This window comes from Hevea brasiliensis, chromosome 15 (assembly GCF_030052815.1).
Source record: "Hevea brasiliensis isolate MT/VB/25A 57/8 chromosome 15, ASM3005281v1, whole genome shotgun sequence".
NCBI lineage: Eukaryota > Viridiplantae > Streptophyta > Magnoliopsida > Malpighiales > Euphorbiaceae > Hevea > Hevea brasiliensis.
In genome coordinates this window covers 55,132,555-55,204,643 of record NC_079507.1, presented here as the reverse complement: position 1 = coordinate 55,204,643, position 72,089 = coordinate 55,132,555, and the positions used below count along the sequence as shown (strand labels likewise).

Genomic DNA, 72,089 nt, shown 5'->3' with positions numbered 1-72,089 from the left:
TTAAGGTTATTTACATTGGCGATTTAAACCCGTTTATCCAATTTAATTCCATTAAACTGTAAGTGTATTTTACTACAATATGAAATTCATTAAACTGCCAAATTCGGGATAGGAGGTATACCTCATAGATCCACTTGATTGAGGCATTAGTTGAGCTAACAAAATTAGCAAGCAAGAGCAAGATCAACTCTTTCTACTGCTATATCAAGTCTTGAGATAGAATTAATTTTAATAAAATATAATAATACATTATTATTGAGGCAGGAGGCCTCTTCTCTATTTCCATCCAGGATATAATCAAGAAAAATCAAGTGCAAGATCGCTCGAATTGTAGTGAAGAACAATTTTTATCCTTATTATTTTTCTTTTTTTATAATAACTTATTTTGTGGAGCAAGCCTTGTCGAATCGTTTTAAATTTTATGTTTTTTTAATTTTGGAGATTATTGCGAGACTCATAACAATTACTGCATAATGGTATATTGGAATTACTAGGTGCTGCAAATTTTCTTGCTAAAGTTAATGAGCAAAAGCTTTCAACTTTCATTTTGCAAGAGAACGTACAAAGGTAGATGGATTACCCTGGGCTCATTCTTCGTGATTGTTATCTTGCCAATTCAGTTGATGCAGAGAGGTTCAAAAACAACAAAGCAGCTGGAATATGTATTGGCAGATTTTGAATATTATTTTAAAATGAATCTCTTCCTCCTCTTCTCCTCCTTAAAATCAGTTGAAAGAAACCCCAAAACATACCCCACTAAATTAAATAAAGGGCCTCCTCCTCCTCCTCAAGAAACCCCACTAAATTAAATAAATCTTCCTCCTCCTCCTCGTCCTCCTCCTTAAAATCAGTTGAAAGAAACCCCAAAACATACCCCACTAAATTAAATAAAGGGCCTCCTCCTCCTCCTCAAGAAACCCCAAAACACACCCCACTAAATTAAATAAATCTTCCTCCTCCTCCTCCTCCTTAAAATCAGCTGAAAGAAACCCCAAAACATACCCCACTAAATTAAATAAAGGCTCCTACCCCACTAAATTAAATGAAGGCTCCTTAAAATCAGCTGAAAGAAACCCCATGTAACAACCCAATTTTTCTAATAAAATATATTTTATTTTTCTTTTATTGACCTGATAATCTATTGATATTTTATTCATAAATTTAAATTAATATTTTCACAATGATAATTTTTGTTAAATAGGTATCATTTTGTTTTTCATATATTATTATTATTATTATTATTATTATTATTATTATTATTATTATTATTATTATTATTATCATCATTGTTGTTTTAAATTGAAAGCTAAAATTTCAAAGAATTAAAAATTTAGACTTAAGTGAATAACTCATGAAACTTGAGGGACTAATATGTAATTAGAAGTTAAAAAAAAAAAAAAACAGAAACCCAAAAACGCAAGCAACAGCCCCCCCCCCCCCCACCCCACCCTTCCATGCATCCTTCCCGACTTCCCCCTCCCCATTTTTTTCTTTCCCTTCTCCTCTGGCAAGGGGCCAAGCCAGACGGCAAGGACAACCACCCAGTGGCCACCGAAGCTGCTCCAGACGGCAAGAGGTGGCTGTGGCACAGGGAGGAAGAGAAAGAGAGAGAAGAAAGGGAAGGAAAAAAGAAGAGAGAGAGAGAAGTGAGACGTTTTTCGGTCGATTCCGGCCACCAATGCTGACGATTCAAGCTGCCACCAACTCCTCATGAACCAGCTCCATTTTCCGACCAGCCATGCCCGGAATGGTGGAGTTTCCAGTGAGTTTCGAAGAGAGAGAAAAAGGAGAGAGAAAGTAACACCAGTGGCTTTCCGATCACTTTTCCGGCGATTCGACCGTCGGATCGAAAATCTGAGGCCACCAATGGACTCAGGACGACGAGATCTTTGAGATAGGACTGGTCTCGCTCCGATTGGACACCGTTTGAAAAAGGCGATAATCGAATGGTCCAAATCGCTTAGTGAGATTTTTGAACTTTTTCAATTTTAAAAATAATTTTATAATAATTATTAACACAATTTGGACTTAATTTAGGTGCAATCGGATCGAGGATAGCTCACGGCGCTGGGACCACGTTTTCAGTCAGATCCGGCTGCCTGGTAGCCCGTCTCAGAACGTGGTCGATATTACAGTCAATCCTAGCATTTTCAAACCTTCTGGACGTGTCCCAGGTGTCAGAATTGGCATAGGTAAACCCAAACTACAAGTTGCTCATTTTCGGCTAACATCGATTTAGAATAAAAATTCATAAAATATTTGTGGATGATCAAAAAATTATAATTCCTTTTGCAATAGCCTTATAATATTATTAAAGATCGCGGAGCAAAATTTTAGAGCTCGTTTGGGTAGTTTTTGCAAAAGGGATAGTTATATGGAATAAAACTTAATTTTTCAAGTTTATGACTATTGTCTGATTTGGAGGGCCCAGGAGGGGCCATATGATGTTGATGAGATGTGATTGTGGAAATTGAGAATTTAGAAGTGTTATTTGAATCTTTGTGCAGATTGGGTAGGTTCTAGGTATAAGGGAAACTCTGCCAGATTTTCAATATGAATTAGGCTGTTTGTTGTCTCTTTAGAGTTTTATTTTGACTTAATATTAATAAATTTATAATTTAATTATTAGGTGATTGATGTCAGCTATTTTCCTATATCCAGCAGCCACAATAGTCCTCGGTGTACTGTGAGTAAAATATTAATTTTAATTGTAATTTCGATATTATTATATGTTCAAGCATGCCCATGCATCACTTATAAATATGTATATATGTAGTTAAACTCTAAGCACGTTTTATGTTGCATTCATAACTGTTGAAGTGTCATGGATGTTGTTTGTGGTAATTTGAAATAGTGTGCGTGAGTTGGCGTGCATATGGTATAGTGTTGGCTATGGACAGGATGGGTAGACACGGCTTGAGATCTTCGCTGAGATCCAGTCCTTCGAGATAGACACGGCTTGACTTCTTCGCTGGGACCCCGATTTAGTTTATTAAGCGAAAGTCCAGCTTTAGTTCTTCGCTGGCACAGGTTGGATTAAGATGGCTGTATAGGGGATCAGCTCCCATATATTTATTGTTTGACCTTATCGGTTGTGTGAGTACTTCAGATTACCTTTTTACTGTTATAATATGAAAATATTGACGATGTTGTATTTCACTCTACAGGATGCATTAGTTTTAGATAGCTATAGAGATTATGGTTAAAATTGATATTTTACTCTCTGAGTCGAACGCTCACTCATGTTCACCATATTTTTCCAGGCTACAAGAGAACACATTTTTTCAGAATAACCTGTTCCTTTCCTCGCAGGTTATGAAAATAAAAATTACTTAACTGTATTATTATTATTATCTAAATTTGTAATTTAAAACCCCGCATGTACTAGTGGTAGCATTAATCCTATCAGGGACTGCATGAATTTAAGTTTTTGTATTAATAAATGAAAATTTTTTTATAAGTCTTGAATAGTTTGTAAATGATGTAACCGAGTTGAGCTGGGCTCCCCTAATTTTAGTTTCGGATAATTGCTAGGCTAAAGTTAGCCTGAAATAAAATTATAACAATTTAATTTAAATTATTTTATATGCATATTGGGCCTAAATTGTGGGCCTGTTCATGGGTTGAGGAATAGTTAGGCTTATTACGGGACTCGGGGGCTTTAGGCTGGCTTAGGTTCTAATGCCGGTCCTACCCATAGGTTGGTTCGTGACACCCCAAAACATACCCCACTAAATTAAATAAAGGGGAGTGAGTAGATCCATCACCTAGGTTTTTTCACGAACAAATAAAACCAAAAAAAGCAAGTATTAGGGGTTTTCAATTCTAATTTTCGTATGGTTCTAACTAATAATTGAAATCAAAATTATGGTTCTAACTAATAATTGAAATCAAAATTAAACTTTTAACATTTTAAATTTTCAGAAATATATTTCAAATTAAATTTTGATTCTTGTTTCAGTTCGATTCTAAACAATTTTGGCACAATTTTAATAATAATTTCAGTTTTATTTTAATTTCAAATTTAGTTCTAATTTCATTTTAAATATTAATTTTTACACCTAAAATTATAACATTCTTATTTATTTTAAAATAAAAAATATAATCTTAAATTTGTAATATTATATCAACAATAAAAACAATAATATTAATACAAAAATATATTCCTTAATTGGAATATTATATTATTTTTTATATTTTTTTTATTATGTGATCTTTAATTAAAAGGTATATATATAATTAAGAATTAAAAATACTAACATGTGATTTAATTATATAAATAAATATTATAAGATGATTTAATGTATTTAAGACTCAAATTATTTTAAAAAATAAAAAAAATAAAAAAATTTTAAATTATGTACACTTAAATTAAATATATATAATTTTAATTACATATAAATATATATTATTTTATTTAAATTATAAAAAATAAAAAAACATATATAATCATTTTTTATTTATATAATTATGATTTATTTTTAATGAAAAATTAAAATTAAATCAAAATAATAAATATAAATTTAATTTAACACAATTCGAATCTTATTATAATATATATATATATATATATATATATATATATATATATATATATATATATATATATATTTTAATTTTGATACAATTGAATATGATTCGATATAATTTTTTTATTAAAAAAATTAGAAAAGGCTTTTAATGTGGTTGGGATTCCTATAACTTCTCATCCACAATTGAGCTGGGCGAGGCTTGCCCACAATCCAAAATCTCCTCGTCTCTTATCCATCTTTTGGTCATCTTCTTCCCATTTCCCAACAAAAGTGAAAACCCCATCAAGCATCTGCTATCATTCTTCATTTGGATGACACGTGGCGACAATTTGGCTTATAAGAAAATCCGATTAAACGTTAGCAAAACGTCGTCGTTCATTATTGGTATCATGGTAAAATGGTGTGGCTTATAACAGCCAGAGATGTCAATCAGTCAGTGGGATGGATTGAAAACTAACGATGGTGGTTGTTTATTAGGGGCAAGAACAGGCCATTACAGGTTTTAAAGAGAAGATTGAGAGAGAGAGAGAAGGAGATGGGAAGAGCTTTTGTGTATGTGATTCTAGGAGGAGGGGTGGCAGCTGGGTATGCAGCTCTTGAATTCACAAGAAGAGGGGTCTCTCAAGGCGAACTCTGCATCATCTCTGAGGAACCTGTGAGCAAGAAATTATTTCTAATCTCTTCTCTGTTAAAGAACTTGCTATATTAGCTTCATTTCATTAATGGCTATCTGTTTCATTTTGATGCTTTTATGATTGAGTAATTGTTCCATTGATCAGCAGTTCGAATATGTTTGTTTTTAAGTTAGATTTCAAATAAGACGAAACCAAAACAGGATGAATATTCTGAAATTAAGACATTTGGCGTTGCCCTTGAATCTTTTGTGTGCCTCTCTGGGTTTTTTTTTTTTAATTACTTGGAAAATTCAAATTGATTACAAGTCTTACCTTGCTTGTTACTTCAAGTAAGGGTTACGGTACTTTGATTCAACTACAGGTTACTTAGAAACTTTTTTTTTATTATTCAGTTTGAATATCTCCTAATGGATTATAAGTCAATGGGGAAATTTGTTTGGACCTGTTATATTGTCTGCCATCTGGTACAAATTGGCCTATCAGGTTTAGTAATTTGGAGTATAAGACTTTGTTGGTAGTTTTGGCCAGTAACCATATCTGTCTCACATCTTGTTATCACTCTTAATGAAGGAAAGTAAGTAGGATTAATTATTTGGTCTTGTGGATGCAATTATGTAATCTTTCTGAGTTATGGATGTATGTCTGGGAGAAACAAGAGATATCTGAATTTCCATTAATTTCAACATTCTTCATTTTTTGCTGGATTTCTTTCAGGTTCCTCCATATGAGAGACCTGCACTAAGCAAAGGGTATTTACTTCCAGAAGGTAAATGTTCTCGTCTGTATAGTTCATGAACAAACTCTTCATTGTACCCATTGTTTTTCAAAATAAGCTTTTACTTATCATAGGGGAAAAACAAATTCTTAACATGTGCTGATTACCACCAATAAACTTAGCCTGAGGAAGCAGACCTCAGGGTAACAGGATGGGAATTTGGGTGGGATGAAAATGAGTGATTGGTTTTGGAGTCTGCAATTGAAACTGAAAGCAAAAGCTAATCACTTCTTGCTTTGCATTCAAAATCCTTTGCTTTCTCATTTCATCATTTATATTGAGTTATTGATATGAGAAACTTGTGATGACATGCAGCTCCAGCACGCCTTCCATCATTTCACACTTGTGTTGGAGCTAATGAGGAAAGATTGACTCCAAAATGGTATAAAGAGCATGGTAATTTATTTTCGCTGTTTCATTTATTTTTAGGTCCACTTCAAATAAGAACTGTAGAATGCTCCATTTCTTCTCTGGAGTACTTATTTTAATGTGTGATCAATAGATTATAATTTTGAATATATAGCTTTCAAAGTGTATTGGTAATTACGTGTCTATGCGTGAAAAACTAAAGGAAACAAAAGCTTAGATTGAGTATATCAGAATAAAATGCTTGTGAATTTTGGCCTTCTAATTCAAAGCTTGTGTGATTGCGCTTTCACCTGCCCTGTTAATTGGACCCTGAAGCATTGTTATGTCAGTTTGAAATGGTTCATGAATTTTGACTTGTACACAGAGGTGGAAATTGCTCCTTGTGCTTGCAGTTACATTTGTAATTCTAGCTTACAAAGAATTATATTACTGTTTGTTGATCAAATATAAACCTCTTATTCTGCTTCTGCTGTAGATTAGCAAGTTAAAACACTTGGTTTGTATCATTTAGTATCTCTTTCTGGTCAATATTTTTAACATGAGCAAGTACTTTTGCTAATGATCTTCAAGTAAAGACATACTACTTACATGTGGCGATGGATAAGGAATTTTTATATTTCACCTGGAATTTAATAAGTTACTTTGAAATAAGTGTACATATACTTGCTGGGAGTAGGATTAACAGATGCTATTCAACATCAATAGTAAGAAATTTATAGAATTTAATAAGTTACTGCGAAATAAGTGTACATATACTTTCTGGGAGTAGGATTAACAGATTTTTTTCAGACATCAATAGTAGGGAATTTATCATACCAGTTTACTTGAGTCTTCTAAGTTTCAGCTAGTTGATTGTTATATTTTGTCCTTTTTTTTTCCCATTTGATCCTTACTCAATTCTTCTATTTTTCGTAGGAATTGAATTGGTCCTTGGAACTCGAGTCAAGTCTGCTGATGTGAAGCGCAAGACACTACTGACTGCAGCTGGAGAAACTATAAGCTACAAGATTCTTATCATTGCAACAGGTGCTCGGGTATTGAAACTGATCTTTTAGTTGTTTAATGCTATTTTGCTTTAGATGGTTGGCATTGTTAACTATGGGTAAATGCATTATAAAACATGAAATAGGCACGTGAATTTTCTTTTGGAAAATTACAGGAATTACTAAAGTCTTTTTTTTTTCCACTGGAAGGAGTTTGGCTGTTATAATTTCACATGGATAAGCAAATGAAATTGGAGCTCAAAATATTCTAGTAGATCTCGTTATGCACTGATAGAGTTGCATGCTTTTTCCTGTGTTTTCACTTCAGCTGTGGTTCTAAAAGTTTCCTTTCTTTCTTTCAATTGCTAAAATTAATGGGGATCAACTTCTTTTGATCTTTGCAGAATTTTATTGAAATAATAAAAATATGTAGACACTTATTTGCAGGCTTTGAAGCTTGAAGAATTTGGAGTGAGTGGATCAAATGCTGAAAATGTTTGTTATTTACGAGATTTAGCAGATGCAGACAGGCTTGTTAATGTGATGCAATCATGTGCTGGTGGGAATGCTGTTGTCATTGGTGGTGGCTACATTGGAATGGAGTGTGCTGCATCTTTGGTAATCAATAAAATCAATGTGACTATGGTTTTCCCTGAAGCACATTTCAGTGAGTACCCCTGAACCCTAATTTCTCGTTTTTAATTTTGACATGATAGCAAGTTAACATTTGTTATTGTTGGTTTCGATTTTGCAGTGGCCCGATTGTTTACACCCAAGATTGCTAGTTATTATGAAGATTATTACAAATCTAAAGGAGTAAAATTCATCAAGGGAACTGTCTTGTCATCTTTTGATATGGATTCCAATGGAAAGGTAAATGCAAATCTTGCACTGCTTGACAATCTTAAAAGAATGCAGGAAGCTGGATGATTAAATATATATCAGAAGTCTGAAACATGGGCGTGTATGAAATTGAACTTTCTGTAATGGAATGGCATTTATACCTTCTTCCCATGGTAATAGGCCATGGAAATGCTGGCTTGTTTTGTCAACTGGTCACTAATCTACTCGCTTCTACAGGTCACAGCTGTTAATCTTAGAGATGGAAGTCGGCTACCTGTAGACATGGTTGTGGTAGGAATTGGAATACGTCCAAACACAAGCCTCTTTGAAGGTCAACTCACTTTGGAGAAGGGTGGGATCAAAGTGAATGGGAGAATGCGGACAAGCAACAGCTCAGTCTATGCTGTAGGAGATGTTGCAGCATTTCCGGTCCAACTATTTGGTGAAACACGTAGGCTTGAGCATGTTGACTCAGCTCGAAAATCAGCAAGACACGCTGTAGCAGCAATAATGGAACCAAATAAAACAGATGACTTTGACTACCTGCCATTTTTCTATTCCAGGGTCTTCACGCTGTCTTGGCAGTTTTATGGGGACAATGCAGGGGAAGTAGTGCATTTTGGGGATTACTCTGGAAGTACAATTGGAGCTTACTGGGTAAGCAAAGGTCATCTTGTTGGGTCATTCCTTGAAGGAGGAAGCAAAGAAGATTATGAAGCTATAGCCAAGGCCACCAAACTTAAGCCGGCAATCGAGGACTTGACTGAGCTGGAAAGGCAGGGTTTGGGCTTTGCATTGACAGTTAGTAAGAACCATCTTACTTCTCCCACCGGTAATGTCGGTGGTTCTAGCCTCATTCTGGAAAAACCATTGTATGCTTGGCATGCAACGGCAGGCGTTATTGTGGCTGCATCAGTAGCTGCATTTGCATATTGGTACGGAAGAAGGCGCAGGAGGTGGTGAAGAAAGTTTTTAATGCTTTGAACTCTTATAACTTTGTTGTAGCATTGATAGGCATAGTTGATTTGGCGAGAGCTACTCTTAATGTATCACTCAATACAAAAGTAAATATCTTCAGTTGATTGCTGTTGCACACTGTTAATCTCTAAAACAGCATAAATATGCACCCTTTCTGGGAATTGTAAATACTTCTTCACATGTCAAAGAACTGGTGTAAGGGGTAGTGGAAGCTATAAGCCTTGTCTGAATTAGACAACTTGATATGCGAGCAACCGAAAACCAAGTTGGGCATTTGGTCTAGTGGTATGATTCTCGCTTTGGGTGCGAGAGGTCCCGAGTTCGATTCTCGGAATGCCCCAACTCTTGTATTTTGTTTTTGTTCATTTTTCTTCAGTTACTGGATCCACCCACCTTACTGCAACTCTACTTTTTGTTCTTATTTCAAAACTGAACGCAACCTAAAGAGAATTTTGGACAAATTCAAATTTTATTTCAATTTAGGATGGAACAAATCTGTAGTCTTTATTTTGTTAACTAGAAAACACATCTGAAATTCCCTTTCTAATTGAAATTGGATTACATTTTGTATCAGGTTCTTGAAGACGGAAAATGGGTTTCTGACTTCTGATTAACATCTGGGAAAATACCATAAATTCCTTTCAATTAAATTCAACTGACTTCAGCTTGGAGCTGAAGAATTCATCACTTCAATTCCATTCATGCAATTCTAGCAAGTTTGTTATTAGCATAAGCGAATAAATCAGTTAAAACTGGTGGGCAACAGAACCGGGAGATTAAGAGTGCAATCACTTTATAATTTACAGTTTACACCCTATCAAACAACCAAGTCAAATGGCTATTACTTCTGATGGCAGTAATGCTCTGAAGTTTTACATTCACATCTGCATCCGAGAGTTGCTAGGATCTATGCCTCTATCCGGATCCAACAGTAGATTTATGCCAGATTGACATTCAATTCTTCTTCTTTTAATCTTTGCTTGGCAATCTTTGATTTCTTTCTTTACCTTTCGACTATATTCAGTTTTCTAATCACATATAAATTTGCTCCGTATTAAATCTCCATATTTTTTTTTACATTTCAAACCTTTTTCTATTAAGATTATATCACATGTATTAATTGTTGATTATCATGATGGGATGATGAGAAGCTGCTAATTGGAATATCACTTGTTACATTGCATAACGTTCACATATGCTAACACAAGTTTGCATTCATCAATAGATCCAATGATGCCAATGCCAATAATAATGTCCAATATGGTCTGGCTTGCAGCTGGCATTCTGGAATAGCCGCATAGGTGTCTCATCTTGCTTGAAATTTGCACCTCGCGGGGCCATGTTTGTTGATGCATCCGCTGTTCTTACATTTTGGATTACCCAATACTTAAAAGTCAGCTGTAAAGCCTCGATCAATGGACAGAGACAGCGTTGCTCAACTTGAGCATATTTCTCTGTAATGAAAACCAGGTCTGTCTTCTTTTTTCCTTTTTATGCTACTGAACTATAGTTAAGTGATGATGTGGAATTACGTGTTCTCTGTGTGTGTGTGTGTGAGAGAGAGAGAGAGAGAGAGGGAGAGAGCACCATGGATGAAACATACAAGAAAATACATTGAAATTCTACAATTGGACCCAAAAAAAAAAAACACACACACACACACAAATGGAACAAAAAAGCCCATGAACCAAACGCATCTATCCAGTAATACGCCCCCTTACGATTCACATACAACAAAAGCTCTCCAATTTGAAAACGATACCCAAAAAACAAAAACAAACAAAGAACCGTGGGTTCCTCTTGTTTATCATTTCCCTTCGTGTGCCTTCTTCTGGATTTCTTGCCCCATTTCCTTAGTCTTCTGTCCCACATAACCAGCCATATCCTGCATGCGCTTCTTTGCCTGGTCTAGCTGCTCCGGCATGGCTTGCGTGGCCTGCCGGAGGTACTGTAACACCCACGACAGCGATGTCATCCCCGTCAGCCCAAAAGCCCCAGAAGACAAAAACGCCACCACAGCTAGCGCAAGGACAAAAGCAGCGGGAACAAGAACGGGGCTGAAGATTAAAAAAAGAGGGGTGGTAATAGCTAGGCCGATGAGGGTACCAACTAGGGTTAGACCCGCAAGTGCAAGAAGTCCACCACCGAGGGGGAGAAGGGTGACCACCACCAGCACTTTGGATGCTGAAGGAACCTTCTGTTGACGCTTGTAGCCAGGATCATATCGGAGCTGTGGGTGCACCTGAACTTGGTGTGGCGGTGAACGATCAGCCATCAATGATGATAGTTCTCGGAGATCAAAAGAGATGATAAGACAGACAAGTGATAGAGGTAGGACCGAGGTGTTTAAAAGAGGAGACGGGAGAGCAGATGGGTGACACGTAGCGCAGAGATGGTGAGTAAGGGATCTGCGTGAGAAACAAGTTTCAAAGGTCTGTTCTGGCGAACAGAACCAAAATGGAACTGAAAATAATAATGGAAAAATAAGAAAAAAAAATTGAGGTGGCTTTCCAAGAGGATATGTTTGTTGCCACAATTCATTTGTTGCTTTGAAGAATTTTCTTTTTCTTTTTTTCTTTTTTTTTTTCTGCTTTTGGCTTTGTTTGAATTATTTTTTCTCTTGCTAATAAATTGTTCAATAAAAGAAATTTTACTATTTTCTATTGGGTGAGTTCATATTTGCTTATGTAAAAGAAGGGGAAATTAATTTTGAATTAAATTTAATTTATTATAAATTTATCTATAAAATAAAATTTATGTATAAAATAAATAAAATTTATATGTTCATATTTTTTAAATCTAGAATGATACAACGATTATATTTTTATAATTTTCATCAGTTATCTCCTCTTTCGCGGGTTACCATTTATAAAGCGGAAGAATTCTCAACAAATGATAAAACATTCCTCGTTTTGCATGTGCTGAAAATCGTCATAAATTTAAAAACTGAGTTTATTAAGAATATTAATAAATTATTTTATTATTTTATTTTATTTTATTTATAATTAAATAATATTAAGAATAGTTTTTATATACTTATTTAATTTGTTAAAAACTGAGTTAAAAAATCAGCGTTTGGTCAAAAAGGTCAAACAAAAAAGACATGTATGGAGAGCAGTTCGAGTATTTGAGGCTCGGACAACCTAGACCAAGCATCAAAGGCTCGGAACAAGAAGGAACCAAAAATGAATAAAGAACACCTGAGCGAGGTATGGGAGAGTATGTTCACCTGACATGCTCAAACATCACCCTTACTGAGCATAAGCAGAACTAGTCAACTTCGAAGGCAGATTTACAAACAAAAATCTCGGAATAGCAGCTGAGTATCTGAGATTCTCAAAACAAGCTTCAACAACTCTTTAGTCCGTAGTCCATAAATATCAGAATAATGTATTGATCCGGTACGTACACTCTGTTGAAACTTCTATTAAAATCATTATGGCATTCAATATCTTCACTTCAATTAATTTCTGATTAAGTGTCAGCGTGGTTGATCCATAGTCTATGGACCACATCTTTTTCTTTGTGTTACAAGATGATCTAGCATTATAATTGGTCATCGGATACTCATGACAATATTAATACTATAATAAATTTATTTTTTAATCTGATAAAACTAATAAATGGTCATTTATCACTTAAACTTACGAGTTTTAACTATTTATCCTTATTTATTAGTATAAATCGTAATACAAAAATTTTTTATCTAAACTTGATTTATTATAAATTTAATATATATATATATATAATTTATATATTTAATATATGAATATCAGCATACATATTATATTTTAAATATATAATAAATTAGGTATGAAAAAAAGATTCATACACATAAAATTGATATAACTAATACAGGGAATCTGACTAAAATATTGTGAAATAGTGCAGTTTCGCAATAATTGGATAAAAATCATGGCAATGGATTCCAATTCTATTTTGAGCTCACATGAAAATTTATTATACATTTAAAAATAATTCATCGAAATTATGTAAATAAATGCATTTTTAAAACTATATAAATAAAATTTAATTCTGATGTATATAAATTACTTAAAGATATTTTTAATTGTAAATAAAAAATTATTAATTAAAAAAACTAAATGTGGAAGACATTGTTGTATAGGTTGTGTGCAATAGGGGTGTGTATGAATCAAACCATTCGTGAGTTACTTTAGACTCGGCTTGATAAAAATTTGGCTCGGTTTGACTCATTTTATAAATGAGCTGAGTTTAAGCTTGAATTTTAGGCTCATTTAATAAATGAGCCGAGCTCAAACTTAGTAGTATTTGGCTCAGCTTGAGTTTGAGTTCGAGCTCGAGCTCAGCTAGTATACAGGCTCGCGAGTTAGCTCGTTAAAGAGATTTGTGATCTGATTCGTTAAACAGGCTCACGATCTGGCTTATTAAACAGGTTCGTGAACTAGCTTGTGAATAAGTTGATCAATAGACTTGTTTTAATACTCGTTCATGAGCTCGTGAACTACTTTATTTATAAAAATATTTATATTAATAATTATAATTTATAATATTGTAAATATATTTATTTTATTTATGACTATTTTGAAAATAATATATAAAAAATATATTATTTAAAATTATAATATAATAAATATATAAAACATAATTATTTGTAATTTATTTTTTTTTAAATAAAGTTAATTTATATAAAAATAAAATCAGAATATTAAATATATGGTCCTAATATAATAAAATAATATATTATTAAATATTTTATTATTATATAAAATTATAATATAATCAAAATAAAAAGTGTATTCATAAAATATAATTACTCGTATATTAAATATAATTTTTATAAAAAATCAGTTAATTTTTATATGAGAAATAACTTTAAAATATTATATAATAAGTACATAAAAATTATTTTGAACTATTTTATCTGTATTAAAGCACTGAATAAATTAGAACTTAATTATGTAGTTTTGGTGGTCGTCGTACAACTTAAAATATGAATTCATCTCTCTCTTCCTCTTTCTCTCTATATTTTGAACTTTTACAAGATTAAACTCTAAGTTCAATACTAATCATTCTAACTATTATTATTATTATTATTTCTCTCTTTACAGTCTTTCGCTTATTTTTGTCTATTAACACTAACTAATCTATTCATATATTATTATTACTCTCTATAATATCCCTTTCCTAATATGTATTTTTATAATATCTATCTCTTTAAACTGTAAACCTTTAAAAGGTTAAAATTTAAGTTTAGCACTGTAAACCTATATATAACTTGGATAAAGTTTAACAACTGTCCCTGAACTTATATAATTGTAATACTGCAGTCCTTCAACTTTAAAATTTAATATAAAACCCCCTAAACTTTTAAATTTTGCACAGTAAAATCTCTCTGACTTTCAATTACTGATTTTTCTGTTAGAAACTGACGTGAACAGCTCTCGCATGACGCTTAGTCAATATTTTTCTCTTCTCTCTTATGCAAAGTATAAAATTATTCTTTCTATATGTGAAAATTTATTCTGTCTACAGAGAGAAAAAAGATTCAATTTACACATGGCATGAGAGAGAAAAGAGAAATACTGATTAAGCTCCATGCTGGAACTGCTTAAGTCAGCGTCTAACTGAAAAACCGGTAATTGGAAGTTAGAGGAATTTTACTGTACAAAATTTAAAAGTTGATGAGGTTTTATATTACATTTTTAAGTTAAAGGACTGTAATGTTATAACTACATAAGTTTAAGGACAATTATCAAAATTTACCCTATATAACTTAGATACGTGCTTTCATAATTTGTATTATACTTAATATTAATTGTTTACTTATTCAACACAAGTTAATTTGTTCATATCTTAAATAGAGTATTAGTTAAAGGTATAAAGCACCAAATATAATTTGATAAATTAATAATCTAATATATTTAATCTTTTTAAATTTATTTAAATAAATTAAATATAAAAATAGTAAAAAGTTCAAATTATAATATATTTATGTAAAAAATTAATAAAATTTACTAACAGTATGAATTAATTAATAATGCAACGAGTAATATATTTTATCAGAATAACATTAGAAAAATAAAATAATAATTTAATTATAATTATATAAAATTTATAATGTAATTTTAAAAAACTATGTAATTTTAATTTAAAACTATATAGTTTTGAATTGAAAGAATAAAATATAATTAATTTTATTTAAATTATGGTATTATAATTTGTATTATTTTAAAATAACTTAAATGTCTTTTAAATTAATTTTCTTGTTATTTTCTATTATTATGATTATGGACTCATGTAATAATGTATTATGAAAATAATTGTATAAAATAGATATAATAAAAATTGAGCTCGAGCTTGAACTTATCGAATTTGAGATCAAGTTTATCGAATTTGAATCGAACTTGACCTTATCAAGCTTGTGTTCGAGTTTTTTTTTAATAATTATATCGAGCTTGACATGAGCCGAGCTCGAGTTTGGCTTATTAATATGATAAACAAATTTAAAACGAAATGAACTTGAATCGAGTTTGAATTCAATATATTTCAAACGAGTCGAACTTGAGCCTTAATGTTAAAACTTGAACAATGAACCAAGCCTGAATAAGTTAAAACTCAGCTCAGCTCGATTCGTTTACACTTTAGTGTGCAATATACATTGCTATGCCAAGGATTTGTGTTAAGCTTTCAATTTTAGGAGACCCCTTTTAAGCATCTGTCACTTAGGTTAAGATTGGGCTTCATTTATTTGTACTTGAATATATATAGTCCAATAAATTTGGGCCTTGGGGTTATTTGCTTTTCTAAATTTACTAGAATCGCTCTAAATATTATACTCTTAAATTATATAAAAGATTTCCAATGGTTATTATTAAAATTTAATTAAATAATATTGAAATTACTTATAAATTCATGTCTTAAAAGGTATTTATCATAACTTATAAATCAGCTTATAAGTTTTAAAAATAAATTTACCTATTTATTTATAACATTTTTTTAACCTATAAAATAAGCTTATAAGCTAAAAAATAAGTTGAGGGAGATCAACTTTTTATTTTAATACTTATAAGTTAGTTTGATTAAGTATTTTATCATATTATTCTTATTTAATTTTTAAAACTTCACTTCAAATCTCATTTACTATTTTTTTTAGTCATTTTCATAATAAATGTGCTTATAAGTTATTTTTTTATCAAATACATTAACTGTTTATTAATCACTTATAAGTATTTTAATCAAAACACGTAATTATTTAAAATTTTAAGTGTTTATAAATTAATTTTTATAAAGTCAAATCAAATACCATCTTAATTATTTAAAATTCAATTAACCGAAAATTAAATTTATTGTTTGATATATATATAGATATCTATTATCACTAGATAGAACATAGAAGAAAAAATATAAGCTTAGGAATTAGATGCTATAAGGAAAAGTGAAGTGGCTACAATGGCCTATGACATTGACTACTAATAAAGGAACACACGACCAACTTTTATGTTCACTTTTGGCATGGCTCGATTTCGGATTGAAATTAATCATTTTTATTTATGAAATTAAAAACCTTAAATTGAATTATAAAATGTTGATTTTTTATCATTTTGATTTCAATTGTTTAAGTATACTTTTGATTTAGATTGAGAATCGATTTCAATTTGACTTAGTTTCAAATATGATTCAATGTTTAGTCTAATTAGAATTTTAATTTCGATTTGGTTCAATTATAAATCTATCCAATTTTTTTAGAAAGACAGCAAGATGATCATATAAGACTATTGTTAATTTGCCACTAATTATGCAGGCAGGAAAGGAGGTGTGGCCTCCCTTGCATGCGCAAAATGGCGCACAGATTGAACCACTCTAATTAGGGAGACATGTCATGTGGGCTAAATATTGCTTGTACCTTGAAAAATCTGTGCTAGTACAATTGTCTATTCATTTTGCTTTTACTTGTTTTATTTATGATTTTTTTATTATTTTTAATCCATTTTAACCATAAAATTTTGAAGCCCAATTTAATGAGGAGTGAGATTGATGTGCAATTTTCTTAGGGGAAAAGTATAGTTACTCTATGGAGATATCACCAACTAAAAATTAATTTCTATTGTTTAAAGGCTTAATTTCAAAAAAAAAATGAAAAATCTTAATTTTAATATGAATTTTAATTTTTTTATTAATTATATGCATTTATTATTTAAATTTCAACAAATGCATATTACTAAAAATTGAAAACCACAAGACGGTGCGTTTTAATTAACCTAGCTATCTCCCTCAACCCAGTGAAGCACTCCATCACCACTTCCTAATTCTTCATTGCTAGGGATGCAAAGATAACAACGATGGGATGAATGAAAATTTGGGTATAATTGGAATTGTGAGAAAAATATAATGGAATAATTAATATAATGTTTTTCAATTCCAAATAATGTTTTGCAATTTTCTTTCTTGAAGCACTTGGGTTGGCTCTTGCTGGGCTAATAAGCTGATAAAAATTGGTTGATTTATTTGTTTATAATAATTTTTGAGTTTATGAGTTGAGTTTGTAAGTCAAAAAAATCAGTTAGGAACTCAACTTTTTATTTTTATAATTTGATTAAATATTTTATTAAATTATTCTTATTTAAATTTTATAATTTTATTATAAATTTCATTTAATATTTTTTTTAATATTTTAATATTAAACATACTTATATGTTATTTTTTATCAAAAATATTAATTACTTATTAATTTTTTATAAATATTTTAATTAAATATCTAATTATTTAAAATTTTAAATATTTATAAAAAAATTAATTATTATGTGTTTATAAGTGAACTTTTATAAATTAAGTTAAATACATGGTAAAAGTTATCAATACTTAAATGGAGAAAAAAAAAATAGTACAGAATCTAAATTTTAGACTTTGTGATGGCCAAATTACCCCTGGTCTATAACGCTACCATTGGCATAATTGTGTTGTAAGCCTTCTGTGTGGCCACGTGCATTAGATGTTTGATGATGGAATTCCCCACTAAAAATGGTACAAACTATATAAGAGGAGAACGAGATAAAGCCAAGTAATGTTACATGGAAGGGGAAAGACAAGGAGATAGTAGACCCAATGATGATATAGATCAGGAAAAAAGTAAGAATAAAGAAAGGAGCATGTGGGAAAGTTGGAATCTTTTGTAGGCTTTGGTTCGGCTATGTCTATAGTTATCGGTTAGGGGTAGAAATTTTGGACACGATTCGCGAACATGACATGAAAATAAAAGGTTTGGTTTAGGTTTATTCGTGTTCGTGTCGAATTCGTGTCGACCCATTTATGACACGGTTATAATCGTGTCGTGTCATGGGTTAACCCGTTAATCCAACTTGATACATTTATGACACGATTTAATATTCGTGTCACGTGTTGACCCGTGACCCACTAACCCATGAACCGTGTTGACCCGTGATCCACTAACTCATGAACCCACATATGTAGTGTGTTAAATGGGTTAAGTTGTGTCAAACCGTGTTAAATGGGTTATTTTGTATTAAATGGGTGTTGAATACACCTAATACAATTTAATATTAATCGTGTCGTGTCGTGTAACCCGTATAATAAAAGGGTCGTGTTCATGTTTAAATTTTTGACACGATTTATTAATCATGTCGTGTTCGTATCGACCTTAATCGTATTCGTATAACGTATTAACACGATACGAACACGACCCATCAACTCGAATTGCCACCCCCAGTTATGGCTTGATTATTATATTTACTCAATTCAGTTTTTTGATTATTCTAGTTTGATTTGATTTAGAAATGTACTGATTAATTGCTCAGCCCTAATTGTGAAAAATTTTTTTAGGTTGAATATAATGTCAAGTCCATAAATGCCTTTTTCCTTTTTGATCAATACACTCAGACTCAGAGTCTTCTCTCTATAAACCCAAAAAGAAAAAAAAATGTTTAACAAAATGGGTAGTGGTGGTTTCCCCATCTCCCTATTGCTGCAAGTTTTAGGTTTCTCTTTCCCCTTTTCCTTTAACTTTCTTCATTTCTTTCTAAATTCAATCCACATAGAGTGTTAGATCTTTCACTATTGCAATTTATCGATTCATCTCTCTTTCTTAATTTAAACAATAGTATAACTTATCAGATTGTTGGATGGGCACCAAAAAAATCAAGAAATAAAAAATTTCACAAATTGTTTTTCAAGCTTTAAGGGGGCAAATTGTTCTGTATTAGAAAACTTTTAAATGCTGCAATTGATATCTGTAACTCAAACTTGCTATTTTGTGACTCACACTATTTGTTATTCAATTTTTTTAAACTTTTTTATTTTACACTTTGAATTCGTTTCTCACCTTCTATTTTTTAAAATTGCAATTGCATCACAAAAACGTGAAGGATTCTCACATTATCACTTCTTTTTTTTAAATTAACCCACACGTTAATTAATATATTATTGAGTTGCCATTCCAACTAGGAATTCTAGTTTGAATAGCCGAGTCACCATATAATTACTCCTCTACATCCTTCTTCAATGCCTCAACCCCATCAACTTCTTTCTTTAACACCTTGACTAGCTCTATATCTTTTCACATTTTCTCCATTTGTACCTTAAACTAGCTAATAGACTTCTCAATGGAAATATATTTTCCCACATCACATTTCTCTCCCCCAATGGTGAATCTAGATTTTTTTTTTGGGTTAATATATAGATAAATTATACAATATATTCAGTTAGTGCACTAAATACTTATATAAAAGCATTTAACTCTTAAATTTAGGAAGATAGGACCCACACCTTTGTGGATTAATTTGTTTAATATAAAGGGATCAGTTGATTTCTTATTAGTAAAATACATTCTCAATTAAAAAAGATGGTTCAATACTTAAATTTTTGAGGGGTCAATTTAAATAAATGTTAAATATATAAGACTTATTTAAGAAAAAAGAGGGGTCAATTGACCCCTCTTTTCCTATAATACATCCGCCTCTCTCTCCCCTCTAACTTGTTGGTGTCAATACTCTATGAGACTTAGTTTAGTAATTTTCTAAGTAGGTCCTCCTTAACCTTGTCCTTTTCCATGGAGAGATTCTCAAATTGGACCTTTAAAGAGTCCTCTCTCCAACCACACCTTGGATGTTATTAACAACACTATAACTTTTTCACTTAAGCTCAAATGCACTTTGGCTCTTTATTAACTTTCAAGGTGGCGATCTAGCTGGTCTCTGTCATTTGCAATTCCTTTATTTTTTTTACCACTACCTTATAATGATCCCAGAAATGTTAAACTAACCCACAGATGTAGCAGATGTTGGTGGCCTCATCAGATCACACACAGAGGCATGGATGGGTGGTTTTGATGCTAGTTTGGGTAGTTGTAGGATTTTGATAGCTGAATTATGGAGTGTCTTCTTTGGTCTTCAACTTTCTTGGGACAAGGGCTTTCAAAGAGTGTGGCTAGAAACAAATAATTTAATGGTGGTTAATATTCTCTCTAAAGAGACTACGAATGTTAATCCCACTACTGGATTGGAGGTGTGTATAAGGGACTTATTGGTTAAAAATTGGTTAGTCAAAGTGTCTCATGTTTACAGAGAAGGAAATTGTAGTGCAGATAAGCTAGAAAGTATAGTTAGTTTCTTTCGGTAAGTGTTCATTACTTTGAAAATCCTCCTTTTGAGCTTCATGGTTTTTTTGCTTCATGACGTCAATGGCGAAGCTTACCTAAGGAGCTGTGTTGTTTGAGCTTTGTTTTCTTTTCTTTTTATTCTCTCTCTCTCTCTCTCTCTCTCTCTCTCTCTCTCTCTCTCTCTATATATATATATATATATATATATATATATATTACAAACCTAAAAGGGCCACACAGAAACATGAAAGAGCAAGAAAAAGCATCATTACCTCCATACAATGGACTATAGATGAGCCGACAACAATGGAGGACATCGACTCAAAAATGGAAGAACTATAATGAACTCTGGAACATCCTCCATCAAAGAACAGCCATGCTTATCCTTCTTAAGCTGAAGCACCACAACCAATTTGGACTCCTTTTCAATGTTTTTATTAGGCCTTGATTCAAAGAATCAACCCCTTTTCTTTTTCTTAGGAGATCTATAACAACCCCCTTTCTCTTTTCAATTGTAAAGGCGTAAGGCCTCATGTAGCTATTATCAAAAGAGAGACTAAAGCTCTTTTTAATTATAATGTCAACCTTCCTATTACCATAGGGTTCCTTCTACCATCTTTCCTCTAGTCAACTAGAAATATGACCTGCAAGACCCGCCACTTTCCAACATCAGAATATCTATTCCTGACAAAATATTCTGGTAAAAATTAAAACTTCACTAATAAGAGAGTGAGAGTGAAAGTGAGATGTAAAAATGTGTTTATGTATGTGTGATGTGTTCAAAATGTATTTAAGAATGAAAAATATTTTAAAGATTTTATTTCCTAAAAGTTTTAAAGTGTTGTTTTGAGCAAAAGGAATTTTGACAGTCGAAGGACAAACTTTCGACAACAAAAGTCCTTTTTATGGTTCAAATGCCCATTTGGATAGAATAGATTTCGGTAGTCAAAACTGAGGCTTCTGACAACCGAAAGTCCTTTGTCTATCAAGGGTATAAAAGGGACCAAAACTCGTTTTTCTGCCCAAAACACTTGGGTTTTCTTTCATTTTCTCTCTCTCAACAACTAGGACATACAAAGAGCTCTTTGAAGAGATTTCCTTGAGTTTTTGAAGATCTGAAGGTAGATTCTTTCATTTAGAAGTGTGAAATAGTAGGTTCAAGCTTTAAGGTTTTAATTCTCCCATCTCCAAGCTCCAAGAAAAGAGATAACATTCTTTTCTTCTTGATCTAATATGTAGATCTAAGAAAGTTGATGAAGGATTAGGTTTCTACAACTTTGATTTCATGAAAAGTAATTTTTAAGTTGAGTTTTAGGAAAATTTATGCATGTCAGGGTTAGGGTTTCATGATTTATGTGGAAATTTCATGTTTTGTTATTAGTTTAGTAAAGTTTAAGCATTATGGGCCTTAAATGGCTTGTTACCCTTGATGAATTTGAAGAAATCTATAAATATGTTATATTGGGTTTGGGAAAATTCTAGGATTTGAGTTACTGGTTAATGTATATGTGTGTTAAGTATGTTTTGAAGTTGTTTTAGGCCCTAAAGATGTGTATTTGTGATTAGATTGTGTTTTGATACTTTGGGATGAGTTTTGAGGTTTTTGGGAGAATGATTCTATAGGTTTTTAACTTAAGAATTTTGCAAATTCCCAAAGCATGTAATTTCTCAAAAAATCTAAAAAATTTTTAGGTTCAACAGCTAGTTATCGGTTGTTGAGTCCCTATTCTTTTACTCCTTGTAAGTTTCCCCCCTGCCTACATGTGATGTTAGATCTGTCTCCTTGTATTGATTATACTATTTGAATAAAAGAAGAGGTCAGTTCAATGAATGTTTTTGTCCCGTTATTTGAGGTGCTTGTGAGGCTGGTGGTGCTTATTTATATGAGATGTTTATGATGCTTTCCCACTTGGCTTGCCAAAGAGCATGCTAATATAATATTCATTTTGATCTATGGATTATTGTGAGATGCTTTTGGCTAACTTATTTTAAAAGAGTTTAAGCCAAGTGCCGCAAGGTCCCAAGTGAGTACTAATACCTGGGCCCATGACTTTGGCAGCTGAAGTCAGCACTAGACAAAAGTGTCATCCGAAACTTAAGACTTCGATAGCTAAAGTTTAAGACTTCGACAACCGAAGTGAGTTCTGCTTAACTTTCTCTCCCTTCTTTTCTAAGATTTTAAAATATGGTTCATGGTTCTGAAGGGCCTAGGAAAAGATGTTTATGATATATAAAGTTTTAGAATCTTGTATAACACTCTAGGTGAAGGAACGGAAGCGTGAAAAATACAAGTTTATACCATTGAATTCAAAAATTTTCACCTAGGGTCACATACATCATGCAAGATTTATTTTTAACTATTTGATTTCAATGATAAACAACATATTAAAACTCTTTTAATATGTTTTTGGATCTGTATTTGCCATTTAAGATTTTAAAATTAATCAGATTAATTTTAAAACCCTAGATTAAATAAAAAACGATTACACTAACCTCTTGATGCGCTGCAGCGTATTTGCACCTTTGAGATTCGTCTTCAGGACACCAAATGTTGTCTCTCTAGCTTGTCCACATCAAGAACACCTATGGCAGCCCTTGAACAGCTTCTAAAGCTTTTTCTATTATTTAGAAAATCAAGTTCTGCCTTTTAAGAGATTAAAGATGTAAACAGGACACTAGAAACAATTTATAGTATTTTTAATTCAAGAGACTGATGGCTAATCTCTTTGAATTGATGAGAGATAAAGAAGAAGAGAAGGAGAGCCTTAAAATGGCGTGACAAAGGAGTGTGGTTGCTGGTTGTCTTATTTTTAATTCATAACAACACTTATATAGTTAGGTCAACACATTAAACCCTTGCCACATGTCACCCTCTGATTAGTTCTAGGTTTAATTGACCCAATTACATTGTGCCAAGTGTCAAACCTATATTTAATCTTAATTTTAATCATCTTACATAATTAAAAGACATTTGGTAAGCTTATGTGTAATGCCATGTGTCACCATCTCATTATGCCACGTGTCACACTGTGAAATGACCAAAATGCTCATGTGTCTTAATTTTGAGTTCTCAACCCAAAATAATTATTTCTCTTCTTCTAATCAATTTATATCAAATATAAATTAATTAATTAATTTATATTAATTAAATTTATATTTAAACACTTTAAATATAAATTTAACTTATACTATGCATTCAATAATCTAGATTTGGTTTCAAGTCATGCTAGGGACTTTGCAATCTAATTGCAAACCAAACCTATTTAATTAATCAATTAATCTCTTTAATTAATTAATTAAATCATATTTAATTAGGTGATAACTTGTGTATGTGTGTAACTTACTAGGCTCATCACTAATTGGCAATGAGATATGATATCAACTAGGGGTGTGCAAACGGTCAGTTCGGTTCCGAACCGAACCGAACCGATAAAACCGAAAATCGAAAATTAAAAATTTTAAAAACCGAACCAAACCTATTGATAAGAGAAAATCGAACCGAATCGAACTGATAAATATCGGTTCGGTTTTAAACCGATCAAACCGAAATTTATAAATTTCATATTTTTAACATTAAATCTAAATAATAAAAACATAAAAACAAAAAAAATTAGAAATCAAAACTCAAAAATCTTAAGGTTCGGTTCGGTTTTCTTTGATTTCGGTTTGGTTCGATTCGGTTCGATTCAATTTGGTTCGATTTTTTTTATTTCCTATATATATTAATAATTTCGGTTCGGTTCGATTTTTTTATTTTTTTTATGAAAATAACCGAACCGAACCGATTAATCCGAAATTATCAAAATTATAAACCGAACCGAACCGATTAAATTTTAAAACCAAACCGATTGAACCGAATTAATCGGTTCGGTTCGGTTTTTCGGTTTAAACCGAAAACTGCACACCCCTAATATCAACTCTTAATACCATCAGAACTCTTTCTTACCATAAATGATTTCTCTAAATTATTTTATGCACCTCATAGACCATTGTTAACACCTAACATAGCATGCCATGGCCACCCAATTAGTAATAAGGTTTACCTTAAATGAACCTATAATCATATGTTACCATGCACTGGAATCTCTTTGTTACAAAATCCCAACTCAAGCTGGAGTCATGGTTTATGTCAAACTCCATTTGCTATGAATATTATGTTCTCTTTTAATTCCAGTTCTTGATTAAAAAGATTTTCTCATCAAAAACTCTTTTCTAAATAAATCTATTTGTCCTGGCCAGGAACTTGAAACATCAAGAACAATTAAATGAACATAGGATTTTATCTCTATTTACTTAGAGGAACAGATTCCATCTTGATCAACACCTACCTCCATATATAACTAGTAGGAGCCAACACATGCCCATATACCCATACACAGTACAAGTATGAAAGCAGTATCAAACTCAAACTACCTACATAAAAGATAACTGTGCTATCTCAGGTCTAAAGATTATATGCACTGATATGATTTATTACAAAACATTGACAAGAGTAAACTCCATGTGTTTGTCATAAGTGTCACTGGTTCGGCGTACTTATCATTTATAAGTGCCTATCATGTTTGCTATATGGCATGAGACTCACCATTCCATCTTATTTATATCTCATATAAATAACTTGGTAACAAACATGAATACAATCTTTCTGGATAAGTCATGTCCTTATTATAAAGTATCCTTGATTGTAAACCAATTTATGATACTTTGTGCTAGAAATAATGTCACTCATATTCTTAACAACTTAAGAATAATATTTCTAACAAAATATCAATGGACCTTTTCTATTACACATAAATATATTATGTAAACGGAAAAGTGGAAAAGCTTTTTATTAATAAAAATATGTACAAGATGCATACTAAATGATATGCTTTAGGGCATACTACTAACAATCTCCCACTAGCACTGAGCCATTCATTACAATATCTTAGACCTATCTTCTCAAGATGTCGGTCTAGCTGAGTCTGTGACATAGGCTTAGTGAATGGATCAGTTGGATTTTCAGCTGATGCTATTTTCTGCATGGCTACATCGCCTCGCCCAACTATTTCTCTGATAATGTGGTAGCACCTTTCTATGTGTTCGGATTTTTGGTGAGACCTTGGTTCCTTAGCCTGTATGAATGCTCCATTATTGTCACAGTGTAGTGAAACTGCTGACTCAATGGAAGGAACTACTGTAAGTTCTGTCACGAACTTCTTTATCCAAACAGCTTCCTTTGCAAAGATCTCGATGCAAAGAATATACTCGATCAGTAGTGGAATCTACAGTCGTGCTCTGTTTGGAACTCTTCTAACTGATTGCACCTCCATTACAAATGAACACATATCCAGATGTAGACTTTCTATCATCGATATTTGATTGGAAATCAGAATCAGTATAACCATCCAATTGCAAGTCTCCACCTCCATAGATCAAGAATAAATCCTTAGTTCTTCTCAAGTACTTAAGGATATTCTTGACAGCTATCCAACATTCCAAACCTGGATTGGATTGATACCTGCTAGTCAAACTAACAGCATATGCGATATCCGGCCTAGTACACAACATTGCATACATTAAACTTCCAATAATCGAAGCATATGGAATCCTAGCCATTTTATCTCTTTCTTCAGGTGTCTTTAGAGACATCTCTTTAGAAAGATGGATACCATGTCTCACTGGTAACAATCCTCTCTTGGAATCAGGCATGTTAAACCTCTTTAACACCTTTTCAAAGTATAGACTTTGGGATAAACCAATTATTCTTTTTGCTCTATCTCTATAGATGCGAATCCCAAGAATATAGGTTGCCTCCCCTAAGTCCTTCATGGAGAATGTATTTGACAACCATATCATTGCAGTTGTTAACATACCTGTGTCATTACCCATCAACAGTATGTCATCCACATATAAGACAAGGAAAGTGATAGCACTGTCACTAACCTTCTTATATACACATGGCTCATCCTCATTTTTGATAAAATCAAAGGATTTCATGGTTTTATCAAAACGGATGTTCTAACTCCTCGAAGCTTGCTTCAACCCATAAATGGATTGCTTTAGCTTGCATACCTTGGAACCATCTTGGGATTAAAACCCCTAGGCTGTTCCATGAAAATGTTTTCTTCAATGTATCCATTGAGAAAAGTTGTTTTGACATCCATCTGCCAAATCTCATAATCATAGTATGCAGTTATTGCTAATAGAACCCTAATTGATTTAAGCATGGCAACAGGCGAGAAAGTCTCCTCATAGTCGATTCATTGCCTTTGGCGAAACCCTTTCGCTACTAGCCTTGCCTTATAGGTCTCTACCTTTCCATCAGAACTAATTTTCTTCTTAAAAACCCATTTGTTCCCTATAGGTACAATACCTTCAGGTGGGTCAACAAGATCCCAAACTTGATTCTTATACATGGAATCAATTTCAGATTTCATAGCATCAATCCATTTTGAAGAATCTTTATCTGATATAGCTTCTTCATAGGTAAGTGGATCATCTCCATGATTTACTTCTTCATGAGTAGACAATTCTTGTTCTTCTTCATGAAGGAAACCATATCCCACTGGTGGGTGAGATACCCTGGTTGTTCTACGAGGAACAGCTGTAGATGTTTTATCAACGGGTGTAGGTTGACTAGATGGATCTATATCCATATGATCTGTTGGTTGGTCAGAATTCTCTAATTCCAACTCTATTTGCCTTCCTTTGCCTCCTTCTTGGAAAAATTGTTGTTCAAGAAATGTGGTATCTCTACTCACCACAACCTTTTGTGATGTAGGCAAATAAAAATAAAAATAATATCCAAAACTATCTTTTGGATATCCAACAAATATATCCTTTTTCTGATCTGGTTTCCAATTTATCAGTGTTCAGCTTTTTGATATAAGCTGGACAACCCCAAATCTTAACATGCTTAAGACTTGGTTTTCTTCCATGCCATATCTCATAAGGTGTGGAAGAAACTGATTTTGATTGAATCTTATTCAGAATATACAAAGCTGATTCTAATGCAAATCCCCAAAAGGAGATTGACATATCAGTATAGCTCATCATATTACGTACCATATCCAATAGGGTATGATTTCTTCTTTCAGATACACCATTCAGCTGTGGTGTTCCTGGAGGAGTCAACTGGGAAACAATGCCATGCTCTCTTAAGTATTCATCAAATTCAGTACTCAAATATTCACCTCCACGATCTGATCGAAGAGCTTTAATACTCTTTCCTGTTTGATTTTCTACTTCAGATTTAAATTCTTAAACTTTTCAAAGGATTCATTTTTATATTTCATCAAATACAAATACCCAAACCTTGATTTCTCATCAGTAAAGGTAATAAAATAATGAAAACCGCCTCTAGCCATTTCCTTAAATGGTCCACATACATCACTATGTATTAACTCCAAAATATTTTCAGCCCTTAGCCCTTGTCCAATAAAGGGTGATCTAGTCACTTTGCCCTGAATGCAAGATTCACAAGTTAGAGTAGGCTCAGAGCCCAATGAGGATAAAATACCCATTTTCTCCAATTTTGCAATCCTATCTTCTGCAACATGACATAACCTTAAGTGCCAAAAATATTTTGAACTTGAGTTGGTTTTTCACCTTGGCATTACATTCTTTTAGATTACTATACTCTGGGCAGTGGAAACACTTTCTTATTGGCAATGGAAACACTTTCCTGTTGGCAATGGAAACACTTTCCTGTGCCTTTGTCAGCTTTAGTCTTCCTTTTCTATTTAGCTATTTTCTTGGAAGGACCAAGAATCTGAGATTTCTTTTTCTTATTGCCCTTCTTCTTGTTGGACTTTCCAGTAGAAGAAGATGCAATCAAAGCTATCTCTTTTCCTTTATTGCCCGACATATTCTTTTGGGGAATAACCAGCATGTTGAGTAAACCAGCTAAGGTGCATTCTTGTTGAGTCATATGGAAATTTGTCACAAAATTCCCAAAAGACTCAAGAAGGGACTGAAGGATCAAATCCGTCTGTAGTTGGAAATCCATGTTGAAGTCAAGATGTTCCAACTGCTCAATCAGCCGAATCATCTTGTGGACATGATCCCCAATATTCTGTCCCTCAGACATCCTCATACGAAACAGCTGCTTAGATATCTCATACCTAGCATTCCTACTGTGCTCACCATACAACTCTTGTAGGTGAAGGAGGATCTCACTCACACTCTGCATGTTCTCATGCTGCTTCTGTAACTCATTACTCATGAAAGCAAGCATGTAACACTTAGCTCTCATATCATGCTCCTTCCACTTGTCCAAAGTTTCATGTTCCTCTTGAGTGGCCTCTGGAGGTAAGGGACCAGGAACATTTGAATCTAGAACATATCCTATATGTTCAAGGTTCAGGACAAGTTTCAAATTTCTTAGCCAATCAGAGAGATTAGGTCCTGTCAACCTATTGCGATCAAGTATGCTTGCAAGGATATTGGATGGTGGTGGTTGTTCTGTGCTCATTATTATCAGAAAATTAATTGCAGAAAATAACTAGATTAATTAGTAAATGTATCAAGTAATTAACCAAAATGATTATGGTCTTTTAATCAAATCGGTCCTCCCACTAACTTAGCGAATCCTACACTTCCGAAATAGAAAACGGAAATCCTAGTTGGATGGATTTCTAGTGGGTGATTGAATTCTTATAATTCTATTGATCATCCTCAGGTACATCCATTATTGGAACTACAATAAACTATAAGTGAGCAACTCCTTACCCATCACATCTCATGTGAGGTTCAATCATTTACCTAGCCCCTAATGCTCAAAATCTCAGGTACATCCATTATTAACTTATCTTGCATTAGTTAAGTTGATCCCATTGAGCTAGTAATTATGCAAATAATTTTAATGTCCTCAGGTACATCCAATATTGGCCACCAAACCATTTACATATTTACAACATCTCATGCTTAACAATTATTCTTAAGAAAATATCTTAAATTAATTGCATCTTATGCAACTATTTAAAATTTCTTAAAATAATTGCCCCAATGGAGGGCTCATGTTATAATTACTATAATTATAGAATTTCCAACTTAATCATTTGTTTGGAAGATTTTATAGTCATCCTAATTACTATTTGTCTCACTTTGTACATTATCCATTTAGCATGCATATACCATATAATTGCATACATTCCCATACATCTCATGCATTCATGGATAAGCAGTAAATATGGTATGATCATGGACTTTCTAAGGGATTCAATTCTGAGCCAACAAGAATTGAATCAGGGTATTCCTAGGTGCATTTCATTCATTCATTTTACAAGAGTTGCTGAAGGAGTACATAATTAACACTTGATCTTGAATTCCTCTCACTGGTCCCACCAATGCTCTTGACCTCCTTGAACTTCTTGCAATCCATTATTACATAGTAATCCTTGGCATACCAAGACGAATTTATAAGAAATCAAATAAATGAAATTACAACCTAAAATTATTACAAAATTAATAATAAATGCCCAAAATAAATTAAAATAAATTAATTAATTTACAATCCCAAAGAAATATAAAAGAAATAAATTCAATCACATTGGTCTTTTATAGTCCATGATCATCCATCATGCATATCTCTATTTAACAATTAAATAAAATATACATACTTAAATTAAATTGAATATCTCATATTCAACTTAAAAATCTAGATTTGAATATAATTCAAATAAATTTAGAAATTCAGATTTGAATCTCATTCAAACAAATTTAAAAATTCAGATTTGAATCACATTCAAACAACCTTAAAAATTCATATTTGAATCACATTCAAACAACCTTAAAAATTCAGATTTGAATCACATTCGAACAATTTTAAAAAAATCAGATTTGAATCACATTCAAACAATTTTTAAAAATTCAGATTTGAATCACATTCAAACAATTTTTAAAATTCTGATTTGAATCAAAATTTAATTGTGTGATTAAAACCACTAATTAAACACTTTAATTAGTCAAAGAATAGGCCTTAGATCATACAACAATTGTAAAATTAAAAACCAAACCTTGAACCACCCATGGAAGCCAAACCATGCGCACCATTGATGGTGTTTTTCAAGCATGCCGCCACACCTCCATTGCAACCAGCAATGGATAAATCATCTCATGATCAAAACACACAATTAAATCATATAATCAACAATCTAAATGGCAAATATAGTGGCTCTGATACCAATTGAAGGAACGAAAGCGTGAAAAACACAAGTTTATATCATTGAATTCAAAAATTTGCACCTAGGGTCACATGCATCATGCAAGATTTATTTTTAACTATTTGATTTCAATGATAAACAACATATTAAAACTCTTTTAATAAGTTTTTGGATCTGCATTTGCCATTTAAGATTTTAAAATTAATCAGATTAATTTTAGAACTCTAGATTAAATCAAGAACGATTACACTAACCTCTTGATGCGCTGTAGCGTATTTGCGCCTTTGAGATTCGTCTTCAGGACACCAAATGTTGTCCCTCTAGCTTGTCCACATCAAGAACACCTATGGCAGCCCTTGAACAGCTTCTAAAGCTTTTTCTATTATTTAGAAAATCAAGTTCTGCCTTTTAAGAGATTAAAGATGTAAACAGGACACTAAAAACAATTTATAGTATTTTTAATTCAAGAGATTGATGGCTAATCTCTTTGAATTGATGAGATATGAAGAAGAAGAGAAGGAAAGCCTCAAAATGGCGTGACAAAGGAGTGTGGCTACTGGTTGTCTTATTTTTAATTTATAACAACACTTATATAGCTAGGTCAACACATTAAACCCTTGCCACATGTCACCCTCTGATTGGTTCTAGGTTTAATTGACCCAATCACATTGTGCCAAGTGTCAAACCTATATTTAATCTTAATTTTAATCATCTTATATGATTAAAAGACATTTGGCAAGCTTATGTGTAATGCCATGTGTCACCATCTCATTGTGCCACATGTCACATTGTGAAATGACCAAAATGCCCCTGTGTCTTAATTTTGAGTTCTCAACCCAAAATAATTATTTCTCTTCTTCTAATCAATTTATATCAAATATAAATTAATCAATTAATCTCTATTAATTAATTTCTCATTAATTAAATTTATATTTAAACACTTTAAATATAAATTTAACTTATACTATACATCCAATAATCTAGATTTGGTTTCAAGTCATGCTAGGGACTTTGCAATCTAATTACAAATTAAACCTATTTAATTAATCAATTAATCTCTTTAATTAATTAATTAAATCATATTTAATTAGGTAATAACTTGTATATGTGTGTGACTTACTAGGCTCATCACTAATTGGCAATGAGATATGATATCAACTCTTAATACCATCAGAACTCTTTCTTACCATAAATGATTTCTCTAAATCATTTTATGTACCTCACAGACCATGGCTAACACTTAGCATAGCATGCCATGGCCACCCAATTAGTAATAAGGTTTACCTTAAATGAACATATAATCATATGTTACCATGCACTGGAATCTCTCTGTTACAAAATCCCAACTCAAGCTGGAGTCATGGTTTATGTCAAACTCCATTTGCTATGAATATTATGTTCTCTTTTAATTCCAGTTCTTGATTAAAAAGATTTTCTCATCAGAAACTCTTTTCTGAATAAATCTATCTGTCCTGGCCAGGAATTTGAAACATCAAGAACAATTAAATGAACATAAGATTTTATCTCTATTTACTTAGAGGAACAGATTCTATCTTGATCAACACCTACCTCCATATATAACTAGTAGGAGCCAACACATACCCATATACTCATACACAGTACAAGTATGAAAGTAGTATCAAACTCAAACTACCTATATAAAAAGATAACTGTGTTATCTCAGGTCTAAAGATTATATGCACTGATATGATTTATGATAAAACATTGACAAGAGTAAACTCCATGTGTTTGTCATAAGTGTCACTGGTTTGACCTACTTATCATGTATAAGTGCCTATCATGTTTGCTATATGGCATGAAACTCACCATTCCATTTTATTTATATCTCATATAAATAACTTGGTAACAAACATGAATACAATCTTTCTGGATAAGTCATGTCCTTATTATGAAGTATCCTTGATTGTGAACCAATTTATGATACTTTGTGCTAGAAATAATGTCACTCATATTCTTAACAACTTAAGAATAATATTTCTAACAAAATATCAATGGACCTTTTCTATTACACATAAATATATTATGTAAACGGAAAAGTGGAAAAGTTTTTTATTAATAAAAATATGTACAAGATACATACTAAATGATATGCTCTAGGGCATACTACTAATACTGGGGTCCAATTTTATAAGACCAAACTTAAGGGACTCGAAAGGTTAGGGATTCGAAGATTGTTACCATTCAAGTTAGGTGGTTGATAAGCTATAAGAGGTAAGTAACTTTAACCTTAATAAAATGAAAATTATTTAAAGGTAATTTATGATCATCTTCATGCATCATGTTATATTTATTTAGGATGTATATATCTAGAATATGAAAATGTTGCATAATTGCATAATTTATTATTGGTGCATTGATGGATGTTGGATGACCCACTGACTCCTCTCATGTTTATGACAATATTATGTTATGTATACTATTGATCCATAAGTAAATCCCATGGAGAGATCCTTATGATGCCCCGCCAATGGAGATCTATAAGTTGCCCCGAATGCATGACAACTGTCATATTTTAAGTGAAAGTTTGGAGAGTTACTGATGACAAGTCCTTCGTACGTGAAATATTTGTGATGTGAAAACTCATATGAATGATGCATTGCATATGTATGAATGAATGATATAATTAATGTTGGCTAGTTTACTCACTGATCTTGTATAAGCTTACCCCTTTTAGTTTACTTCCTGATCTTGTATAAGCTTACCCCTTTTCCCTAACCCCCATATGCAGGGTTGCAAGACTAGAAGAGTTCTTTATAGAGAGAGCATCAGAGGTAGCTTTAGCCTTTTTCTTTATATATGATGTATGGGTAGATAGACATGTAAACTGTGAATGGATAGTACTATGTTAGTAATTTAAGAAATTTGGAGTTATCTAGCATTTTTTAAGTATGATGATGTATACGTTATGTTAACACTTCTTGGAAGTATGTATTTTGAATCATTACAATTTGGAACTTATGCATGTTAAGGTTCAGATTATGAACCATTTTTATGTTAAAGATGTTTATGTATGGATGAAAAGACTAAAGTATAATGGTTTAGAGTATACTTAAATGGTGAGGGACAGGAATATGTGTATGTTTTACAGGCTTTAAGCGTACTACGGATTTCGGCAATCTTAAGTTGATCCAATCCTTAACACCGATAATGGCTCCTGGTTAGGGTCATTACAAAGTTGATATCAGAGCTCTAGGTTAGATGAGTGGACCTAGATGCCATTAAAAGTATAGAAGAGAGGTGAAAGGAAGTATGTGACGAATACAATTAGGAAAATACATGTCTGATAGGGTTGAGTCCCTATATTTTGGTTCCAATTTTTTACAGTTTAATTATGATTCAAATTTTTAATCCACATGGCACCTTCTAAATTTGCCATTTTTTTTAAAACATGGCTTGAATTAGGCCAAAACCAACAGTCCAAACCACCAATTTCAAGCTTATTGTTTAATTGTTCCAAAAAAGGAAATAAACTCTTTTTTGGAAGCACTCACTTGTTTTGGGGTGGACATCTTCCTCGTTCACCAATATGTTAATTAGAATCATCCTTAATGGGGTGAATTCTTTTGTGAAGAGTAGGGTTTCTAACATTAAAATAAGAAGAAGACAATGAACGAAGGAAAAAAAAAAAAAAAAAAAAACTTTTTGAGAGCCTTAATATCTATTTTGAAAACCATGGTAGCTAAATCAATATCCATTAAGGAGGAAGTAAGAATTAAAAAATGTACCTTAAAAGAGCAAAAGGTGGAAGAAGAAAAAGTAAGATCACAAGTGCATCTCGCTGGAAAATATATAGAGAGTTTGAAAAGCAAAGTGAAGAAAGAACCAAGTATTGAATGCCCAAAGAAATATATAGGCAATTACATATCGAGATCAAAGTTATCCACCCTACAATTCTATCCAAGTAGTTGTATGCTCATGCTTCTAATGAACATACTTTAATTGCACAAATGACTCCTATAATGATGAAACACGTTCAATTCTCAAGGGTATCTTAAATCATTGGCGGACTAGAAATTGACATTCATGAGGGGAATGAAAGATTTCGTAATTTTATTTTATCTTATAAAAAAAATAGTTATCACTTTCAATTGAAATTGAAAAAATAGATTATAAATTTTAAGAATTTCTTTTTTTAAAACACACATCAATAACTTTATTTTTACTAATGATGATGACTTTTAAATTTTACTGACTTTAATTTTTATCAGTTCACTATTCAAACTATAAAGTGACGACTTTATAAGTTCACAATTTATGCATAAATATAATTACCAAAATAAAACACAAGTCGTTATAACTTAATAAAAAATTTTTCCAAATTTTGCGTTCATCTATACTAAATATCAAAGTTAATAAAAAGTCTCTGTATGAAAGTATCAATTTTAATTATGAAATAGAATGAAAAGATAAAAAAAAAAAAAAAAAGAGAACAGTAATAGATAATAGATGAGAAAGAAAAATTAAGTCTTTCTTGAATCATGAGATCTTGAGTTTATAAAGTATATTTATAAGTAATTATGATTTGTTATTTTGATGACTAAAATGTTTATTTAATTAAGAGTTTGAATTATGAAATATACTAAATTAAGATTATGACAAAAATTAGATTTAAGCATCACAAAAGAAAAATTTTGGATTGAACTAAGAGTGTAGCACTAATTCAACTAAGGAGGCAAAATGAATATGCACCAGAACAAATCTAAGAAGCTCTTAAAAAAAAATTTTTGGCTAGGGGCAGCAATGGCCTCTATTAGCCCCTTAGTTCCGCAGTTATCTTAAATTATTTTAAAATCTTTAAAATTTTAAAAAATTATCTAAAAAAAAGTAAAGTGAAGAAAGAACCAAGTATCGAATGGCCAAAGAAATATTTAGGCAATTACATATCGAGATCAAAGCTATCCACCCTAAAATTCTATCCAAGTAATTGTATGCTCATGCTTCTAATGAACACACTTTAATTGCACAAATGACTCCTATAATGATGAAACGCGTTCAATTTTCAAGGGTATCTTAAATGATTTGAAATCTTTAGAATTTTCAAAAATTATCTAAAGAAAAGTTAATTATTACTAAGGAAAAAAATGAAAAAATGTGAAATCAAATCTCGACCTCAATAGGAAAAGCCATATGAGGACGAAGTGGAAAGCAATAGATGAAGGATGAATATAGACAATTTAAGGAAAAGGCGACATGTAGAGGCTAACAAGTCAAATTCCTATCTTTTTGAATAGTCAAAAAGGTAATTTTACTAAAGTCGTGATAACAAGAGACCAAGTCGGACGACGCGTAATCGATACATGCAACAGATATAACAAAATCAGTCATAAACCAATTAAGAAGATTAAATATGCTAGAAATTAATTGAGATGATTAAGTTGGGAGGAGTCGAGCCTGACTTGACCAGGGTAAGTTAATACGATTCGACCTAGACAAGATTCCACATTTAATTATTGGAAAGGATGAAACATTTACTTATCTCCACTTATTCTAACATACTAATTAAAAGAGAATAAGTTAGATTATACAAATTACACAAACAACTAACAATTTAATGCCTCCCCATAAATAACTTACCATGATAATCTATTAGATATAATTCACATTAATCCACTATATAATAAAAATCAATCCTTAAAAGACACAAAGGTGGCTAAAGTTTTTTTTTTTTTTCTTAACCATATTACTCTCTAAATTAGACATTTTCTTATTATTTTCTTTTTATTCTTTCTCATTATCATTAAATTTTAACTAATTTAAGTACAGAATATATCTCTTCCAAGTTTCACTCAGATCACTCACTTTTTTTTTTTGCTTTCTTGATGTAGGTCCCGACGTCCCGTGTAGAAAAAAGTTCAATCTTTATTATTATTATTATTTACGGTCAATTTCTTTTATAAAAAAATTAAATCAAGACGTCAATATTCAAGCAGTCCCAGTGGTACCTATAGAAAAACAAATAAAAGAATGTACGAAATGAGAGGAGAGGGGACGTAGGGGAGGGGGGGCTAGGCGGGGGAAGTGCAAAGCAAGAAAAATAATGATAAGAAGGTGTTCAAAGGGCATGTGGAGAGGTCCAGTGGGCTTGAATCAGACGTCGAATCAATCAATCAAAGCAGATTGCAACACTTGCTCGTGGACTCGTTGGGTCATTAGTTGATGGTTTCTTTTTGGGCGGTTGGGTGTGGTGGACCTTCACTACCAGATAGAGATGGATAGATGTGACCCACTTTTCATTTTTGAAGAAGAAGAACAGGGTAAATTCTAACTCAAAGATTGCGACCCTTTGTTTAACTCCACCTTAGCTTTTTATTCCTTCTTCTTCGTGCGCGTGCTGTTTCTTTGCATGTCAAAGTGAGACATTTAGTATCTTTCATGTTCTCTTTCCTCCCTTTCCCTCCTCTCTTTTAATATTGGTTAATCATGTTATGAGTATTTTCTTTTTTAAATTAGCTTCAATTAAGAAATAAATTCGAGACTAATTCTAATTCTTTGTTTTACATTATTATCGAAAACCATTTGTGAAATTCTTTCAAATATATATGTAAAGAAGCTTTTCATTCTTTGGTCTCCAATTAAAAGTTCAAAGATTTAATTAACTGTAAAAGGAGATAATGCTCTTAATTTTCTTTTCTTTGATATGTCATACAAATAATAAAGAAGAGGCTGCTCTAGGTTTTCATTACCAGACATAACTCTTAGCAGCAACAGGCTGCTAGAAGGCTAAAAGAGAAGTCGTAATCATACAAATATAGAAAATGAATAATAAGGGAACATGTGATATCAGGCTGCAGAGAGCACAGAGTTAGCTACAGCATTTGTCTGAGGAAGAAAAGGATCCAAATAAAAGGATGATAAATTTTATGGTGATGGGTATTATACTGTGGAAGACAAAGGTGAAAAATCCAATTAAGATCCGCATGCTATTTATGTTTCGGTAGGTGCACGTACCCTCACATGGAAAAACAATCCTACAAGACTAGGCACCTGTACTACCTTACTGTTTCAGAAAATGACACTTTCTTTGTTATGACAAAGAGAGGGGGCCTTCAGCACTTGCCCACAAGAAATTCAACTAAAAAAAAGGGGCAAAATTTTCTGAGGCTAGGCAAGTTTGAAGATTAGCGTGTGGAACAAAAAAAGTTGTAATTAAGAAGCTTAAATTATTGTAATTTTCACTCGTTCACACTTAGGCCCTATAAATTTGTGCTGGATAAAGAAGGGAAACCATCTGTTGGACAAGAATTTGTGTCTTGCTTTTGCCTTCTTTAGGGGGTGATGTTAATTATTTAATTTATATATGTACCAAGAATATATTATATATCTTATGTTTGAAAGGTTTAAAGTTTAAATTTTATTTAATGTAATGTGAAATTAATAGTATATTTATGATTTGTTTAATTTGAGTGTACTTTACATATTTATGTTCAAGTTTTCATTATCTCAATACCCATTTTAAAAAATAGTATTTATTTATCAAAATATTCTAAATGACTCTATATAAATATAGAGTAAATATAAAAATAAAATAAGTGTAATAACACTTTTTATTAGAAATTTGAATTTATTTAATTATGTAAATATCATTTTATATAAAAATTGAAGTTAATCGAAGTTCATAAATCCAAAGAGATTGAAGAAATGGGTACCCATATAAGTGATGATATCTCTTAATAAGCAAATGATTGATGATCTATTTAATTAATTATTGATAGAAAACTTTGTAAAATTAAGAACATTTTTCTTGTAATTATTAAGTAGGCAACCGTTCAGCTGATACTAATTAGGTTCATTTGGTAGTTATATAACTATAATATATGTTAGGTCGATGGTCCTAAAAGTGGACGTAAAATTGATTATTTTAATCAATAATTATAATAATAAAATTGATTATTTTAAAGGATTTTTTTTTTTTGAAAAAGGACTTTACTTAAAAATTAGTGTTTAGTGGATAAATCATGAATTTTTCTAATAAGTGCCCTTAGAAGCACTAATTAAAATTAAAAGTTGTTAAATTTTTTTAATATTTTTTATTATTTAAAATTTTATTTATTATGTTTATATTTTATATTTAAAAAATTAAATATATTTGATTATGGATGATTTATTCATATGACAGTAGAAATAGATAAATTCAAAAAATTGTCGTTTAATCAGTGTTTTTAGGTGCACTTATTAGAAAAATTCATAATTAATAATACATAACTATTAATTCTAATGACCAAAATATGTTTAATTTATTTATTAAACTTTGAATTCTAGTAATTTAAGATAATCTGTTTAGTTTTTTTTATCTTTAAAAATATAGAAAATAAAAATTAATATAACCCGTTAATTATTAATACTCTCTAAATATAAAAATAAATAAATAAATCATGATATATTCTCTTTCTTAATTTGCAGATTATTCAATTGGAAAATTTAGCTTTGACTTGGAATATGTGTATTCCAATTATATAAAGATGGAATATATATATATATATATATATAGAGAGAGAGAGAGAGAGAGAGAGAGAGAGAGAGAGAGAGAGAGAGAGATGGAATAAATTGATTCATGAGGTAGCGGTTCAATTGTTCCATTTGTTTCTTTCTTTGTCCATGGAAAAGACCAGCTAGATTCTATATAAATAATTATATTTATATATTTTAATTTATTTATTATTTTTTATTTTGATTGAAATTTAAATTTACAATTATCAACTAACATTAATTTAATAGTACTAAGTGATTTATAGAGTTATGGGCTCGATTAAATTTGAGTTTCAATAAGAATTAATTCTATAAAAAAAAATTATATTTTAAAAATTACTTTCAATAATATAAAAATTATATAATTCACTAGTTATTAACCTTTTCTCTAAGTAAAATAAAAAAATAAAATCCAATAAAATCCTGATATATTCTCTTTCTTTGACAATTAATTTGAATATGAGTAATTTTTGACTTGGACTATGTGTAATCCAACAATAAAGAAGGAATATTATATTAAAGAAAAAAAAAACATATAGATGGAATAAATTGATTCATGAGCTAACAGTTCTATTGTTCCATTTGTTTCTTTTCTCTGTCCATGGAAAAGACCAGCTGGATTCCACATAAATATTTATATTCATGTTGGATTTTAACCTGATTTATTATGTATTTAAAGTTATAAGATATATTATAAAACTCATAAACTTATGTCTTGAATTTATAATCGGCTGAATTTAAATAAAAATTTTCCATATATAAAAATTTCCCATATATATCATAATTCTTTAGGTTGATTTTGATACTGATTGGAGTTTGTTACCAATTAATGCACTTAACATACACCACAGTTATATAATCCATCTGGGGAAGTGCAGACTCAAATGCCATAGAACGATCCAAGGTCTCCACTAGATACCAAACCATACTAATTTTTTGTGGTGCCAAAGTACAGGGCTAGTAATTTCAGAGAAGAAAACCCTAAAGGGGTTAAAAGTACTGCAAGTACAGTTATACAGGATATGCTATTAAAATAAAATATAAATTTAAAAATTAAATGCTACCATGATCTCCTCTCTCTTGAGCGTCATTATTCCAAGGAGGAGGATAATACAAAGCAGAATTTTGATCATAAGAAGCAGATGATGATGATCCTCCATGACCCATCCTTGATGATCTTCCAAATGATGTTGGTGGCATTTCATTACAGGCATACCTTATCAAATCAGCATTGGTAGCATCTAATTCCTTTTGGAGTCTAATGACTTGCCTTTGGAGGACAGAAATTGCACCAACACAACCATACACTGGATCTTTCATTCTTGCCTCAGCTTCATAGGCTAGAGAGTTCACTGCATCTTCTCTCTGATGGGGAAGGACCTCATTGAGCAGCTTACTCACATTGCTTGCACCAAATATCTTGTGAACATTGGCAAATTTCTGAGGCTCTTCAGGTGGGAAATAAGGTGCAAATATGCAATCTGGCAAGCATTTTCTCCTCAGGAACTTGCAAGCAGCACATGGAGAATTGGAATAACTAGAAGAAGCCATCCACCATATATATATATGCTGCAATATTCAATTAATGAACAGCCTAATCCATCAAACATATAATTTTCTTGCATGTTCTTCTATAGTTTATAAAACTGGAATTTACAATATGATTAAAATGTTCTGAAATTTCCTTCATGAACAAGAACTGGTTGAAGCAGACAAAATCTTGCTCTATTTTATAAGGAAATTTCTTTGGACTATATATATATATATATATATATATATATATATATATATATATATTTTTTTTTTTTTTTTTTTTTTTCATGAAGCGCACACAATTCTCATATGCATATCCCTTTTTGAAACCTCTTTCACTTTTTTGGCCTGCAAAGTATCTGTCTTGTCTTCCTTGAATACAACTTAAAAACTATATATAATTTCTTATGTAAATATTTCATCTTGAAAATTTACATAAAAACATATATAGTAAAAAAAAACATATAATTTTAAGAAAAGAAAAAATAAAGAAAGAAAAAAAAGTTGCATATATAGTTTCATTTGTCAGGATTCTTGCAAGTTTGGTCAAATAGTTCTGCCAAGAATCTCTCTCTCTCTCTCCTCTCTTTCTTCCGTCCTCTGTCTCTCTGCACTTCTCTTTCAAAAATTTTGATACCTAGCTAGCTATACCTACCGCAGCTTTGCGGAGACTCATGATTCTAAAGTAGCCGTGGATCTCACAGACGCAAATTTAACCCTTCATCATTTTCCTTACACAAAGCATTTATTAACTGGAATTCTGGTAACAATCAAATCCATGTAACAAAATCCTTTGGTTTAATTAATTCCGTAGCATTAATGAAATGATCATATATGTGCGTGTGTGTATATATATATAGATAGATATAGAGAGAGAGAGAGAGAGCTATAGGGGAGCTGCTTGTACTTACCTTTACTGTGACTAGGTTTCTTTGATCAGGAGGAGAACAGAAATGCTACCGTTTTATTTTCCTCTTGTGCAGTGTAGGCTCTTTCAAGATCTGTAGTTTGATTGTACAAAGGAAGAAAACACTTTGCGGCCTCAGCCTTTGAGAGAGAGAGAGAGAGAGAGAGAGAGAGAGATGGAAAATTCTTTGAAGCTAGCTTTAAGATGTGAGTTGAATAAGAGGAAACCCTAGTTATAGGGCAGAGAGAGAAACCCTGCAAATACAGTGACAAAAGGTAAGGAAGATTAGAGCAAAAGGGAGGCAAAGAGCATTTTATTGAAGAGGGATTTTGGAAAGCAAAAGACAAGTGCAATAAATGGGGCAACTAGTAAAATGATGAATATGACACTGCAGTTTTAATAATATCAAACACTGTTGAAGAACTTGGCCAATTAGCTGAAAAGTTTCTTTATTTTCTCAAAAAAAAATAATTCTTGAAAAAATTATCATAGCTAGGCCAATTTTTGCATGACTGGGAGATCTGATATCATCACATGATGATTCAGAAATCAGACAATGATCAAAAGATCAGAAGGGGTCAACTCTTAATTGAATCAACTAGATACTCAATAGTAACAAGTTCATACCGTAGCTAGTAATGAAGAAAGCATCTCATCCCTTTCATTACAAAACAAGGCTGCAAAATTCTGCCAATATTTTGGCTTCGTTCTTGAGAGATATGGACATGAAGCCAAATCAACACTGAAAAATAGGTTACTCCATCAAAAATTTCAAAAGGGAAAAAACAAAGGGCATTAAATTAAGATGATTGCCAGAATCTACTATACATCATATCTGCTTGATTAATTATTTGTATATTCAGTAGAGGTTTAATGAGAAATTCATAGAAATTTTTATTTGCGGCACATCTTCTATTCCAGTACAGTAATCTTTTTTATTCAATGGTTCGTACAATGAAAGGTGTCAGTCACCTTACCAATCCCTTCTCCAAAAAACCCTTGTTTGCTTTAATCTAGAATTGCATACTTGCAATGTAATTTTAAGTCTTCTGTGAACAATATCGTAGCTTTCTTATTCCTTCTGTTACTTCAAAAACTTTTAAGCCCCGACTTCCACACTGACAGTTGCAAGTTCTCTCTTTCTGTTCCTCCAGAATCCTATTTCAATCAATGGTAGCGATCACAATCATCAAATTAATTGTAACCTTTTTTTATTATATGGGCATGTATCCCTGTTTACTGAGATATATACATAAATACAATGAGAAATCAAAAGGAAAAAGCTGTCAACTTGTATTATTGAATTCAACAATGAAGTATGAAGCTCTGATACATTATTCATACTGTTAAGGTCCATTATTGAATCCCAGTTGATCATTCACAGTACTGAATATTAAGATCTATAATTTTCATTTGTGGTTAGAGATGAACTAGACAGAAATGCAAGGACATATAAATGCTGCCCCCCAAAAGAAGGAAAAAAAAAGGGTTGATTGGGTCACTCTCATTTTCACTTCTGTGATAGCTTTTTATCTTATCTTTTATCCCTAGATAGCTAGACAAAGTGACACAAGTTGCATAATGTAAATGTATACTCAATAATTGCCAGGACTAGAGAGATCAATATTCTAAAATGTGAATTCAAGACAAATGCTGACGAGATATAACAATCTTAGCAGCAAAACTTTGGAGAAATTTCAGCAATCATCACATGTATGCCACCAAATTTGTACAGTCAATTTCAGTGCTTCCAAACATCAGTCTTGTAAGCCCCCCTACAAGAAAAAGGTAGGTTCATGTGTATGAACATACTCCCACTATTGCCTCATTTAGATATGTGTATGTGCACACGCACAGGTCGGTGCGCACTTGATTAATTAATTAAGATCTAAATTAACTTCGACCATTTCCATATCTTACAATGACATTTGTGTTCTCTATTTTCTCTCTTCCTATTCATCTCTCTAATTAATTAATTAATTGCTTCTTAATTTTCTTAACAAACGTCTAATTAAGATTTCAAGAATTATTTGGATTCGAGCTGAGATGGATTAATGAGAAGAGAAAGAATTCCTTCTCAGTATATATTATACATGTAATGTAAAGAAAAAGAAAAGGAATAGAAGTAGCAGTTGAAGTTTATGTGTTGATGATGGAGATATCTAATAATGATTGTGTATTATTTGGATAAAGCCAAACAATGCACCGTCAATTGTCTGATATTTAATTAGATACATCATACATGAGTGGGTCATATATAGAGAAGTTTAGTGGGTGGCTAGGGATTCACCAAACTGGTTATACCATTTTCATTATTTTTAAGCCTTTTTCTTTGAATTATTATTTTTAATCAAATATAGTTGGCTTTTGGGTTTAATAATAATAATAATAATGTTATATATATACCCGCTAATTCATATAGATTACAATTAATTTGAAATTAAAACTTAGATAAATTAGGTTTAATTGAGTGATCATAAATCAAATAAACGGTTTGATCAAATCTTCTTGATTATCAACAGAGTTCTTAGATTGAGAATTATATATAATGAGGCATGGAGCTCTTCCATTATGACATTCAATCATTGGGAGAAAAAAAAAAGTGTACATATTTTTTTCATAAAATTTGCTTTAATGGCTTCCCATTGAACAACAAAAATATTAAATTTATATATATATTAATAAAAAAAATGATCATAAATGTCAACCATGTACATTTAGTCAATGAAAATAAAAATATATATATATATATATATCTCTTATACTTTTCATAAATATAATGGTTAAATATATGAAAGGAACACTTTAGAACAGCACTATTATTGATGAAGATACATATTTAAGTAGATGTATGTGATGGGTTGCATCATAACAAAATTCTAATTAATGTGATTGAAGTGATGAACAAATATATATATATATGCCTAAACACTTGTTTTTTTTTTTAATTTTCTTCCCAAAGACAAAAGCAAAAGTTATATAGAACGGGAAGAGATAACAATAAAACAATCGCCACCCATATCCTCATTTCTTAATCATTTGATAGCTTGAAAGTCATCAAGAAATGAAATTTGGAGAGATACCTTACCTACTATATCTCACATTACTCAAATCAAAATCTGAACAAGATAGTCTGTAAGTCAATTGATTAATCCTATTTAATCTCAATAAAATTAATGTTTAAAACTCCCTTAATTTACTTTTTTCAATTTAAAAAATTAGATGTCTATAAATCTTTTTAATTTTATAATACATTAATCTGATTTTTATCAATTTTAAAAGTTTTATATCTCTACTATACTCGGTACGTGAAAGTTCATTAGATTTGAAGCGTTAACAAGCACAAGTGAAATAGTAATAACCGAACACTTATCATTATTCTAAAAATTTAAACTTAGTTTCAAAAATATTTTATATCTGTATTAAATATCGATAATAATGCACTCACTGAGTGAGTTTGTAATTGGGCATTGAGCGGAAAGTTGGGGAGGAGATAAAGAGGAATATTTCAAAGTCGGTTGAAGCATGACCTTAATGATTAGAAAGGCAATTATTATTAGTTGATGAAATGTGCTATGTATCACTCTCAATTAATTTAATATATTAAACATAACGTGGTTTCACATTTTTATTATATTTTTATCCTTCAAAAGGATTTTGTTGTAGAGCATTAACATGTTGTGAACTCACGCCTAATTCATAAGTGAACATTCCACTTCATTGTTGAAAATTAATTTAAATTAAGTCTCTGTTTATTTCGTATAAAATATTTTATATATAAAATATTTTTTATAAAAAAATTAAAAAATATATATTTTTATGAAAATATTTTTTATTATTTAATTATAATATTAAAATTTAAAAAATTACTTCCTTTTGTATCATTAAATCATCACTCATTAATACAACATTGATATTATTTAATTTCAAATTCAAAGCATTGCTTATGGTACCCTTTTCAAATTCTACTAATTCAGATAAAATTATTTTTCTTAAAAATAATTTAAATTTTATTTTAATTAAAAAAATATTTTTTATTAATCTATTTTTTTAATATCATAAACACTAAAAAATATTTTTCATAAAATAAATAAAATTAAATAATATATAATATTTTTCATTAATTTTTTCGTTGTGCAGTACACGAACGTATTTTTTTTTTATCTATTCTGTTAATATTTTAAAATTTTTAATTATTAATATTATCTAAATTATATCTAATATTATATTATTGAAATCTAAAATATTAAAATTTAATAATAATAATAAAAGAAATGTAAAAAAAAATGAAAAGAATAATTAAGAATATATTAATCTAATGTTTAAAAAAATTAAAAGCCATTGAAGCGCTCAGCAACCACAGAAGCCATGTTATTTTGGCAAAAAAGTCAAAAAAGTTTGATGCGGATGGATAAACTTCCTAAAACGGCATTGTATTGAGAATTGACCAAATGTTATATTCATGGGTAATTGGTCAAGAATGAAAAAGCCAATAAAAAGATCAATTAAGCTAACTTTGTCATTAGTTTTGTAATCAAACTTGAAATTTTGGCCCCCCCCCCCCACCTATATTTGCCACTAGGCTTTGAAAAGTCTTCGTTTAGCTGTAACATTTTTCAACTATCATTCTCACTTTTCTCTCGACTGTGTATGTATGAAATGTCAAACTAAGTTTTTATTGCCAGGTTTACCTGCAAATGCTTCTCCCTATATTTGAAAGTTGAAATTTGCTACATACTTCTATTGGGAGAGATATCATTGACTTTAAAATGTGCATTATTAAAAATATATAAGAACAAAATACATTGATAATTTTATAATTTTATAAACAAACACCATTAACTGTAAAATTATTAGCAAATTACAGAGATTAATCTTGCTAATTTTAAAACAATAAATTTTAAAATTTATACTAAAAAAAAAAATCTCAAGATGACTTTTCTAATTAACGCTGTTATTATCGCCCATGAACATAAGCAACAATAGAGCAATATGAATTTTGCCTACAGAGAAAATGGATTCATTTCTGCTTTTGATTACATCAAATGCCTTCTCAATCCTCCCTAATTAACCACCATCCAAAAATTTTACTAGACAAACATTCACTGTAGTATCCAATGACACTTCAGGCTACTGCAAGTCAGAAACAGAAGCAATTGAATCTAGCTAATAAATCAGTATAACTGTATAAGCGACAAATGTACATATTTCAATTCTACTACTATACCCAAGAGAAAAAAGGCAGAATATTTTGATGGTACATGTTACTGACCAAGAGATCCTCTGGTTTCTTGCTATACAATCGATGTCAACTTCAAACCTGCAAAGTGAAAATGCAACACAATCAAGCTTGCACTCCAATTAGTGCAAATTATCAAAGAAAGCACAATAAAAGAGAAAAGGAAAGAAATATGGAACTTACCTATAATCTAAGAAAATGACCCTACCAGCTACTCAAGAAAAACTCGTGCATAGGATGCATACTGTAAATTATCTCTTACTGTGCAGCTAGAAAGTAATCCCGGATGGTTTTTCTTTTCAAGGAAGAAGGCGGGTTCAATACAGAAGATGGACTCTTCATTGCTGCTTCAGGAGTTTTCTCAAAAGTTTCTTTTGAATCACAATCCGATGAGAACCTTCTCCTCTGAGGTTCAGGAGTACTTATTGCAGGCATTGTGATAGAGTTTAGTGAGTCCATTTCATGGCATACTTCATCCGAAGGATGCAAATCACCGGGAGCTTTTGCAAGACCCATCAGTTCTTCATTCCTTAAAAGCCTTCGACATTCTTCAGTTGGAATTGCCATTATTCTCCTTCTAATGGACGAAGGTGACCTTGAATCTGCACAACTGCTTTGGACATTCCAAATGCGAACCTATCAAATTAAGAGTTTTTGAAGCAAATGAGATATCCAATACAGGCACCGATATTAAGACACTTTAGCAAGCGTCAAGAGAAAATAAGCATAAAAAGAATGTATAATAGAATGGATCAAAATTCCAAAACAGAGTTAAGTAAGTTGTCTTTTAGATGATTCATCAATTGCAAAACATTTTTAGGAGTATCATCTTACGGTGAAATCATCTGAAGCAGTAGCTATCTTGCCATCTAATGGGCACCTGCAATAGATGTTAGTGGAAAATAGTAAGTGCATATAGGAAAAAGATCCTTGATGAGAACTGCATTTGGCTTAAAAAGAATACCAATCTACTGCTGTAACTTCTCCATCATGGGTTTTCAATGTAATGGGATCTTTGTCAGGCTTGTTCACCTGGTATGGCAAGCCAATCAAATTTTATATAGAAAGAGACTAAAACCAAATAAAACCCACTTCAGAAGAAACAAAACCTGCCATATGTAGGCATTTCCATCGCTAGAGCCAGTGAGAATTTGAGCTGCATCAGGACTGATTGCTGACTGCAAGTTGCATAACTCGTATTAATAATATATATATGCCAAAAAAGCATCATTTGTCAGCAGAGAACATGATGTTTAAGCTTATAAAGTGAAAACTGTTTTGAGGCCCCTGTAGACCAACTGCATACCTTTACAAAGAATGATTCAATCCGGCATCCAGAGAACGACTTAATTGGACCTTTTTCAAGCTGAAGCACATTATACAAGTATATTCTGCCAAAAATAACTTTTTAAGATGCGCCAAATGATATCTAAATAAATTTCAAAAATAAGCTCATCAAAACTACCAAATACCTATTATCCATGCATGAAGCTGTAAGAAAGACTCCATTTAAATCCTGGGACAGGCTTGATATGCCATGCAATCTTCTTTCCTGAAAGGAGGGTAGGGAAATATACAGAGTCCATAAATTTGAATAAGTTTGACAAAATTATAGATATATTCAACATTACACCTACGGAATATTAGAGATGAAGATGTTAGCATCCATTGTTTAGTTGAAAACATACCTTTTCAGTTGATGATTTAGGATGAGGACAAGCCTGAGTGACCTGAGCCTTTAAATTTCTGGTATCCCAGAATTTTACAATGCTGAAAAATAACCGATATATGAAAAGAAGAAAAGTCAATACATGTCATTTCTGCTAAGGAATTAAAATTCAGCTCAGATTGCAGATGCTTTAAACTGACCTGTCCACTGCCCCAGCAGTGGCAATGGAGATTCCATCCTTGAGATAAAGAACTGATGTAATGCTCATGGAAGCAGCCTGAAAAAATTGAAGTATTAGCAATGTGAATGAAACTTGAGTACAAAGAAATTCTTGTCTCTTTAAAGGAACAAACTTTGTTCCGTCTAATTCGCTTTGCTTGAGGTGAAACATGAGCTCTCCTGACCATGGCAGTTGAACTGGATGAAGCATAAGAAAAAATGAGAAAAATGGAATAAACAAACAGATTGGGTAAAAAAAAAACTCGTAGGTGCATAAAACACGACCACAATGTTATCAACTGGATGACAGAAAGAATGTAACTCACGTTATGCAAGCTTCACTGCATCTACTCTTAGAAGCAACCTTGCATCTCAAGTCCCATATGGCAAAGGACCCATCTCTTGAACCAGAAACAAGAAGATCTGCAAGAAATTGGAGCAAAAATCATGTTGTTGCAATAAGAAAAAATGAAGCCTCTCAGGCTGATATAATGCGCTTTAAAACACCAACCAGAATTTGCTGGATGGGGATACATAGATTTAATACTTCCTGTATGCCCCATCAAAACTCCAGTGCATTTCTCCTCCTGTGCATCCCATACCTTAATCTGTACAATCACCCACGAAAGTGTAACCAGGATAGTTCAGGAAGCAAATATGGAATAATGCATTTTAAAATTGAACATTGCTGCTGGAAAGTCTTCTTCCAACTTTATCTAGGTTGAACTCACAGAATTAAATAAAAGTTAATGTTTATCTCAACACCTTTCATAAAATTCTGTAAGGCCTAAAATATTCAAACCTATGAGATTGGTTATTTCATAAAGCGGTTGATCTGGCCATAAAAATAAAATAAAATAAATCTTAGGGCAAAATAAACAGCATCTTAGAACTTTGAATGATTCTGTTAAATCTGTCTTGCTCTATCATAACAGAAGCAGAATTCTTGTAGAGAATTCATTAACCCGATTTTTTCCATGAACAAGCCAACTAAAGACATCCCTCATAATATCAATTGAAATAGAAGCATAAAAATATGACATAAATGGTAGAGTCAAACACAAGAATAATCTATGTTAATTTGTGATTACTTACAGTTTGATCACCCGAAGCAGTGAGGATGCTGGTATCTTCCTGAGACATTTCAGATACACTTGCATTAGCATCAAGGAATATCAAATTCATCAGTTTGAGTCCAGATTTCTAATGAATAACCATTAAAAGCTAAATCACAACCTCTCTCCTCACAAACTTAAGGATCTAACAATAGTAACCCGCCAGTATTTAAGATTCACAAAGTTGGTAGTCCTAGTAAGTAGCTTGCAACTTAATCAGCAAAAATAATAGGAGCACGATAAAATGCAAAATGCAAATTATCATCATTGGATTTGTAATTAAACTTGTGCAAAATTTCTGTTTTCCTTTCTACATATTATATTGGCCAATTTACGGCAGATTGGTCAGTTCCGTAGAAGATGCAATCAATCAAATAATACTCACAGCCATGCTAAACGAATTCACTTGTACTAAAGTTGACAACTTATCCGAACTGACGCTATTCAAAGCAAAACTATACCACATTGCTCTCAAATTTCTCTTATGGCATAGCTCAATCAGTACATATTTTCAGTAGGAATGAAAACAGTTCTAAATCTCAAGCTGGTAAGTGACCAACGTCCCAGATAATTTAGAACAAGAAATGTTGTTTATAAGATGTGGTAGTGTTAAGCACCTTGATCCAGCATATATCAAATATGGCATTCTGGTGAGCCACCCATTCACTGATTCTTGATTTTCCTGCACATAATCATACAAAGGGGAGGGGGAAAATCCCAAAACAGATCATTTTACCAATTAAAAAAAAAAATTGAATTAGGATTCTTAGCAGAGTGAGCAAAGAAAACCTGAACATTCTTGATGAGATGCATGAGAAGGAAGTTTTTTACGAGCATCAAATAAGCTCAAGTAACCATCCTCATCAGACACAGCCAAAATATGGGAACTTTTACTTGTCTACAAAAATTAAAATCCCACAATTCAGTAAATTGAAAAAAAAAAAAAGTAGCTGTGAATTTTAATCTAAATGCATATAAGAATTGTACCTTGCCAAAAGAAATGGCCAAAGGAGGCGTCTCATCACCATTATGTTCAATGGCCAGACCTCCAAATTCAGCAAAATCAGACGCCTTATCACCGATACACGGCCGTTTTCGAACTGATTAAAAAAAAAAAAAGATTAATGGAGAGAGAGAGAGAGAGATAGATGAAAGAGAAGGTGGAGAAGGAGGGAGAGGTCACCTCTGAATCCGGTGAGTTCTCTGGACCTGATGCCTTGGAAGAAGGAGTCCATGGCGGCGATGGATAGAGAGAGAGAGAGAGAGGCAGAGAAAGGAGGAGAAGTCGCAAGGTGTTTTTTTTTTTTTTTTCTTAGAGGGAGCAGTAAGGTGGGTTTTTGAAATGGTTTTATTGAATTCATTTTGGCGCGACCGCGAGTATTGCCGTTTTAAGCACGCGGGAAACTCAATTTTTTTCTCTCCGCGTGCCTGTGGCGGTGCTTCTATCGGTCTCAATAAATAATTAAATTAAATAACAATCCAAAAAAATTATTAGGTGTTGTTAATAATTAAAAAAAAAATAATTCATTTTGCGTAGATTTTTATATTTATATGAGTGAAAATGTATTATATTATTTATATTTTAAAATATTTTATTTTTTAATAAATAAAATTAAGATGCCATCTTATTAAATCAAATTGAATTAAATTATTAGTTAATTTAAATTTTTAAAACATTAAAAATTATATACTATTGATAATAACTAATAATTTTAGTAACAATGACACAAGTGTTTTTTTCTTTATGATAAGTCTTTTACTTGATTTATCTTTTATAGGGTTATCTGAAATGAATTTAAAATTAAATTAAATTTAGTACTTATTTAGCATTGTATTTAAATGGATAAAATTATTTTTTTATAAAAATATAATTTTAGATGCTGTTGAAAAATATTTTAAAAGATTATTTTATTATATTAATATTTTTATAATTAAAATTTATTAAATTTATTTTTAAATTATTTTTTAATATTTTTTAATTAATATACTTAAAAAAATTATTTTCTCAGTGTTTCTGGCCATTTGAGTTTAGCTAGGTTTCCCCTTTAAAGCTATAAAGCATTTTTAATATTGTAATTCCTCGCCATTCAAATGCCTACTAATGAACTTTATCTTTGAAAAAATAAAATAAATAAATAAATAAATGACATTTGGACCGTGATCACTGATTGGACATTTGGACCCCCAATTTACTTCAACCCTGAATCCCTGGTTTTTATCTTTGCCTGGAGCCTACTGCAGCTGTGTGTGTCCTGCTAAGCTTTTTTGCAGCCATGACGAGGAAGTTAAGCACTATAGTAAGTTGGCTTTAAACCGTGGATTTCAATTTTCAGTTGTTAAGAATCTCCATGTTTTCTCACGGTTTCTCCGTTATTTTTTCTGTTGAATTATTTTTTCAGGGAAAGAAGGAGGGTAACGCAGCCAGGTTCGTCACCAGGTCACAAGCTGTCAAGCAGCTCCAGTGCTGTCTCACTCTCTTCAGGTACCTTCTCTATTTCTCATCATATCACCTATTCAGCTGCGTGCGTGTTTATTGTTCGTGTTCATTTCTGTATCAAAATGGATACCTTTTAAGTTTATTTGTGTTTAAGGTTTTATGGAAAGTAACTGATTTGGTCAGAGTATGTTGTTATTAATGAGTCCGTTTGGCTGCCAGGAATAAATGAATATCAATATTTGTTAAAAGTTAGTGGAATTATTTTCAAATCCAATCTTGCCATGTTTGCAACCTTAACAAATTCATTTTTAATTCTTTATTTTTAATTTTATGAAATTCGGTTTTACCTTAACCAAATTCTATCAAATTAGTGGGATTGGCAAATTTTAGTGTACTTTTGCTTCATTTTATATGCATAAGTATTTAAAACACCAAACATTGGAAATCACTAACAGATGAACGTTATGAAGTTCATTGGCAAATGAATGAATCCCATAAGCATTTTGTTTGAGGAACATTGTTAAGAAAATGCGATGAAGTTTGAAATTCACTTTTGCTCTTATTTGAAAAGAGGATTAGGAAGATTAATAATGGCAGCCATGTTAAGTTGCTGAGTCTGATGAATTGGTTTTTATAGTTTTGCTGTCAAATGTGAAATGTGAAATTCTCCTTGTCCCTGCTTTTGCTGCATGCTGTCATGTTAGAGTGACGCCAGGGTGTGACTACTTAATTTTTTAACCAAGTTTTAAATATCTGTCAATGTGTTTCGTCCTTGTTTGGTTGGCAATTGGATGGAATTTAACTGAAGCACTAATTGACTCTTTTCTTACTTTTTTCTTTTATTATTGAAAAAGGAAGGAAAATTTTGCAAAAGTATGCGCTTATTATGTAACTGTTCTAAAATTGTAGGAAACTATGCATTCTCAAGGCATATTCCCTCGGGAGCCAAAGAAGAAGGTGAAAGGAAATCACCACACTTACTATCATGTGAAAGATATTGCCTGCCTTCAACATGAGCCATTACTTGAGAAGTTTAGAAAAATAAGGGCTTACCAGAAGAAGATAAAAAAGGCATTGGCAAAGAAGGATAATGATCAGCCAATTCGTCTCCTAACTTGCCAACCTGCTCCTAGTTATGATGGTGTCATTCTTCAAAGGTTTGCTCACTCTACTAGTGCACTCACATGCATAGGCACAAAAATGTCATTATTCACAGCTCATGGGAAGTCCTTGTGAAATCCTTTTTTTTTTTTGCTTGGTTTTTTAGGTATCCAAAGTTTGTCGATGCACTCAGGGACTTGGATGACTGTCTTACAGTCTTGCAATTGTTTGCGGTATTATCTGCCTCAGAAAGGTTGAAAATTGATGTTGAATGCGCTCATAACTATCGAAGGTGATACAAATTTCATTGAACAAAATGCAAAAAAGTTAATGCAGTTTATGGGTGTTAAGATGTGTAACGTTCTATTATGTTGCCTTTACATACCTTCCATACTTCAATATGATTTTTTTTTCCTATTCAAATTGACTAGGTTGAATCATGAGAGGCAAGCTTATATTGTCTATACTCATAAATTACGAAAGGCTTTTGTATCTGTAAAGGGCATATATTATTAGGTAGATGAGTTCCTGTTTCATGTTTCCATTAAGTTGTACTGTCAATCATGTGAAATTTATTTGTTGCTAGGGGTGTGCAAAACCGAACCGAAATCAAAAAACCGAACAACCAAATTCATATAAAATGTTAACCAAACCAAACTGAATTAAGACAAGAACTGAATCAAATATGTTTGGTTCGGTTTAAAACAATTGGTTCTGTATGATGTCCAAAGCCCAAACTCTCCTACAACCAAAGGGTACTGTTTCCACTGTTCTGTTCAATTTTGTGCAGAAAACCAAAGCAATGATTCAATAACCAAATGCAGATGCAACATACAAGAAATTTCTATGAAATTCCAATAATCAGAACAATTTGCAAAGAAAAAAAGTTTATTAAGAAAAAAAAAATTAAAGAGAAGATTTCATAATACCCAACAAAATCAAATACCCAAGTAGCTAGAAGCATAAATAAATCATCATAAAACCAGCAACTCAAGTAAAATAGATCCACTACCCATCAAAATCATCATAATTTGCAAAGAAAAAAGAAAATTCTTCTCATACCCAACAAAATCAGATACCCAACAAAATCAAATACCCAAACACCTAGAAGCATAAATAAATCACCACAAAACCAGCAACTCAAGTGAAATAGATCTACTACCCATCAAAATCATCACAATCCAACAACTCAATTAATTCACCAGCATGAGAGACAGAGAGAATATGGAACAAAAAAAATGCAGTGTGTCGATGCCTGTAATGTACAGAGTTCTTGAGAACCCATAAGCATGAGCACTAATTGGTTTTAACCGAACGACCAAACTGAACCAATTTAATTGGTTTTTTGGTTTGGTTTTTTTATTTTTTTGATTTGGTTTCGGTTAGTACTTTTGAAAAAAATTGGTTAATCAGTTCGGTTAATAAGTATAAATAACTAAAGTAACCTGAACGTTTTGCTTATATAATGTGCTGATGTCATTTTATTTGGGATGATTGCCTTCCGTCTTGATGTTTCTTTTATTCCATCTTGATGTTTCTTTTAATTGCTTTTTTCTGAATTATTTAAGAAGAACAATAAAATCTGGTTTCAAGATTCTCCACAGTAGAGCTTTTCCTTGCAAGCAGTAGAATTGTAACACATTACAATCATGGTATGTTCAACTCATTATACATATATTCAGAATTTGGATTTGTAGTTACAAGCTACCTATATTGACACACCACACTTCAAACCTCACTCCTATAATCAAAACATTTAAGTGAGAACAACTCTTTGAATGAATTTGTTTTTCTGGCTAAGAACCTATTTAGCTGCTGAATGTCACCTATTATTTTGTACTTCATTTTGGTGATTGTTGCTTTGGATGAGAAGACTTACCAGTAATGACTTTCTTCACCTTGGAAACTGAATGTTTCACCTTTGATCCTGCACCAGATAGTATATTATCAGACTTCTTATGTGAAATCTTGATGTCTATGTCTCTTGAGGCTTCTTCAATTAGTGGAGCATCAGGGCCTGAGTCATTCTCTTTGTGCTCCTCTCCTTCCTCTTCTTCTTCTTAGTCTGATTTTGCCTTTTCTGTTTGTTCAATTTGTTTTTCAATTTTCATTTCTTCTTTGCTTGCCTTTGGTTCTTTCTCTTTAGTCAATTCTCCAGCTGCTTGCCTTTCTCTCGTGGATTTTGCATCATGTCAAATAATGAAAATTTCGCCGAATCCTTTGATACAGTCTCCTCAATGGCTTTTCCATCTTTCTCATCCACTATATTCTGAGCTCCATGTTCAACTCCTTTAACATCTGAATCGACATCTGTGTCATATACAGTCTGTGAACCTCCCACCTCAATAACTTGTGTGGTTTGTACAACTGGTTCTTGCAGCACATGTGGAACATCTTGCTTTCCAGTTGAAATCATCATCTCAAGCTCTATTTCTCTCGATATTTGGTTTTCCAGTGTTCCATCAGAGGTTCTCTCTTCCTGATGAATGTCCTGAGTGGTTTCAGAGCCTTCTGCAAGGCTTGCGGCAACTTCTATTTGTGATGTCTCTGTACCCAAATCCTGATAAGACAAAATATGAAGATTCTTAATTTAAGTGGAACTTTTTTTTCTCATCTGGTTTTATGCTTAGGCTCTATTTGGTTCTTCAGAAGAGTAAGGAAGATGAAAAAACATTGCATAAAACTCAGATGGACGGGGAGCCAAATGTGATCTAACCTTTCCAGTTGCAGTTGTGGCTCTGTTATGCCATCTCTAGATATTGTCTCATCACCCTGATTTTCATCATTTAGTTTTCATTCTGCCTTCTTGGCATTTTCCCTCCTGTGTCATCTGGAAAATGCACTTCGGCAGCCTCATTCTGAACAACTTGGTGAAGTGTCTCAACTGCTCCTATTTCTGTGCTGATATGTTTTTCAACTATCTCACTTGCATGTGGAGATATTGTTATCATTGTTGATGTTATAGTACTCATTTCTATGATCTGTATAGGGAGCGATACAGATAATTGAAACTTTGGATTGAATTAATATTGTTTTTACCTTCACTTTTGGAATTCCATCATCTCTGATAGCATCAATTTCTACTGGTTTCTGTTCTTCCTTAACTTGGTCTTGAGGTTCAAAGTAAGAAACTCCCGCCAGCTCTTCACCTTCTACCAGTCCTGTTCCTTGTACTAGTGAATGAGTTGCATTTAACTCGTCAACGCTTTTGTTTGGGATCTTAACTTCTGCAATCTCCACATTTTCAATGATTTCTGTTGGTGGGGGGAAAGAAAAATTTGTTGAACTCTGGATCTATGGTTATCATTGTTGATGCTGTAATATTCAATTTTATGACATGTAAAGGAAGCAATGCATATAAATGAAACTTTGGATTTGAAAAGGGTTAAAGACTAATACTGTTTTTACCTCTACTTTTGGAATTCCATCATCTATGATAGTATCAATTTCTACTGATTTCTCTTCTTCCTTAACTTGGTCTCGAGGTTCAAAGTCAGTGACTCCCCCCAGTTCTTCACCTTCTACTACTCCTGTTCCTTGTTCCAATGAATGAGTGGCATTTAACTCATCAACGCTCATGTTTGGGATCTCAATCTTTTCACTGAGTTTGATAGGTGATTCTGCAGCAAGGAAAGAAAATTTGTGAACTCTGGAGATACAGATGTCATTTTAGATGCTGTAGTTTTCGCTGTAATGATGTGTACAGGAAGAAATACGGTTAAAATAACTTTGGAATTGAAAAAGGTTCAAGAATGATTTTTTTTTTTTACGTCATTGTTTTAACCTCTACTTTTGGAATTCCATCATCTCTGATAGCATCAATGTCTACTGACATCTCTTCTTCCTTAGCTTGGTCCTGAGGTTCAAAGTTAGAGACCCACCCAGATCTTCACCTTCTAATAGTCCTGTTTCTTGTTCCAATTAATGAGTTGCATTTAACTCTTTGACGCTTTTGTTTGGGATCTCAACTTCTGCAATTTCAATCTTCTCATTCAGTTCTATGGGTTGGAGGTTCTGCAACAAGGAAAGAAGATATGTGAAAAAAATTTGGTGACTATAGTGTTCATTTTTTGTGATGTCTAAAGGATTACTCAGATAAATGGAAGTTCGGAATTGAAAATGTTTGAAAAATAATATTTTTTTTTAACCTCCGGTTTTGGAATTTCATCATCCCTGATAGCATTAATGTCCATTAGTTTCTCTTCTTTCTCCTTTATGTCATGGCTTTCTTCCTGACTTTTGATGGATGTATCCTCTTTGGCACATGTAATTATTTCAGAGCATTCACTTGAAGCAATTGTGTCTATCTTCTCAGAAGCCATTCCCAGAGACGCTTTTATCTCTTTGTTTCCTTGTTCATCTTTCCTGTGTTCTAGAGAAGTTACTGCATCATTGACGTTGTTTCAGCTGCTACCACTGTATGGCCACTGTTGTCTCTGCTCTCCCCTGCTGATGCCTCTGTTACAGCCAGCTCTTCATCTATGTTTTGTTGACCTTTCTTGTGATTTACAAGAAAATTGTCAAGATTTTGTTCAGGAATCATCTCATCCTTAACTTTTTCACCTTCACTGCTATCAGCTTGATCTGTTTTCTCAGGGAATTACATCTGGCCGCCTTCTTGTGGGCTTTTTGTGGACATCCTCTCACTGATTTTCTGGGACTACATTGGATATTTGAGTCTCTCTACTTTCTGCAAACACACTCAATCTTTGTGACATGAGGAATATCTACATGATGCTTCTCTTGGGTTTTATCAATAATTGGGGTCATGTCCTTCTTATTCTCATTTAAGTTGACTGTATCTTGGCTTTCCTCTTTGATTGATATCCTGGAGGTCTCTTCTAGCTTGTCTCCTTCTTTAAGTCCATCATCTTCCTGCATGCTCGGCCTGTCTGTTGCCAATGTGACAAATGGAATGTCAAGTTTATCCTCTTAATTCTCTATAATGGCAGAGCTGGCTTTTCTATCATTCTGGATGTCTAAAATTTTTGCCAATATTGGGGAAGCTTCTCCAATTGCATTATGTCCGATGCCTTCTTTCTCACTCTCTATCTTTTCAATTGGCTTGGCCACAATGGGACCCTCCTCCTCATCCAAGGAACTGGAACATCTCTCTTCTTGCTTCTGTTGTACTTCTTCAGAAGTTTTTTTTTCCATTGTTTTCTTCACTAGTTGCAGTTTCAGTTCTCCAAGCATTGTCTTTACTTTCATTTTTTAGTCAGTTATCTGTGCTTGGTTTAACATTAGTGTCGAAATTGTGGACTGTCAGATCAGGGATGTGAATCAAAGGTTCTTCATTCTAACCTGAGATGGCCTCAACTATGCTTGCTTGTTTGTGTTCCACATCCTCATTTTCCTTTGGTCTGTCTTCTTCATCTTTCTGCAAGCCGCTAATTTCTTTTGCATTAGTGGGTTTTCTTCAACTTTGTCAGATATTCTGTCCTCCCTTAAAGTTTCCTCTTCTCCAACCCTGAAGCATGGTTCCTCAATCTTATCCGTCTCTAAACTGATTCCTGTAGCATCTGAAATTTCACAGCTTTCATCCATTTTTGCTGTCTCTTCTGTCTCACCCATGATTTCATTCTCCTTAGTTCCCATATCTTCTATGATCTTAAACTTTTCATCTTTCTGTATCTGCTTTCATTCTCTAGCATTTCCTTCTCACCTTGGTATGACATGTCATCAGCCTGAGAAATTTGTTGTTTTCTGCTGTGAGGAACTTCGGCAATTGCAGGTGATTCAAAAAAACTTCCACCTGCTGCCACTCCAGCATTGCCTTTAAAGCCGCTATACAAAGTTTCCACATCACTTGATACTTCCATGTTTGCTGATTTTAACAAGTCGTCAGCTGTTTCAGGATGTTGATTAAACTCACTGGGGTCAAGTGTCTGTTAACTGTGTCTTTTTACTGATTTTCTCACTAATAAACAATTAAATATTCATTGGCTCCATAAATAATTGATTAGTGTAAATCTACTTCGGGAAAAAATATGAAGTATTTTAATGGTTAAGATCATTATTAGTTGAAAGCTTTGCACATAACTATGGTTTTAAGGATATAGCTAACCTTGAATTTTGTGATTTCACTAAGGTAGTAAATTTTTGGCTTATAAAATATAATTTTAATATCTAGCTTAAAATTTTGTGGAAGTAACATAAGGTATATGCTTAAAATACCGTGTTTGTTTGTGCATTTATGCTGGCATTTGGCAAAGTTGTCTTAGAGTTTGTTTGGAATATTATACCATATTGGAAAAATATAAGATTGAAAGGGTGAATATAAGTGGTTGAGTTACAACATTAAATTGACTAGTTATTTTGATATGTGAAGCAACTTAATCACTTATATAAGCCCGCATTAAAATATATTAATACGTAATTTGTTCAGTAGTCTCTTTAAATTTAACATGGTATCAAAGTCTAGACAGAGTTGTGGGTTTTAACTGCCCATAAGGCTGAATAATTGGGCTTGTATTGAGTTAAAATACTAATTGTCATTAGGCCATGAGAAAAATGACGTGGACTAGAACATGAGTTCACTTGGGGGAACAGAAGGTAAAATGGAAAAAGGACACTGAAACATTACTATGCATATACTACTGAAGGGAACTTGGAAAATTAACCACTAATATATCTGTAACAATATGATCTTGGTTATGCATTAATATTGTAAATAATATCTAATACAAAATGATTATAAGCTTCTGACTAGGTCATGATAGCTCATAGTCGACAAGGAAATATGAAAGGACACTTCATTGGGCATGTAATTTTGATAAAGCTAAACAAATCTTTTTTTTTAAATTTATTTATGATAATTTTCTATATCTGTCTGTTTATATGAATTTTGCTACCATGATATTTGGATGTCAGCTGTTCTAAGGTTGCCAAAAGTTTTAACATGCTTTGCAATGCATCCCTGATCTGCAGCGATCAGCACTGATAAAAGATATGGAAGATGTGGCGTATCATTTGTAGGGTTTCTTAAAACTAATAACCCAAAACATCACAAATGTAAAGTATTTATTTTCGCATGATGGTTCCGCCTCCCTTTCCTGCTGCTTATATTGATCAAAACAGGGAAAATCTAGGATGAAAAGCTTTGCTTACGCTAAATGCAACATGAATTATTGACTTTCTTGGTGATCTTTTGTTTCAAAGGTGTGAAAGTTGGTTTTACTGCTCTCATTTGTTAATGATCTTGCAAAACTGTTATGCTAACCTGAATGTTTCCGATGACAGAAAATCTAACCTAGCAAACACAAAGTAAAAGGTGGCCGGTGTTGCATGCCACTAAAGATACAGGCTCAGGACTAGTTGAACTTTTGGCAAGTCTTGATCTAAACTCTCAGAGATAATCTTAAAACTTCTTTGTTCTGCCAAAATCTTTGTCCTTGCACTTAAAAGAGATTTTTTAAACTTTGAATATGTGGATCATTAGGTACTTGTAATAATCTGCTGATAGTTATATTGCTAAAGTAGGCTAGAAGTGACAAAATGCCACTTGGTATATTCAAATGTATTGGTGAGTTGTCAGGATATGCAATGGTCCTAGAACAGTCACATGCCCCAGTGACCAATACAGCTTTAGTGAAATTTCAGAATTAAATTTGATCAATTATTCCTTGTCCAAAAAATTGAGATGTTTTCTCCAACAGAAAGAAGCTGCTGTGTCATTTAACAGTTCCTTTTTGTCAGGACGCTAATATATGTCGTGTGGGGTTCTGGGTCCTTCTTTTGCTATAATTGATTTAAGATTATACTCTTTTCAGATAGAGTTCTTGTGACTAAGGCAACAGTCTGTTGTGCTCCTCGCAGAAAGGCAGCAACTTTTCTTTTATATCAATGTGTTTTACTCATTGTAAAAACTGCTTCTGAGCAATGGATTTGTTTTATCTGTGCAAAAGCACTAAAAAGGTTCAAATTTTGTTATGTCCATATTTGATCTTTCTATTTCAGATTAGAATTTTACTTGCATGCATGTGGAAGTGAGATCAAGCAAAGGATCCTTTCATACCAGAAGTGATATTGAAGCAAAGATCCTTTTCTCTTGTTTTAGTGACTTTGGTTATAAGAACACACTGGTATCAGTAAAATTTGAAATCTCCAGCGATTTTTTTTTATTTGGTGGAAAATAGAATTCAAGATTAGTGATGTCAACCGTTGAGCACCACAAGCTCGTCTAAAACCAATGATTCCAAAACTGATACAAGCTTTGGACATAGTTGCGAACTTGAACTTGATGTCTAACAGAATTGAATAACAAAAAAAATATCCATATAATTGATTCCAATTAGTTTTGAATTTAGGCTTAGTTGTTGTTGTTTAGTGGTTGCAATTGGTTGGCTTTGAAATCAAATAGAATGATTAGATTCTATACTGATCACAAATTTGCTATTGATCCTTTCATATCAGAAGTGAGATTAAGCAAAGGATCCTTTCATATCAGAAGTGATATTGAAGCAAAGATTTTTTTCTGTTATTTTAGTGACTTTGGTTATAAGAACACACTAGTATCTGTAAAATTTGAAAACTCCAGTGATTTTTTTCTGTCATTATGGACCTACCTAGGGGTGTGAATATCAAACTGAGAGGCTATATGTTGAATTGGGCTCTCCACTAAACAATGACATAAGCTATTTAATTTAGTTTACCAACACTTATACGTCTTTCAATTTTCTTTTACACTATCAACATGAGACTTGTTTCCACAATTATAAACACCAACAAAACAATTGAAATCAAACCGGCCAAACAAGACATTATTGTATGTATTGACCGCCTATGTATGGATAATTGATTCTACTTCTAAAATTTTAGAGGTAGCCATAGTCCAGCTCGGAATCAAATGGATTCAATTCGAAATTGAAATTAAATTAAAATTGGTCAAATTTAGATTGAAATCGGATTCGAATTGGATTTAAATTGTTAAATTAATTTTGGGCTAAATTTGTTTTTCTAACAAAAAAAATAAAAATTTTGACAAATCAGGGCTGCAGAAAATCCTTCCGGAACAAGATTGTAGCCGATTTACTTAATTGATTTTGCTTTTATTTATTTATTTATTATTATTATTATTACAAAGTGTTATTTTAATATAGTTTGTGCAGGGGTGAGTATTATTCCGTTCAAATTGAATAAATTAAATTGCCTCAATTCGATAATTTGATTTGATTTTTAAAATAATTCAGTTCGATTCGACTTGTGTTATAAAAATTTTAGTTATTTCAATTGGTTCGATTTTTAAGAGAAAAAAATCGATTAAATCAAACCGAACTAAATAGTTTTATTAAATTTTTAATTGATTTATTTTGATGAAAAATTTATGAATTATATGTAATTTTATATATATATAAATTATTTAATTTTATTAATTAATGGTTATTAAGTTTAAAGTAAGGTCAAAATCATATTAAATAATTTGAAACATAAATTTAAATTAAAAAATAATAAAAAATAAAATCAATCTAAACTAAAATAAAATTATTTGATTCAATTCGTTTATTTATCTATTTTAATTCGATTTAATTTTTAAAATTTATAATTTAATTTTTATAATTTAATTTAATTTAATTCAATCTAAACCAATGATCACTTTCATTGGTGTGGAAGAACATGCAGTTGATCAATGGCCACAAAACACATCCACCATGTCTTAGCCTATAATTAGAATTTTGAATTTTTTTTTAAAGGGAAAAAAAATCTTGCCTTCGCATAAAATGACTCCCCTTCAAAATTTATGTGGGTAAATTATTCTTTATCAATCATGTATAATGTCATTATTTTGGATTTTTTTTTTTAATTTTACTTTGGAAATTTTTATTTTTATTTTTTAATTTTAATCTTCAAAACCTGATTATTGTTTAGCTATAAATGGCTTTGATTTGACAACACAAAATCACACATATACTATATTTCAATATTTAAGACTTTTGAGGAATCGGGATTCCAATCTGATCCTGTCAAATCGAGTGTCATGTCTTCAAATCTACCAAAGCTCAGTAAGGATGGTCACCGTTTAAGGCCATATCACTCAAAAGAGTTGCTAAGTGTCAGCATCATCACAACTCATACAAATCCACATTCTTTAAGTAAGAGAAAGAAAGGACAATTCAACATCACCAATGGACCCCTAGTACTACTCTCTGATGTGAACTGAGCTTATCTTTGTGCTCTATCAAGCACAAACCATTTCTAAAGCATGATCATATGTATCAGTCTGCAATATTGAATAGTGGGTACTCTGTATTTTGCACACAGTCCAAACTCACAACGAGCCAGAGACCCAGTAGAAGTAAGAAAAGGAAAAATCAGGAGCAGGCATGGGTTAGGCTGAATTATTAGTGGACCCCACATATAAGAAGACCACCATGAAAGGCCTCATAGGTCACAAGTCACAACTTGTGTGGAACCATGTCAACAGGCTTCCCATTGGTTGGTCTGTGATGGCTAAGCCAGTTGCCAACTTGCCACTAGCCACCCATAGGAACCCACCTATTTGTGTCCAGCTTACATTGATGACTAGTGGTGTCATTGTCTTCTGCAGGGGCATTCCTTTTAAGCTTCTTCATAAAGAAGGTGGAAGCTTTCATGTATATGGAGGCATCTCTGGAGAGGACTGTTGGCCTTTTCTGATCTCAGCAAGCACTTTCTCTATGGAAAGGAAAAAGTCTGATTGGGTTATAATTATGGGACTAGCTTTATACAGCCAGCAGACCACAAGGGTTAATCCAAAAAAATAACTAGATTTGTTATTCGATTGAAATTTAAATTTAAAATCTCATAATTTTAAAAAATTTAAGTATTAATAAATTAAAATTTATTAGTAGATGTTTGCGTATATTGCTAAAATATTTTGTAATGTGGTTTGTGTAATATTCAAACAAGTTATTTAAGTTTACATGTATCAACTCCTTTTTTATTTATGTGGAGTTTCAATTTAATTTAAGTTTAAAAAATAAATTTTCAATTAATTTAAAATGAATAAGCATCTAATATAAATTTGATATTATATTATAATAATCTTAATAATAATTAAATATTTATATCGAAATTTATATAAAATTAATTAAAGTATATATAATGAAAGTAAATATAAATTAATTTTTATATGAACTCAAATTTTTTATAACTACACCCATAACTATTTTCTTCCTAAAATTAAATCATAATTATTAATAGATTTCTACCATTTAAAAATCAAATTAATTAGCTTATAATATTTAATTTAATGGACCATTTAATCTCTCCATCCACTTTTTTATTAATCAATCATTTAAAAAAAGTTAAATATTTAAATACAAATAAATTTTAAAAATATTTTTATTAATATTGATTATGAATAGTATATGTGTATAATTTATATTGAATAAAAATTTTATTAAAATTAAAGTAATTTTAATAGGTATTTATTTTTATAATTAAACTGGTGTGTATATTTATCTATTGATAATAAAAAAATGATTACTTTCTATGATTTTTTAGATATTATTTTAAAAAATTTAACAAAAAAATTTTGAATTCGATCTTCTCGAGGCAATCAAAGGCTTTACAGTAAATATTCTCTCGCAATCATCAAAAGCCAGACTATAGCAGCGGGCTCTATCGTAAATACATAGGCTTTGCCAAATGTAAAGTGAGCACCTCTAAATTGCTTGGATTTAATTTATTAAGATTAAAATATTTTCTTTATTTTTTTAAAAAATAATTTTCTCTTAAAAAAATAAATTATTTTTGATTTCTTAAATTTTAATAATTTATTAAAATATAAAAATAATTTTATATATATATATATTATTAATTTAATATTATAATTAAATAATAAAAAATATTTTTCATATATAAATTATTTTTCTTAAACAAAGTGAACCATAACAGCTCTAAATTTATAAATTTTATTATAATTAAATATGATAAGTCCAAAACTAGTAAATTTATAAATTATGTCTCATTTTATAATAGAATCACTCCAAACAATATCATGTCCAAGTTGAAATTAAAATCAGGAAATGAAACTCAACCACAATTTTAACTCAAAATTTCTTACCAAGTTTTAGATAAATTTACTGTAGAAATTAAAGGCTACATACTTTGAATTACAAAATTAACACATAAAAATTACATAATGAGCCAGCTCAATCACAAAAACAACAATACCTCCCCAGATTGATTAACCTCAAAATCCCTTTATTTTTTTTAGGAATTTAATTGGGTTGGGCTCATTATTCATAATGGGCCTATCCATTTCACAGGCCCAACCAAAATTCTAGGAGGCTTTTTGAGACATGATCATCTCAAGCAAATATTTATTTATTTATTTATTTATTTATTTATTTTTAATTTCTCAAATTTGTTTGTTATATTAACAAATAAAGTAACTTATTTTTCTATTTTTATATGTAGGATGGGGTTTAGTTATTAAAATAATTATGAACTTTTATCATAATTGATATAGAAGAGCTAAAAATCGATCCTAATGAGTTCGGATCAACCAAATTTAGGTCCGAATATTTTTTAAATTCGAGTTCAAAGATAATCTCTTGGGTGATATGTTATAAAAATGGTATCTTTTTCCGAGATTGAATAAATGTCTATTAATAAGGAGATCGACATCTTATAAAATTAAAACGATTGGATATTATATCGTAAGTTACAATTGAGATTAAGCATAATAATTACTGTATGTTATGTTATAACTTAAATAAGGAAATAGCAAAGATCCAACTGATATTACAAATAATTATTATCCCAATCCTTATATAAATAAATCTGAGACTTAGAACAAGGTACGTCTTAAAAAATTAAATAGAGCAAATATACTTTTTACAATATTCAATATAATTCATTATTGATTTGAATGTCAAAGTGACTGCTAGACAATTAACGAATCTCATTTTTCTTCTTATTTTTAGATCACCAAGGTGTTAGTCGTTAGACACCAACTGAATATCCATAAATTCAGGATGACATCAATGATCTTTAAAAAATAGCTTAATTTTTTAATTATTCAAATCAATTCTTAAATGTCTAAATTGTAGCACGTAGTCAATTTCTAGTCTTGATTGAAGGAATTTGCTTGTACGAAAAAAATTAAATAAAATAATGACACTATATATGAACATATGAATAATTTAATGAGAGAAATACATCATTTTTTCTTAACTAAGTTTTAATATTTATTTTTTTTTATAGGTGAATAAGAGGAATAAGATTTGAAGCTAATATCCATTAGATGAATAATATACATTTAGTCATTAATTAAATTAGGCTAAACTTAAATTTAATTTTTATGACATTTTTTTTTCTAAATTTGATACCATGTGAATAAATTTTAATAATCAATTAATTAAAAATTAGAAACATATTATAATGAAGTAATTTTTATGTACAGAAAATTTATTGTTTTAATTTTATCAAGGGTATATATATATATATATATATATATATATATATATATATAAAATGAATTATCATAGAAACTTGAATTCAAAATTTTATAATTAATTTTAATATCATTCGACTAAAGTTTGTTAGCAAAAAAGAAACTTTTTTTTATTTTTTTGGTTATTTTTGCTTAAATATATCCTTTTTGTGGAATTTTTAAAAGAGTTACGATTGTGGGGGACTCCTTTTGACATAGTCAACGCCAATCAGTCCTAAAACGGCAACTCTATAGGCTTTCCATTTTGTACTAAAAGCGACGACGTTTTGACTTGACGAAAACCATGTGCCGGTGATTGTGCTATCCCCAGAAAACGTCGAAGGGTACAATCGGAAACATGAGAAAATAATGAACGCGGGAAAAAGAGCCGTTGATAACTAAACCTCGAAATTTTTGGCGCCAAAAAAAAAATCCCTTGACTCGGGTTTCGACTGCCCGTGAGAATCCCGGGCAGCCGCCCCTGCCTCTTGCTTTTTGGCCCAATCAAATATATATAAATCTCTCTTTCTCTTCGTCTCTCAATCTCTTTCTTATTATTTTCCTTCAAATTCTCTCCTTTTCTTTCCCTCTTTCTAAGCTATTTTCTCTTTCATTTTCCTCCTCTCTCTCTCTCTCTCTCTCCCTCACAAAAATTAGTATCCAAAGAGCCTTTTCTCTTATTCCTTCTACTCTGCTCGTTCTTCTTGATTTTGTTCTGATTCTTGAATCCATCTTTTCTTTCATTCTGGTTTGCTCTGTTCTTGTTCTGTTTTTTACTTTTTGGATTACCCTTTCCTGGGTTTGCTTAATTTTCACTTGAAAAATCTCTTATTTTCTTTCTTTCAATCAAAATATGGGGTTTTCAAAGAAGACGCAAGTGGATTCTGGTTTAGACTCGGAAGGGAAAAAATGGGTAATCGCTGGAATAGCTATTAGGACTTCACTCAAGCCAATAAGCACAAAACCAAGAGGAAAAGACATCGACGATGGTGATGAAGAAGAGGAGTGCTCTACAACCCCAACAGCGAAAGAGGCAAGAATACCAGAGAGATTACCGTGCCCGCCAGCACCAAGGAAGCGACGGCCTTCTTCGAGGTGCAACTACAATGGTGTTAGGGAGTTCTTTACTCCCCCTGATTTGGAATCAGTGTTTAAATGCTATGTTGAGAAAGCAAATTGAGAGACAAGACTTGCACTTTGTTTGGCCTTAAGAGAGGGTTGAGTTAGGGCTTAGAGATTTTGTAGTGTTTTCACTATTTATCTTTCTTTTTTTTTCCCTTTTACTATTATTGTTAATTTTTATCTCTATTTTTATGTTTTGGTAGTGATTAGGAGCTTAAGTTGTACAAAGATATGATTTTTTTTTTTTTATGAAATGATTAGTGTAGTTTGGTTTAGCCTTTCTTGTTTTTTGGTTAATGAGAAGTTTCTGTATCTTTTCTTTTTGTTCCAAAGTTTCTGGCTTGCCTAAGAAGATATATTGTATTTGTTGTCATTTGTTACCTACTAGTGATGCTTGAATGTGAAAGAATATGCATTTCTTGCAGTTGCACCTCCATTCTTTGTTGTTACCAAAGCAAGCTTAATTAGCAAATTTTAGCAGGAATTATCAGCTTAATTTTTGGTGGGTTTTTAGTGTACTTTTTATATTCAAAATTGGTTAAGTGGGCAGTGGCACAGTAGTACCTTCAATTTTATGTTCTGCCAGTTCTATGTTATACTAATCATTCATCAGCCCACTCTGGTCACTCAATAATTAGTTTTGCAGAGATATTTTGAGCCAAAAATCTTAGTGTGCAAAAGCTATACTTCCCTTCTTTGCTTTCCTCAACCCATTAGATCACTTTCTCTCCCTCTTGAGGAAGAACAAGTATACACACTCAGAATTCAGAAATACACACACGTGCATAGTGTAGATCAGTCACAACGTTCGTGGAAAGAATATGTGAAGAAAGAACAGTAGGCAAAAGTTTTTCTCCAAGAAATTTATAAAAGTAAAATCTTTTTCATGGCTAGAGATGCTGCACGGATGCTTCTCCATTTGTTGACTAAGATCCCCTCTTAGCGAGCCTGCCAGCCTCAAGTACCTCTTTCTTATGCTCTCTACCTATCCCTTCTTTAATCTTCCTCTTTGCCCCACCTACTTGACCCACCTCGCCACCAAAACTCCATCCCAAGTTCTTACTAATGCTTCTCTGATTATAAAATGACAAACCCATAAATAATGTGATAGGTTAGAATCCTATGTGGGGTTTTGAAGAACTATTTGGTTTTACTTTCAACTTTCAACTTTCAACCAACTTGGTGATAAAGACAATTATGTTATATTTGGTGAAATCCAATTAATCAAATATTTATTAAAAATTCAACAAATATTGCCAATCAAGCTAATTTGATTAATTATTCTTCAATTTTAGATACAGTGAAAAGTTTCGAGTTTAAATATTTGTGTTAAGAAAAAAAATGATTACTTTTTATTATATAGCTTGCTAATAATCACAATCACAAAGTTTAAGTGTATAGTGATGATGTGAGATAGTCTATCTATTTTTGTTTTACATTTTTATTTGTAAAAAAAATTAATTAGTTTAGATGGAGTAGACAAGATATTTGATGCCTGATGAGAGATCTGTTATAGAAGGTGACAAAGAGAAGTTCACCTAATCCAAGGTTCTCTTTATTGCATATTTTAAAAAACAAGCAAAGGGTGTCTCTGGGGATTAGGAGAACTTTAAGAAAGCACATAGTAAAGCTGTACTAAAAATTATGGTCTTCCTTTGTCAGATTCTGGTCATTTAATTTTGGATTTGCATGTTAAGCAACAGTTTTTCCCTATAATTGATGATTCAATTTGATCCCACATGAGAAGATAAGTTTTGTTTTTCTTCTTGTCTTCTCTTTATAAAATCATTTCTTATGGATAATTTTGACTTTTCTATTGTTTAATGTCACCACCAGGGGAGCATTGGATTTTCTGAAATTAATTTCATGTACAATAATATATTTCTCATACTAGACTGAAATTTATTTTATTTTATTTTTTCTCATAACTATAGGCCTATTTAATTTGTTCCATGATTATCCACATTTTTGAGCTAAGCGCTCAGAACCTATGATCCAGGAAAAATATGGACTGTCAGTGCATTGAATGCCTCAATCTTCAATTATTGTCATTGAAGAATTAATGTTTATTTTATTTTGATTAAATTTTACCAACTTTCAATTAATTTTTATTTTCTTTAGTTAAAGAAAACACACGTATATTAAATTAAAATAAAAATAATAAATTATTATTAAAATTATGAAAATTTTTATTTATATATAACTTAAAAATATACATACTTTATTATCGATGTAAAATCTCGATGAATCATTGATTAGATCTAAATAAAAATAATGAATCATCATTAAAATTATAATAATTTTAATAAAATTTTTATTTTTATTAAATTTAAATATATATATATATATATATATATATATATTTTATGATCGATATAAAATCTCAAATGATCAATTATTAGACATACCTAATATTAAACCTCAACCATGAACCAACAACCACGTCAACAATTAATCAATTTTTATTTAATGATATGAAAAAATAGGGGGGGTTGTTAGGTATAGTTAAGCAAGCAATCCTTATCACAATGAGATGACATATAATGTGATGTAATATATATTGGTGACGGAGTGAACCCAAATTTGATCCAGCTTAATGAATGACTTTGTGCTTTGTCCTCTTCGGTTGCTTCCAATCTATGAATACTCTTGCTTAAGTCATTTGCTTGTTTAGTGGGGACCCAAGAGAGAGATCATCGATATTTTTAATAAAAATTAATTAATTAAAAAAAAGACCCATATTAAGTCCATTTATTATATGATTATTTTGTTGATTAATTGTGTCCAATTATCTATCCTACACCTAGCCAACTAGGTATATATATATACGTATTTGCTGATGTATTAAGCCTCGATCTTTGAAATTTGCTCAAAACAATGCAAAGCATAATTGTTGTGTATATCATGTGATTACAGATAATTAATTATCTAAACAAATATCATTATTTCTAATCATATCTTATCCCACAGATTATCTTTATATTTTAATCTAACATTTTTTAAACAAACGCATAACGTTTATTATTATTCCTTAGCTTTATTTAAAAATATAACCACATAAACAAAATACACTTATCATTATAAAAAATATCAATAAATATATTATCTAAATAAATAATAATAATTGACAAGTTAATAAGTTAATCTAAAAATTTAAGTGATTGCGTGTGATATTTATTTATAAAAGATTATATTATCATAATTTATTTATTCAATATAACTATTATATATACAATTAATTCATTCTCACTGTCGATTATGTTGAGATTTATATAAAATTTATTATGATCAATATTTATAATATAACTATTGTACATATAATTGTTATATTTTAAAATTTTTCTCTATATACATATACACATAAAATTCGACGGGTTCAAAATTGAAACAGATTTAAACTATATCGTTGGGTTTTTATTCCTTAACAGTTTTAATTCTTGATTTGTTTCGGTTTAATTTTAATTTTGATCTAATTTAATTAAAAATATAAGTAAAAAAAAAAAAATAAACCCATAATTAATTAATTAATTTTATTGTGATTTCAGAACAAAATTAAAACTGCAGCTTGCATATATATTTATTAAAATATATTAAAAATTAGTAACTTGAAAGTCGTCAACATATAAATTCAATATAAATTATAAAAATTGTCCTTAAATTTTAAGAATTGTAATAAAAATATCTATAAACTTAAAAATATAATATAAAATTTTCTAAATTTTAAAATTATTTATGATCAATATTTATAATATAACTATTGTACATATAATTGTTATATTTTAAAATTTTTCTCCATATACACATACACATAAAATTTGATGGGTTCAAAATTAAAACAGATTTAAACTGTATCATTGGGTTTTTATTCCTTATCAGTTTTAATTCTTGATTTGTTTCGGTTTAATTTTAATTAAAGAATGATTTTAATTCAATTTAGATATTGAAATAATTTAACACTTAAAATAAATTTTTTAAAAAATTAATAGA

The 72,089-nt window shown here is 31.4% G+C and overlaps 5 protein-coding genes, 1 long non-coding RNA gene and 1 other non-coding gene across 10 annotated transcripts; 3 read left to right on the top strand and 4 right to left on the bottom strand.

Moving 5' to 3' along the window:
* The first annotated feature begins 4,740 nt into the window (after positions 1-4,740).
* LOC110641312 (monodehydroascorbate reductase 4, peroxisomal) lies at positions 4,741-9,230 on the top strand. 2 transcript variants are annotated; one of them, XM_021792975.2, is made up of 7 exons: positions 4,741-5,187; positions 5,882-5,933; positions 6,258-6,338; positions 7,227-7,345; positions 7,742-7,961; positions 8,049-8,167; positions 8,375-9,230. In XM_021792975.2, the coding sequence occupies exons 1-7, from the start codon at positions 5,068-5,070 to the stop codon at positions 9,098-9,100; spliced, it is 1,437 nt and encodes a 478-aa protein (XP_021648667.2). In that variant the 5' UTR covers positions 4,741-5,067; the 3' UTR covers positions 9,101-9,230. The 2 variants fall into 2 exon arrangements, with proteins under 2 accessions (XP_021648667.2, XP_021648666.2); XM_021792974.2 differs by having other exon boundaries at positions 4,765-5,187; positions 7,227-7,337; positions 7,728-7,961.
* Positions 9,231-9,383: 153 nt separating this feature from the next.
* On the top strand, positions 9,384-9,455 carry TRNAP-UGG (transfer RNA proline (anticodon UGG)). The gene has a single exon. It is a non-coding gene; the product is annotated as a tRNA-Pro (tRNA).
* A 1,249-nt stretch (positions 9,456-10,704) lies between these two features.
* LOC110641319 (oleosin 18.2 kDa-like) lies at positions 10,705-11,469 on the bottom strand. The gene has a single exon (XM_021792985.2). The coding sequence runs from the start codon at positions 11,388-11,390 to the stop codon at positions 10,923-10,925; it is 468 nt and encodes a 155-aa protein (XP_021648677.1). The 5' UTR covers positions 11,391-11,469; the 3' UTR covers positions 10,705-10,922.
* Positions 11,470-40,225: 28,756 nt separating this feature from the next.
* Positions 40,226-42,674, bottom strand: LOC110641299 (LOB domain-containing protein 25). The gene is made up of 3 exons (XM_021792962.2): positions 42,408-42,674; positions 41,785-42,034; positions 40,226-40,909 (listed from the first exon to the last, which is right to left on the bottom strand). Exon 3 carries the CDS (start codon positions 40,889-40,891, stop codon positions 40,394-40,396), a length of 498 nt encoding a protein of 165 aa, XP_021648654.1. The 5' UTR covers positions 40,892-40,909; positions 41,785-42,034; positions 42,408-42,674; the 3' UTR covers positions 40,226-40,393.
* Positions 42,675-46,694: 4,020 nt separating this feature from the next.
* On the bottom strand, positions 46,695-51,327 carry LOC110641316 (uncharacterized). 2 transcript variants are annotated; one of them, XM_058137002.1, is made up of 18 exons: positions 51,206-51,327; positions 51,010-51,122; positions 50,812-50,920; positions 50,640-50,704; positions 50,003-50,041; positions 49,419-49,515; positions 49,234-49,330; positions 49,042-49,105; positions 48,889-48,965; positions 48,708-48,789; positions 48,492-48,571; positions 48,326-48,410; positions 48,129-48,197; positions 47,984-48,051; positions 47,854-47,899; positions 47,203-47,655; positions 47,053-47,100; positions 46,695-46,913 (listed from the first exon to the last, which is right to left on the bottom strand). In XM_058137002.1, exons 1-16 carry the CDS (start codon positions 51,255-51,257, stop codon positions 47,278-47,280), a joined length of 1,521 nt encoding a protein of 506 aa, XP_057992985.1. In that variant the 5' UTR covers positions 51,258-51,327; the 3' UTR covers positions 46,695-46,913; positions 47,053-47,100; positions 47,203-47,277. The 2 variants fall into 2 exon arrangements, with proteins under 2 accessions (XP_057992985.1, XP_057992984.1); XM_058137001.1 differs by having other exon boundaries at positions 46,695-47,100.
* A 5,698-nt stretch (positions 51,328-57,025) lies between these two features.
* LOC131173932 (uncharacterized) lies at positions 57,026-59,354 on the bottom strand. Of its 2 annotated transcripts, none has more exons than XR_009144251.1 (3): positions 57,709-59,354; positions 57,331-57,574; positions 57,026-57,180 (listed from the first exon to the last, which is right to left on the bottom strand). It is a non-coding gene; the product is annotated as an uncharacterized LOC131173932 (long non-coding RNA). The 2 variants fall into 2 exon arrangements; XR_009144252.1 differs by having other exon boundaries at positions 57,345-57,574.
* Positions 59,355-67,536: 8,182 nt separating this feature from the next.
* Positions 67,537-68,477, top strand: LOC110641313 (cyclin-dependent protein kinase inhibitor SMR6). Its single transcript, XM_021792976.2, has one exon. It carries the CDS (start codon positions 67,834-67,836, stop codon positions 68,158-68,160), a length of 327 nt encoding a protein of 108 aa, XP_021648668.2. The 5' UTR covers positions 67,537-67,833; the 3' UTR covers positions 68,161-68,477.
* Positions 68,478-72,089: the final 3,612 nt, after the last annotated feature.

Excerpts from the sequence above, each read along its gene's own strand:
- LOC110641312 (XM_021792974.2), top strand. The coding sequence starts at position 5,068 with ATGGGAAGAGCTTTTGTGTATGTGATTCTAGGAGGAGGGGTGGCAGCT. Across the intron at positions 5,934-6,257 it reads AGGGTATTTACTTCCAGAAG|CTCCAGCACGCCTTCCATCA; the intron begins GTAAATGTTCTC and ends GATGACATGCAG. Across the intron at positions 8,168-8,374 it reads ATATGGATTCCAATGGAAAG|GTCACAGCTGTTAATCTTAG; the intron begins GTAAATGCAAAT and ends TCGCTTCTACAG.
- LOC110641319 (XM_021792985.2), bottom strand. The coding sequence starts at position 11,390 with ATGGCTGATCGTTCACCGCCACACCAAGTTCAGGTGCACCCACAGCTC.
- LOC110641299 (XM_021792962.2), bottom strand. The coding sequence starts at position 40,891 with ATGGCTTCTTCTAGTTATTCCAATTCTCCATGTGCTGCTTGCAAGTTC.
- LOC110641316 (XM_058137001.1), bottom strand. The coding sequence starts at position 51,257 with ATGGACTCCTTCTTCCAAGGCATCAGGTCCAGAGAACTCACCGGATTC. Across the intron at positions 48,572-48,707 it reads CTAAATCATCAACTGAAAAG|GAAAGAAGATTGCATGGCAT; the intron begins GTATGTTTTCAA and ends CCCTCCTTTCAG. Across the intron at positions 47,900-47,983 it reads GAAGTTACAGCAGTAGATTG|GTGCCCATTAGATGGCAAGA; the intron begins GTATTCTTTTTA and ends CATCTATTGCAG.
- LOC110641313 (XM_021792976.2), top strand. The coding sequence starts at position 67,834 with ATGGGGTTTTCAAAGAAGACGCAAGTGGATTCTGGTTTAGACTCGGAA.